The 71,510-nt window shown below is 44.4% G+C and overlaps 4 protein-coding genes across 4 annotated transcripts; all 4 read left to right on the plus strand.

The window, feature by feature from the left end:
• The first annotated feature begins 2,417 nt into the window (after positions 1-2,417).
• Positions 2,418-3,821, plus strand: LOC133051935 (solute carrier family 2, facilitated glucose transporter member 3-like). Its single transcript, XM_061136619.1, has one exon. It carries the CDS (start codon positions 2,418-2,420, stop codon positions 3,819-3,821), a length of 1,404 nt encoding a protein of 467 aa, XP_060992602.1.
• Positions 3,822-22,873: 19,052 nt separating this feature from the next.
• Positions 22,874-24,277, plus strand: LOC133051944 (solute carrier family 2, facilitated glucose transporter member 3-like). Its single transcript, XM_061136623.1, has one exon. The coding sequence runs from the start codon at positions 22,874-22,876 to the stop codon at positions 24,275-24,277; it is 1,404 nt and encodes a 467-aa protein (XP_060992606.1).
• Positions 24,278-34,698: 10,421 nt separating this feature from the next.
• Positions 34,699-40,040, plus strand: LOC133055215 (cationic amino acid transporter 3-like). The gene is made up of 11 exons (XM_061140643.1): positions 34,699-35,068; positions 35,986-36,144; positions 36,971-37,157; positions 37,563-37,675; positions 37,852-38,074; positions 38,273-38,412; positions 38,513-38,615; positions 38,814-39,013; positions 39,209-39,375; positions 39,644-39,752; positions 39,919-40,040. Exons 1-11 carry the CDS (start codon positions 34,699-34,701, stop codon positions 40,038-40,040), a joined length of 1,893 nt encoding a protein of 630 aa, XP_060996626.1.
• A 10,693-nt stretch (positions 40,041-50,733) lies between these two features.
• Positions 50,734-56,498, plus strand: LOC133051949 (cationic amino acid transporter 3-like). The gene is made up of 11 exons (XM_061136630.1): positions 50,734-51,103; positions 51,670-51,828; positions 52,670-52,847; positions 53,055-53,167; positions 53,321-53,543; positions 53,701-53,840; positions 53,945-54,047; positions 55,183-55,370; positions 55,567-55,733; positions 56,136-56,244; positions 56,410-56,498. Exons 1-11 carry the CDS (start codon positions 50,734-50,736, stop codon positions 56,496-56,498), a joined length of 1,839 nt encoding a protein of 612 aa, XP_060992613.1.
• Positions 56,499-71,510: the final 15,012 nt, after the last annotated feature.

Raw genomic sequence — 71,510 nt, forward strand, 5'->3', positions numbered from 1 at the left:
GGATAAAGAAGATGTCATATAAATATTTATGTGTGTGTGTGTGTGTGTGTACATACAGTGATATACTACTCAGCCAGAAAAACAACTAAAACTCTCCACAATAGCTTAATCTATTCACCCCTCTTGTGTGGTTGGCTATAAAAACAAAATGATAATCCTGCAAATCAACTATATTTCAACTTTTAAAGAAGTTAATGTAATAGTCAACTAGTTATATTTAAGACCCATGTTGCTGGTTTGTGCTCAGTGTTTTAGCCTGTGGGTCATTTGATGGAGATCAGAATCTAGTCAACCCTTTACCAGTACCACCATCACCCCCTCATCACTCCACTTCCTGCTCCCAGGTTTTCCTTCGTGAGGAGCAGAGCTCCTGACCTCTCACGTCAAGTATCACTTCTCCGTCTCTGTGCTCAGCTCTCCCAGCTACAGAACTCCCTAAGAAAGACCAAGTCACATCCCCTTTATCCTCTGCCATCAGTTGTCCAAGACTGAACAAAGCACAGTGCTTGTTTAATGTTTGTGTTGCTTGAATTGACATCAATTCAAGGGAGATATTAAGCTCCCTTCTCCTGGTTGGGGCACAGTTGAGCTTGAAGGTCCGTACACTGGGGTGTCTCAGGTCAGGTGCAGACTGTGTGGAGTCAGGTCGTGTAAGGGGACTGGGAGAGAGCAGGCTTGAGTGGGGTCCTGGGCCTTACAGCCCACATTTCCTAGGTTCCCTGATGATCAAATGAATTCAAGTGTTCACAGAAATGGCCAATGAAAAGTACAAAGCTGAAATAGGAAACAGTTTTCTTTGAGCCAAACTGCAGACTGTAGCAAGGGAGACAGTGTCTCTATAGCTCTGAGGAACTGCTCTGCTGAAGTGTGGTGTCCAGCACAGTCTTCTACCTCATCCAAGCAAAGGACATACATCAACATGACAGGATGTATTCCTTCAAGCTTTCAAAACAGACAGACTTCATACACAGACAGCAAGACGGCAGCTCCCTGGTGACTGGGAAGGGAACCTTATCTCCCAGGGAGCGCTAACACTGATGCCATGAGGAGGGAGTTACTCATCCTTATCTTCAAAACAGATGCTCTTTACCTCAGTTGTTAAAGAAGACATTCTGTGAAGGTTTACTTTACATGAAGTTTAGGCTGAATCATGTATTATAAGTCAAAATGAAGTCCCCATACCTCAATATGTGAACATCTTCTCCATCACAAGCAGATAAAAATCTTACAACAGTGATTCTCCTTCTGATGATGTATGCAGAAGAATTGAATGCACACTCTGGAAGAGATATTTGCAAATTCCTGTTCACAGCACTTTTCACAATAACTAAAGCATGAGAACAACCCAAGTTTTCCACTGATCAAAGAATGGATAAGCCAATATGGTAGGTACCCACAATAGAGTATTGTTCACCATTATGAAAAAAAGGAAAAAATAAATAAAAAAATAAAAAAGAGGAATTCTAACACAAGATACAATAGGGATGACCTTGTGGACATTTCACTAGGTAAAATAAGCCTGACAGGAAAGGAGAAATATTGAATGGCTCCACTTAAAATAAAGTACCTGGAGCAGTCAGATTCATAGAGACAGAAAGTAGAAGGATAATTGCCAGGAACTGTGAACAGGAAATGGGAATTACTGTTGAATGGAGCAGAACTGACATTTTTGCAAGATGAAAAACTTCTGAAGTTTGCACAAAATTTGAAGGTACTTAACACAACTGACCTGCAGACTTTAAAATGGTCAATTTTGTGTTATGAGTATTTTACCACACATAAAAAAAAAAAAAAAAAAAACCACTCAGAACCAGCCCCCACCCGAGGGTAACCACAGAAGAGTCAGGGCTGATAGTAACACTGCTCCCCGCCCACCCAGTCCCATCTCTACCCCAACAACCCAGGGGTGAGGACTGTCTTCTGTGCTCAGGACTCCCTGCTTTGGTTCTTGGAGATGTCTCAGCTCCAGCCCCGCATGGCTTAAACTCAGCCCCACTGACTGATCTAGTGCTCCAGGCTCTGCTCCAAGGATCCAGTAAGTCTCGGGTCACCCTCTCCTGCAGGAGACTGTGTGCTGAGTTCACATCCTCCCAAAGAGACCCCAGCAAACCCAGAGTGCAGAGGGGTCAGCCTGGCTCCTCACTGAGGGTGGAGAGACCCATTTTCCAGATGAAAGCAGAAGAAGCTGAGAGCCATTGTGTTTGTGTGAGAAGAGGTGGGGAGGGGGGATTGGATCAAGTCTAGAGGTTGTGAGACTCTTTTCAGACTCTTTAATATAGAAATAATAGACTGAGGACCTTGAGGAAAACTTGCCGCCAAGAGAGCACATTTTGGAGCTTTTGCTGCCTGGAAGAGGGGTCTCTGGAGTCCCACTCCTAGATCTTTATTGAAGATTTGAAAAGAATTAAATTAGGATCATGGGGACCGTGAAGGTCACCGCACCTCTGATCTTCGCCATCTCAGTTGCTACCATAGGCTCTTTCCAGTTTGGCTACAACTCTGGAGTCATCAATGCTCCTGAGGCCATCATAAAGGACTTTCTCAACTACACTTTGGAGGAGCAGTCAGAAACCCCCCCGTCCAGGGTGCTCCTCACATTCCTGTGGTCCTTGTCCGTGGCCATCTTCTCCGTGGGTGGTATGATCGGTTCCCTCTCCGTCGGACTCTTTGTCAACCGATTTGGCAGGCGCAATTCAATGCTTATTGTCAACGTGTTGGCCATAGCTGGCGGCTGCCTTATGGGATTCTGCAAAATAGCAGAGTCAGTTGAAATGCTGATCATGGGCCGACTGGTTATTGGCCTCTTCTGCGGACTCTGTACAGGATTCGTGCCCATGTACATTAAAGAGATCTCGCCTACTGCCCGACGGGGCACCTTTGGTGCTCTCAACCAGCTGGGCATTGTTATTGGAATTCTGGTGGCCCAGATCTTTGGTCTAGAAGTCATCTTGGGGACTAAAGATCTCTGGCCTCTGCTCCTGGGCTTCACCATCATACCAGCCATCATCCAGCTCGCTGCCCTTCCATTTTGCCCTGAAAGTCCTAGATTCTTGCTCATTAATAGAAAGGAGGAGGAGAAAGCAAAGGAGGTCCTCCAGAGATTCTGGGGCACCGAGGACGTGGCTCAGGACATCCAGGAGATGAAGGATGAGAGTGTGCGGATGTCACAGGAGAAGCAAGTCACAGTGCTAGAGCTCTTTCGCTCCCCCACCTACCGGCAACCCATCTTTATCTCCATCATGCTCCAGCTCTCCCAGCAGCTCTCTGGGATCAACGTGGTGTTCTACTACTCGACAGGAATCTTCAAAGATGCAGGTGTCCAGGAGCCAGTCTATGCCACCATCAGCACAGGTGTCTTCAACATCATCTTCACCGTGGTGTCTGTGTTCTTGGTGGAAAGGGCTGGGAGGAGGACTCTACTCCTGACTGGCCTTGGAGGGATGGCTTTTTGTTCCATCTTCATTATGATTTCTTTGTTACTAACGAATGATTATAGCTCAATGAGCTTTATCTGCATTGGGGCCATCCTGGTCTTTGTGGCCTTCTTTGAAATTGGCCCAGGCCCCATTCCCTGGTTTATTGTGGCTGAACTCTTTGGCCAGGGACCCCACCCAGCTGCCATGGCAGTGGCTGGTTGTTCCAACTGGACCTCTAACTTTTTGGTTGGACTGCTCTTCCCCTTGGCCGCGTTCTACTTAGGCGCATATGTTTTCATCTTCTTCACCGTCTTCCTCGTTATCTTCTGGGTCTTCACCTTCTTCAAAGTTCCTGAGAACCATGGCAGGACTTTTGAGGAAATTACACCAGCCTTTGAAGGGTAGGTGCAGACAGGAACCCGTGGTGAGAAAGGCCCCATCATGGAGATGAACAGCATCCAGCCCACGAGGGACACCCAACACCTAAGACGTGCCTCCTACTCACCTCCCTCCCATCATGAAAAGCAGCCTCCCCCTAAGCAAGCGGGGAGACCTCATCAGCTTGTAACCCAGGACTGTTTCTGAATGCTGCTACTCCATTCCTTTCTCAGCCACACACTCGATGGGCTCTCAGAGGATCCCAAGGCTGGGGTTAGTCGTTGTCTTCAATGGCTTTTAAAACTTTCATTTCTTGGACATTCTCTTCAGCTCAGGAGAGACCAAGTAAACCTACCTTCATTTCAGGAGGGATTGGCCACTTGGTATGTGACAACTTGGCCAGCTCCTGCTCCCTTAGGTTCTAAAATTGCCTCAGGGCATTTTGGGGATTGGGCTAGAAGCTGCCATTCCCCCAACCTCAGACTCACCAGGAAGCAGGTACACTTAAGAGTGGAGGGCAGAGAGGGATTCCATAAGAGCTCCATCTTCACTTCTGTACAGCTCTGCTGAGCAAATTAACTTGAGTTTTATTTACTTTATCTTCTGGTTTTATTGCATAAATATTCATTTTTTTAAATATAAAGTAATTTTGCCAAATAATGAAAGCATAAGGAAATTGAGGTTAGAGGGAGGTGCTTCAAGAGAGGTTATAGGGTAGAAGATTTTATACCAAAGAGGTTAAGGTGCAATTAGAAGGGAAGGATTTAGGGAGAAAGGTCATGCATGACTGGAGGATGTATGATGTGGTCAGTGTGAGGTTTGCACGTTGCCTGTTAACAATTTCTATCCTTCAGATAAAAACTCTCAACTTTCTCAGAAAAGTCGTATGCCTGTATAAAGAAGCTATTGGTTTCCTTTGGAACTGTTTTCTTTGTTTAAGATTATATGTAGTATTACTTGAAATCTAGGATTATTGCTAAGGTGGGCATTGTAGCTAATAGGGGTTTATAGGTTCTAATTTTGAATGGAGTCCAAAGAAGGGGTGGTTATTTCTACAAATCTTCTCTCCCCTCATTGGATCAAGCAGCGTCTTTCTCTGTAGTGAAAACACTTTAAAAAAAAAAAAAAAAAATTCTTATCACCCATCTTGTGGGAGAGCCTCCCAAGTGAGCAACCGAAAATCTTGGTTCTTGGTAGAGGCTCATTATTTCTTCAGTTTGTTGTTTAGAGGATTTTAGTTGTTGATTTTTATTTTGCTTTAAGCCATAGCTTTAAAAGAACTTAGAGATGTTTATAGCCAACTTGGAATTTGTAACCTCAGCACTGGAAGACAATTTTTTTTCCTGAATGATTATTATCCAATTGACATGAGGGTCATCTCATGCCTGTTTATGTCTGTTAACCATGTCAAGTTACCCTTGTTACCACATTACCATAGTGTTATGTCAGGTGCCCCCTGAGGGACTTGAACTTTCCTCTAGACCACACATGACGGTCTGTGTGGATGTGCGGCAAGGCCCACACCTGAGCGTAAACGTCTGTGCACCGTCACGAAGCAGTTGCTGGTTATCTTGTTAGGTTCCTAAGGCCCCTATTGGGTATAATGTGTTCAGACTCATTCGTGTATATGTAAACAACACTGCCTCTGCGGGGTGGAATCTGCGTCAATGGTCTTCTTTGAAACTTCAGAGTTCCATCTCATCTGGCTGCCTTTCCTTGTTGGAGAGGACAGAGAGAACTCCCTAAATGTTGAGACTAAGAGTGGGGGACTCGCTCTCCACTCAGACAACAGGAGAAGACAGGAAAGAGTGTGAGACCAAGACATGATGCCTCCTGGGTGCACTGGAAGGGCATCATGGGGGAGAGGGAGGCATTCGTAAGGGGACAATAAGCTTCTAGATCTGGGGAGGCCAGAGAGTTTGCTGAGATGGAGGGATGACATTTGCCACAGCCCACGGCCACCTCCAGGATCATCCAGTATCTTTAGAAGTGGAGACTGGGCTCTTCATCCCTCCTTCCTATGTTGCTTGGTCTCCCTTTCCCTCTTTGGTGCTTACATATTTCAGGCCCTCCTGTCAAACCCTCGCCTAAGACAGTATTTTGGTTCTAAGTTCTCACCATTCCCTCTGGTTGCTGAGGCTCTGGGTACAAAACTCGCAGAGCCTTGGGACAGGACTTTGCTGTGACGGGGGACTGTCCTCCAACTGCACCTCTGCTCTGACTCCTCAGACCAGTGGGTTGGCAGTGGTGCAGCTTGGAATTTTTCCCAGTTCTCAGTGACAAGGTTGTGAATAATTTCCAAGTGGATTTTTTCTATTATTGTTACTATGGTTCTTCATTTTGAAATAAAATTCTGAATGTACATATGTAACATCACAGGCTTGGTTTTGTGTGTGTATGGAGGGGGACCTTCCTCTGTAACAACAAATCAGCTTTAAACACCGTGTGGCTGCTCAGTACTTGTTGTAACCTAAATAAGTTTCTTATACGAGAGTTTTGTACAAATGAAAATAGCCATACTCGTTCATTATGCACAGATGAAATGGAAAAGCCTTACTGCATTGCCTTGCATACTTCATAAATTGTGTTGCTTGCTTTCAAAAAAAAAAGAAAGAAAGAAAGAATAGTAACGATTCCCCTTATACAGGGTTTGTGATGTAAACACTGATGTCAGTCTCCTGTATACTGTTGACCCTCTGTATCTGCAGACTCCTTCTCTGTGGACACGGGGATGATGTAAGGGACTTGAGGACCCCCAGATTGTTACACCTCAGAGATGACTGTGTGGCGATTTACACTAAATTACCATCAGGTTTGCTCCAACTCACAACTCTGTGAAGCTGGCTCTATTATTTACCATGGCAGCAATTTAGGAAGTGGTAGTAACAGAACTGGTAGTAACATAGGACAGAGCATAAAGTTTGCCATCTTAAGAATGTTTGTGTTTGTGTCCATTTCAGTAAAGTGGCCCATTTTGATGCAGCATGTTTTGCTCCCCTCAATCCTCTTACACTTCCATAACTTTGAAATGTTTTCAAAGTTTCATTTGCGTTTGTAGAAACCAAAGCTCAGAGATGGAGAACTTGCCCAATATATCCTTTTATCACCTGCCCCTCACAACTCCATTGTCCTGTGGAATTGAACTGGCAGGGCCGAGGTCAGATGACATTCTTGATGGCTTTATGCCTTGTTTCTTCTGCAGAACAGAACCTCCTCAATTATGTCTAGGATGCTGCGTCAGTATGTTAGACAGTTTGCTCAGAAACTACCCCACAGGCAGCCACTGGAATCACTAGAGGAATCTAAGAGACTGGAAGCTCATCTGAACAACCTTGACCTGCTGGCCTTGGGTGTGGGCAGAAGCCTGGGAGCTGGCGTGTACATCCTCACTGGTGCAGTGGCCCTGTCTGTCACTGGACCAGCGACCACCATCTCCTTCTTGGTGGCTGGTCTGTCTTGTGAGATGTCTGGGCTCTGCTATGCTGAGTTTGGGGCCCGGGTACCTCACTCTGGTTCTGCACATCGCTACAGCTACATCACCGTGGGTCGACTGTGTGCCTTCATTACTGGCTGGAACCTCATACTGTCCTTTGCCATCAGTGAGATGATGGATCAGGGGGGGAGTTGTGGGTTTAAGATCAGGAAACAAGGAGGTGGGATTTAGTTCTTCACTCTTCACTCATTCATGAGAACCTTGTTATGCACCTTGTGGGGTAAAGAGGATAACAGTGGCAGGGAACTCCCACCATGTCATTCTATTCAACTCTATCCTGCTTTCTTTAAATGATGGACCAAGAACCCAGGGGTCAGGGAACTGTAGGGAGTGTGTGAGAAGGAGGCATGTCCTATGGGCTCTTCTCTTCACCGTTTCGAAGTCTTTGCTTGACTGCTGCCTTCGTGGAATTTTCCCTTATATCTGGTTTTAAATTTTCTACTCTCACTTTCCAGTTCTCCTGGTCCCAATTTCCTGTGACATTTTCTTGCATAATGTTGATCTCCTCCTAGCATATTAAACAGCTGACCTATTTTGTGAAGGCTTCCCAGGTGGTGCAGTGGTAAAGAATCTGCCTGCCAGTGCAAAAGACAAAAGAGACATGGGTTCCATCCCTGGGAGGGAAGATCCCCTGGAATAGGAAATGGCAACCCACTCTAGTATTCTTGCCTGGGAAATCCCATGGACAGAGAAGTCTAGAGGGCGACAGGCCATGGGGTCACAATGAATCAGACAAGACAGAGCATGCACACACGTGCACTCACATTCACACTCACACACACACACACACACACACACACACAGAGCTTTGTGAATCATCTGGGTTTTCCCATCCCAACCCTTGAAAAGAATCTCTTTGTGATTTGGTATTTTGTTTGGGTTCCCTCCCTCCAAAAAATATAGCCCATGGCTGTATTAGGAACCTACTTATGTTTGTCAATGAATATTCCTTCTGCCACTGCAGACACCACCACTGTAGCCCGAGTCTGGAGCTACACCTTTGACAGCCTCATTGGGAACCACATCTATCAGGTGTTACAGGAAACTTTCTCTCCATATATGCCCTCTTTCCTGGCGACGTACCCAGACTTTTTCACCCTCGGCCTGGTGCTGCTGGCCACCAGTGAGTCAGGGGTCAGAGATAGAATGGGGAGTACAGAGTGTGGAGGGGGAGCTGGGGTGGGAATGGCTTAGGTGGCAGATTGGTGGGGGATTAGGGTTGGAATGGTCTCTGATGTGAGAGGCAGAAAGGCAAGACACAGACCATTGTTTCCCATTCTTGGCATCATTGACAATTTGGGTTGGATCACTCATAGATGTCAGTTCAGAACAGTACAGTCACTCAGTGGTTTCCGACTCTTTGTGACCCCATGAATCACAGCACGCCAGGCCTCCCTGTCCATCACCAACTCCCGGAGTTTACTCAAACTCACGTCCATTGAGTCGGTGATGCCATCCAGCCATTTCATCCTCTATCATACCATTCTCCTCCTGCCCCCAATCCCTCCCAGCATCAGGGTCTTTTTCAATGAGTCAACTCTTTGCATGAGGTGATCAAAGTATTGGAGTTTCAGCCTCAGCATCAGTCCTTTCAATGAACACCCAGGACTGATCTCCTTCAGAATGGACTGGTTGGATCTCCTTGCAGTCCAAGGGACTCTCAAGCATCTTCTCCTACACCACAGTTCAAAAGCATCAATTTTTCGGTGCTCAGCTTTCTTCACAGTCCAACTCTCACATCCATACATGACCACTGGAAAAAGCATAGCTTTGACCAGACGGACCTTCGTTGGCAAGGTAATGTCTCTGCTTTTTAATATGCTATCTAGGTTGGTCAAAACATCCCTTCCAAGGAATAAGCGTCTTTTAATTTCATGGCTGCAGTCACCATCTGCAGTGATTTTGGAGCCCAAAAAAATAAAGTCTGTCACTGTTTCCACTGTCTCCCCATCTATTTCCCATGAGGTGATGGGGCCAGATGCCATGATCTTAGTTTTCTGAATGTTGAGCATGAAGCCAACTTTTTCACTCTCCTCTTTCACTTTCATCAAGAAGCTCTTTAGTTCCTCTTCACTTTCTGCCATAAGGGTGGTGTCATCTGCATATCTGAGGTTATTGATATTTCTCCCAGCAATCTTGATTCCCGCTTGTGCTTCTTCCAGCCCAGCGTTTCTCATGATGTACTCTACATATAAGTTAAATAAGCAGGGTGACAATATACAGCCTTGACATCCTCCTTTTCCTATGTGGAACCAGTCTGTTGTTTCATGTCCAGTTCTAACTGTTTCTTCCTGACCTGCATACAGGTGTCTCAAGAGGCAGGTCAGGTATTCCCATCTCCTCCAGAATTTTCCACAGTTTATTGTGATCCACACAGTCGACGGCTTTGGCATAGTCAATAAAGCAGAAATAGATGTTTTTCTGGAATTCTCTTGCCTTTTCAATGATCCAGCGGATATTGGCAATTTGATCTCTGGTTCCTCTGCCTTGTCTAAAACCAGCTTGAACATCTGGAAGTTCTCGGTTCATGTATTGCTGAAGCCTGGCTTGGAGAATTTTGAGCATTACTTTAGTAGCGTGTGAGATGAGTGCAATTGTGTGGTAGTTTGAGCATTCTTTGAGATTGCCTTTCTTGGGGATTGGAATGAAAATGGACCTTTTCCAGTCCTGTGGCCACTGCTGAGTTTTCCAAATTTGCTGGCATATTGAGTGCAGCACTTTCACAGCATCATCTTTCAGGATTTGAAATAGCTCAATTGGAATTCCATCACATCCACTAGCTCTGTTCGTAGTGATGCTTTTTAAGGCCGACTTGACTTCACATTCCAGGATGTCTGGCTCTAGGTGAGTGACATTACTTTGCCAACAAAGGTCTGCCTAGTCAAAGCTATGGTTTGTCCAGTAGTCAAGTATGGATGTGAGAGATGGGCCACAAAGAAAGTTGAGTGGTGAAGAATTGGTGCTTTTGAACTGTGGTTTTGGAGAAGACTCTTGAGAGCCCCTTGGACTGCAAGTAGATCCAACCAGGTCATCCTAAAGGAAATCAGTCCTGAATATTCATTGAAAGGAATGATTCTGAAGCTGAAGCTCCAATACTTTTGCCACCTGATGCAAAGAACTGACTGACTCATTGGAAAAGACTAATGCTGGGAAAAGTTGAAGGCAGGAGGAGAAGGAGATGACAAAGGATGAATGGTTGCATGGCATCACCAACTCAATGGACATCAGTTTGAGCAAGCTCCAGGAGTTGGTGATGGACAGGGAGGCCTGGAATCCTGCAGTCCATGGGGTCACAAAGAGTTGGACACAACTGAGCCAGTGAACTGACCCGCTGAGATCACTTAAAGTACTGCACATGTGCATCATGACGTACTCACCTGGTCATGGGCTACTGTGTGCAGGACACATGTAAGAGCTTCACCGTGAAAGCCCTGGTGCTGCTGCATTAGGGCCACACGGCAGCAACATCATGGTTATGTTACATGAGGTTATGTTATGGCTCCATTTTACCTATGTTATGGTTATGGCTGCTGCACCAGACAGGAGAGAGGCTGTGTTATGGCTGCCATGCCAGCCAGGAGAGAATAAATGTGTCTGCAGTTTCTACAATTTCTCACATCTCCTTCCATTTTCTTAGCTTGCACCTTACCTACTGTGGGTTCAGTGAACAGTGTGAACAGTGAGACAACTGGTGTCATGAATAGGATCAGAAATACACCCTCCTCCAGCGCATCTTGCCGACCCAGGGACCGAACCCGAGTCTCTTGTGTCTCCTGCATTGCAGGCAGATTCCTTACCACTGAGCCACCAAGGAAGACCCCCCCCCCCCAACACACACACACACACACACTGGGGTGTTCTCAGGTCATGTGCAGACTGTGGGAAGCTGAGAGGTGTAAGAGGACTGGGAGGGAGCAGGCTTTGAGTGGCATCCCCAGATTTACAGTCCTTTCTGACTAAGGTCTACGATGATCAAAAGAATTCAAGTAGACATGAAAATAAACAATCTCTAGTGGGAATAGGAATGTTTTACTTCAACCAAAACGAGTATTAGAGTCTGGGGGACAGACTCGGAATTAGCTCTGACTAACTGCTCCATTAAAACATGGTTTTCAGCACAGTCTTATCCTCATCCAAACAAAAAACATACAGCAATATAACAGGGTATATATCTTCAAGGTTTCAAGAGATAGACTTGGTACATAGGGAGACGACAGGACCCTGGTGTCTGGGCAGGGAGTCTTATTTTCCAGGGAGTGTTAGCATGAATGCCATAAGAAGGGAATTATCATCCTTATCTTCAAAACTGATGCCCTTTACCTCAGTGGTTAAAGAAGATGTACTGTGAGGGTCTGACAGGCTGTCTTAGGCCACACACAGTTCAGACTGAACCGTGTACAAGACAAATTGAGTTCCCCATTCTTCAATACGTGAGCATTTTCTCTATCACAACCAGATAAAAATCCTAGAACTATACGATCCAGCAATTCTACTTCTGAGGCTACACCCAAGAGAGTTGAAGATACACTCTAGAAGAGAGATTTTTACACTCCTGTTCATAGCAGCATTTTTCACAATAAATAAAGCATGAAAGCAACCCAAGTGCTCATTGATCAAAAAAATGGATAAGCCAATGTGGTCTGTGCCTACAATAAAGTATTCTTCAGCATTGACAAGGAAGGGGAGAGGACAACCTCAGGGACCTCTGTGACAATGTGAAACGCCCCAACATTCGAATCATAGGAGTCCCAGAAGAAGAAGACAAAAAGAAAGGCCATGAGAAAATACTCGAGGACATAATAGCTGACAACTTCCCTAAAATGGGGAAGGAAATAGCCACCCAAGTCCAGGAAACCCAGAGTCCCAAACAGAACAAACCCAAGGTGAAACACCCCAAGACAGATATTAATCAAATTAACAAAGATCAAACACAAAGAACAAATATTAAAAGCAGCAAGGGAGAAACAACAAATAACACACAAAGGGATTCCCATAACAACAGCTGATCTATCGATAGAAACCCTTCAGGCCAGAAGGGAATGGCAGGACATACTTAAAGTAATGAAAGAGAATAACCTACAACCTAGATTACTGTACCCAGCAAGGATCTCATTCAGATATGAAGGAGAATTCAAGAGAATTCAAAAGCTTTACAGACAAGCAAAAGCTGAGAGAATTCAGCACCACCAAACCAGCTCTTCAACAAATGCTAAAGGATCTTCTCCAGACAGGAAACACAGAAAGGTTGTATAAACGTGAACCCAAAACAACATAGTAAATGGCAACGGGACCATATCTATCAATAATTACCTTAAATGTAAATGGGTTGAATGCCCCAACCAAAAGACAAAGACTGGCTGAATGGATACAAAAACAAGACCCCTATATAGGCTGTCTACAAGAGACCCACCTCAAAACAAGGGACACGTACAGACGAAAATTGAAGGGCTGGAAAAAAATATTTCACGCAAACGGACACCAAAAGAAAGCAGGAGTCGCAATACTCATATCAGATAAAATAGACTTTTGAATAAAGGCTGTGAAAAGAGACAAAGAAGGACACTACATAATGATCAAAGAATCAATCCAAGAAGACGATATAACAATTATAAATATATACGCACCCAACATAGGAGCACCACAATATGTAAGGCAAATGCTAACGAGTATGAAAGAGGAAATTAATAGTAACACAATAAGAGTGGGAGACTTTAATACCCCACTCACACCTATGGACAGATCAACTAAACAGAAAATTAACAAGGAAACACAAACTTTATATGACACAATGGACCAGCTAGACCTAATTGATATCTATAGGACATTTCACCCCAAAACAATCAACTTCACCTTTTTCTCAAGTGCACACGGAACCTTCTCCAGAATAGATCACATCCTTGGCCATAAATCTAGCCTTGGTAAATTCAGAAAAAATTGAAGTCATTCCAGTCATCTTTTCTGACCACAGTGCAGTGAGATTAGATCTCAATTACAGGAAAAAAATTATTAAAAATTCAAACATATGGAGGCTAAATAACACACTCCTGAATAACCAACAAATCATAGAGCAAATCAAAAAACAAATCAAAATATGCATAGAAATGAATGAAAATGTAAACACAACAACCCAAAACCTATGGGACACTGTAAAAGCAGTGCTAAGGGGAAGGTTCATAGCGTTACAGGCTTACCTCAAGAAGCAAGAAAAAAGTCAAATAAATAACCTAACTCTACACCTAAAGCAACTAAAGAAGGAAGAAATGAAGAACCCCAGGGTTAGTAGAAGGAAAGAAATCTTAAACATTAGGGCAGAAATAAATGCAAAAGAAACAAAAGAGACCATAGCAAAAATCAACAAAGCTAAAAGCTGGTTTTTTGAAAAGATAAACAAAATTGACAAACCGTTAGCAAGACTCATGAAGAAACCAAGGGAGAAGAACCAAATCAACAAAATTAGAAATGAAAATGGAGAAATCACAACAGACAACACTGAAATACAAAGGATCATAAGAGACTACTACCAGCAGCTTTATGCCAATAAAATGGACAACTTGGAAGAAATGGACAAATTCTTAGAAAAGTATAACTTTCCAAAACTGAACCAGAAAGAAATAGAAGATCTTAACAGACCCATCACAAGCAAGGAAATCGAACCTGTAATCAGAACTCTTCCAGGAAACAAAAGCCCAGGGCCAGAAGGCTTCATAGCCGAATTCTACCAAAAATTTAGAGAAGAGCTAACACCTATCTTGCTCAAACTCTTCCAGAAAATTGCAGAAGAAGGTAAACTTCCAAACTCATTCTATGAGACCACCACCACCCTAATTCCAAAACCAGACAAAGATGCTACAAAAAAAAGAAAACTACAGGCTGATATCACTGATGAACATAGATACAAAAGTCCTTAACAAAATTTTAGCAAACAGAATCCGACAACATATTAAAAAGTTCATACATCATGACCAAGTGGGCCTTATCCCAGAAATGCAAGGATTCTTTAATATCTGCAAATCAATCAATGTAATACACCACATTAACAATTGAAAGATAAAAACCACATGATTATCTCAAACGATGCAGAAAAAGCCTTTGAAAAAATTCAACACTCACTTATGATTAAAACTCTCCAGAAAGCAGGAATAGAAGGAACATACCTCAATATAATAAAAACTATATATGACAAACCCACAGCAAAGATTATCCTCAATGGAGAAAAATTGAAAGCATTTCCCCTAAAATCAGGAACAAGACAAGGGTGCCCACTCTCACCACTACTATTCAACATAGTTTTGGAAGTTTGGCCACAGCAATCAGAGAAGAAAAAGAAATAAAAGGAATCCAGATAGGAAAAGAAGTGAAACTCTGTTTGCAGATGACATGATCCTCTACATAGAAAACCCTAAAGACTCTACCAGAAAGTTACTAGAGCTAGTCAATAAATATAGTAAAGTTGCAGGATATAAAATTAACAAACAGAAATCCCTTGCATTCCTATACGCTAACAAGGAGAAAACAGAAAGAGAAATGAAGGAAACAATATCATTCACCATTGCAACAAAAAGAATAAAATACTTAGGAGTATATCTACCTAAAGAAACAAAAGACCTATACATAGAAAACTATAAAACACTGATGAAAGAAATCAAAGAAGACACAAATAAATGGAGAAATATACCGCGTTCATGGATTGGAAGAAACAATACAGTGAAAATGACTATACTGCCCAAAGCAATCTATAGATTCAACGCAATTCCTATCAAGCTACCAACGGTATTCTTCACAGAACTAGAACAAATAATTTCACAATTCGTACGGAAGTACAAAAAACCTCAAATAGCCAAAGCCATCTTGAGAAAAAAGAATGGAACTGGAGGAATCAACTTGCCTGACTTCAGACTCTACTACAAAGCCACAGTCATCAAGACAGTATGGTACTAACACAAAGACAGATATATAGATCAATGGAACAGAATAGACAGCCCAGAGATAAACCCACGTACCTATGGACACATTATCTTCGTCAAAGGAGGCAAGAATATACATTGGAAAAAAAGACAACCTCTTTAACAAGTGGTGCTAGGAAAACTGGTCAACCACTAGTAAAAGAATGAAACTAGAACACCTTCCAACACCGTACACAAAAATAAACTCAAAATGGATTAAAGATCTAAATGTAAGACCAGAAACTATAAAACTCCTAGAGGAGAACAAAGGTAAAACACTCTCCAACATAAATCACAGCAGCATCCTCTATGACCCACCTCCCAGAATATTGGAAACAAAAGCAAAAATAAATAAATGGGACCTAATGAAACTTAAAAGCTTTTGCACAACAAAGGAAACTACAAGCAAGGTGAAAGGACAGCCTTCAGAACGGGAGAAAATAATAACAAATGAAGCAAGAGACAAAGGATTAACCTCAAAAATATACAAGCAACTCCTGCAGCTCAATTCCAGAAAAATAAATGACCTAATCAAAAAATGGGCCAAAGATCTAAACGGACATTTCTCCGAAGAAGACATAAAGATGGCTAACAAACACATGAAAAGATGCTCAACATCACTCATTATCAAAGAAATGCAAATCAAAACCTCAATGAGGTACCATTACACACCAGTCATAATGGCTGCTATCCAAAAGTCTACAAGCAATAAATGCTGGAGAGGGTGTGGAGAAAAGGGAACCCTCTTACACTGTTGGTGGGAATGCAAACTAGTACAGCCACTATGGAGAACAGTGTGGAGATTTCTTAAAAAACTGGAAATAGAACTGCCATATGACCCAGCAATCCCACATCTGGGCATACACACTGAGGAAACCAGATCTAAAAGAGACACGTGTACCCCAGTGTTCATCGCAGCACTGTTTATAATAGCCAGGACATGGAAGCAACCTAGATGCCCATCAGCAGATGAATGGATAAGGAAGCTGTGGTACATACACACTCTGGAATATTACTCAGCCATTAAAAAGAATTCATTTGAATCAGTTCTAACGAGATGGATGAAACTGGAGCTCATTATACAGAGTGAAGTAAGCTGGAAAGATAAAGACCAATACAGTATACTAACACATACATATGGAATTTAAAAAGATGGTAACAGTAACCCTATATACAAGACAGAAAAAGACACACAGATGTACAGAACAGAATTTTAGACTCTGTGGGAGAAGGCGAGGGTGGGATGTTCTGAGAGAACAGCATTGAAACAAATATACTATCAAGGGTGAAACAGATCACCAGCCCAGGTTGGATGCATGAGACAAGTGCTCAGGGCTGGTGTACTGGGAAGACCCAGAGGGACAGGATTGCGGGGGGGGGGGGGGGGGGCGGGGGGGGGAATCGGGATGGGGAACACATGTAAATCCATGGCTGATTCATGTCAAGGTATGGCAAAAAACCATTACAATATTGTAAAGTAATTAGCCTCCAACTAATAAAAATAAATGGAAAAAAAAGAGAGAGAGACAGACACTTTGAGCCTCAATGGAGTATGAAGGTGGAATGCATTTACAGCTGTGTATTTTTGCCAGTGGACAAAATGACTTTGATATTTTACAATTTGTAAGCAAATTTTTAAAAGCATTATATTCATATAGATCCCTGGGTCAGGAAGATCCACTGGAGAAGGGATAAGTTACCCACTCCAGTATTCTTGGGCTTCCACAGTGTTCTTGTGGCTCAGTTGGGAAAGGATCCGCCTGCAATGCGGGAGACCTGGGTTCAACCCCTGGGTTGGGAAGATTCCCTGGAGAAGGGAAAGGCTACCTACTCCAGTATTCTGGCCTGCAGTTGCAAAGAGTCGGACACGACTGAGTCTTTCCCTTTATTCATATAGAAAAGTGCATGCTTCAGAAGTGAGCAACAAGATGATTTTTCACAAAGAAAGCACAGCAACATAACCAGCAACTAGAGGAAGAAATAAAATATTAACATGCACATAAGAAACATCTTCTTGTACCTAATTCCGGCAAAAACACAGAGATTGAAACTTCTAAAGGAAACACACATAACTACATATTTTGTCAAGAGTTACACTTTACATATTAGCATACAAATAGGTTGGAAGTAACAGTAAGGGAGCAGATATAACATGCAAACATAATACTAGAAAGCCAAGACAGCTATATTAATATCAAACAAAGTAGACTTTAAGAAAAAGAAAATACTCACTGATAAATTGGATCATTTCATAATGATAAAGCAAAACAGTCATTTTTATCCGTCCCCAACTTCACTGAGTTATAGTGTAGTGGTGGTGGTTTAGTCGCTCAGTCATGTCCAACTCTTTGTGACTCCATGGACTGTAGCCCGCCAGGCTCCTCTGTCCATGGGATTCTCCAGGCAAGAATACTGGAGTGGGTTGCCATTTCCTTCTCCAGGGAATCTTCCCGACCCAGCGATCGAACTCATGTCTCCTGCATTACAGGTGGATTCTTAACTGACTGAGCCACCAGGGAAGCCAGTCACATACTCTTAGAGTTACACAACAGAGTTGATGGGGGAAAGTTCTTTATTGAAAAAATACTCCTACTTAGCCAGAGGAGAAGGAAGTGGATGGGAAGTAATGGTTAGTTGATAAATGGCTACAGTTGCATAGAACTAAAAGGAAGTGAAATTGGAGAGACAAGATTAAAATGTGTTCCTTCAGAATTAATGTTTAAATTGGGCTTATGGACATTGAAGACATTGGTAATAATGAAGTAGAGGACTGTTGGTGGGAATGAACAGCTGATGCAGAGCAAACGAGGGATGGAGGTCAAGATATTGAGTACAAGTTATTAGATTAATTTAAAAACAGATGAGGATGAACAGAATTAGGACATACAATATCTTACAAGTTCTGAGATAACAGACTTAGAAAGCAGTTTGTGGAGACTGATTCTTTTGAGTAAAACTTTGATGGAAGAGGCTGACATCACCTGATTGCTGTTCTTCCCTTACCTCTGGGGGACAACGAGGTGTTCTGTGTTACCCAGTGTGCTGTAACAGGCAACACAGATTACTGTCCATGAAAGAATCTTGATGAGAAGTTGAGTCAGAATGTACTCAAGCTTCTAGGTCAACTGCTAGTTCATAGGAGACCTAAGAGTTTCAGCCAAAAACACTATTAGCCAAAACCAGAATGTGGACAATTTTCCAGCAAGGAAAAATGATGCACTTTCTGTAACAGTTAAATGATATGACCCAAAGTGGAGGGTTAATGTAGACATACCTTGGAGATTGGGTTCCAAACCACTGCAATAAGGAGAAGTGGCAATAGAGTCATTCAATTCTTTGATTTCCCAGGGCATATAAGTTATTTCACACTACACTGTAGTCTGTTCAGTGTGCTATAGCCTTGTCTTTAATTAAACAATGTACATACCTTATTTTTAAAGATGTTATTGCTAAGAAGTGCTTACCATCATCTGATGACTCAAGGTTGCCATAAAGCTTCAACTGTAAAAAAGTGAAAAATGCAGTATTTGCAAAGCACAACAAAGAAACGTATATCTGTAAATATGTATGTATCTTTATATTCAATTTATATGTAATTAGCACTCACATATGTATTAATATTCATAAAATGTGTGTCTATGTAAAGTGTTTGTATTAAAACAGTACATAATGTATAGAACTTTATAAATGGGTAAATTAATTAAAATGTGGTAAACAACATACATGTGTATATACTGATGGAGAAATGTTTTATAGATGTGTGTGTGGGTGTGGGCACGTTCACTCAGTTGTGTCTGACTCTTTGTGACATGGACTGTAGCCTGCCAGGTTCCTCCATCCAAGGGATTCTCCAGGTAAGAACCCTGCAGTGGGTTGCCGTTCCCTTCTCCAGGGGATCTTCCCAACCCAGCGAACAAACGCACATCTCCTGCATTGGCAAGTGAATTCTTTACCACAGACCCATGTGGGAAGCCATTTTATAGATTATACATTTGGTCCATCATCTCGGTTTCCTGTACAATCATTTGTATGTGTGGTTTTGACAGCAGACTTTAAGCAGATGGGGATATATGTCATGAGTAACTTGATAGCTAGGGAAAGGATAATATTAAAACAATAATCATCTATAAAGAAGTGTGGGAAATTTGCCTAGCCCCAAGGGGAACCAACTAATCAGGTCATTGAAAGGGTCAGTCTATGTTACATTTTGCAACCATTTTGCCCCTTGGAAAATTTTTTCTATGTGTGTCTCAATGTCTTCTGAGGTAGTAATGTAAGTCAAGGAAGTCATGTGAGTAATAGTATAATGCCTTCTTGTTTGGCCAGTGGAAAATCTAGGGCAATTCTACTCTCTAAAACCTACTTTGGCTGAGGATTTTAGGTATGTCTGTTGTGCTACATTCTATTTGTGGTTTCTTCAGTTATTTGAGCAATAGTGGCTTATAGATTTCTAAGTATATTTCTGTTTACATATATCCTTGGGCTAGGAACCAAGATTCCCAAAGACTTTGCCACCAGCTATCTTGGTATCCTGCTAACATGGATCTCTTGACTCTGTAATGGGGAGGGAGCATAATGACCCAGTACCATAAACCTACTTGCCAGTTATTGAGACATACCTTGGGAAGATAGATTAGTTTAAGTACCACATATGAAGACAAAACCCAGGAGAGCAGAAGGCAGATTTGGACAAATGGGGACCCTCATACGCTGTTGTTGGGAATGTGAATTTGTGCAAACACTATAAAAAACAATATGGAGGTTTCTCAAAAAACTAAAATTGGAACTACCATCTGACCCAGCAAGTCCACTCCTGAGTATATATCCAATAAAAACAAAAACACTAATTTGAAAAGACGCATGCCCTTCAATGTTCATAGCAGCATTACTCACAATTGCCAACAAATGGAAGCCACCTAAGTATCCATCAACAGATGAATGGATAGGGCTTCCCTAGTGGTCCATTTGCCTTCCAATGCAGGGTACACAGATACATGATGCCTAGTCCAGGAACATCCTACATGCCATGTGGAAACTAAGCCTGTGAACCACAACTACTGAACCCGCATCCTGCAACTACTGAAGCCCTTGCAAATAGAAACCATCCTCTGCAACAAGAAAAACCCCACAATGAGAAGCTTGTTCACTGCAACTAGAGAGTAGCCCCTACTTGCTAAAACTAGAAAAAGCCCACATGCAACAAGGAAGACCCAGCACAGCCAAAAGTAATATAAATAAATTATTTTTTTAAGTCAGATGAATGGATAAAGAAGATGTCATATAAATATTTATGTGTGTGTGTGTGTGTGTGTACATACAGTGATATACTACTCAGCCAGAAAAACAACTAAAACTCTCCACAATAGCTTAATCTATTCACCCCTCTTGTGTGGTTGGCTATAAAAACAAAATGATAATCCTGCAAATCAACTGTATTTCAACTTTTAAAGAAGTTAATGTAATAGTCAACTAGTTATATTTAAGACCCATGTTGCTGGTTTGTGCTCAGTGTTTTAGCCTGTGGGTCATTTGATGGAGATCAGAATCTAGTCAACCCTTTACCAGTACCACCATCACCCCCTCATCACTCCACTTCCTGCTCCCAGGTTTTCCATCATGAGGAGCAGAGCTCCTGACCTCTCACATCAAGTATCACTTCTCCATCTCTGTGCTCAGCTCTCCCAGCTACAGAACTCCCTAAGAAAGACCAAGTCACATCCCCTTTATCCTCTGCCATCAGTTGTTCAAGACTGAACAAAGCACAGTGCTTGTTTAATGTTTGTGTTGCTTGAATTGACATCAATTCAAGGGAGATGTTAAGCTCCCTTCTCCTGGTTGGGGCACAGCTGAGCTTGGAGGTCCATACACTGGGGTGTCTCAGGTCAGGTGCAGACTGTGTGGAGGCAGGTCGTTTAAGGGGACTGGGAGAGAGCAGGCTTGAGTGGGGTCCTGGGCCTTACAGCCCACATTTCCTAGGTTCCCTGATGATCAAATGAATTCAAGTGTTCACAGAAATGGCCAATGAAAAGTACAAAGCTGAAATAGGAAACAGTTTTCTTTGAGCCAAACTGCAGACTGTAGCAAGGGAGACAGTGTCTCTATAGCTCTGAGGAACTGCTCTGCTGAAGCATGGTGTCCAGCACAGTCTTCTACCTCATCCAAGCAAAGGACATACATCAACATGACAGGATGTATTCCTTCAAGCTTTCAAAACAGACAGACTTCATACACAGACAGCAAGACGGCAGCTCCCTGGTGACTGGGAAGGGAACCTTATCTCCCAGGGAGCGCTAACACTGATGCCATGAGGAGGGAGTTACTCATCCTTATCTTCAAAACAGATGCTCTTTACCTCAGTTGTTAAAGAAGACATTCTGTGAAGGTTTACTTTACATGAAGTTTAGGCTGAATCATGTATTATAAGTCAAAATGAAGTCCCCATACCTCAATATGTGAACATCTTCTCCATCACAAGCAGATAAAAATCTTACAACAGTGATTCTCCTTCTGATGATGTATGCAGAAGAATTGAATGCACACTCTGGAAGAGATATTTGCAAATTCCTGTTCACAGCACTTTTCGCAATAACTAAAGCATGAGAGCAACCCAAGTTTTCCACTGATCAAAGAATGGATAAGCCAATATGGTAGGTACCCACAATAGAGTATTGTTCACCATTAAAAAGAAAAGGAATTCTAACACAAGATACAATAGGGATGACCTTATGGACATTTCACTAGGTAAAATAAGCCTGACAGGAAAGGAGAAATTTTGAATGACTCCACTTAAAATAAAGTACCTGGAGTAGTCAGATTCATAGAGACAGAAAGTAGAAGGATAATTGCCAGGAACTGTGAACAGGAAATGGGAATTACTGTTGAATGGAGCAGAACTGACATTTTTGCAAGATGAAAAACTTCTGAAGTTTGCACAAAATTTGAAGGTACTTAACACAACTGACCTGCAGACTTTAAAATGGTCAATTTTGTGTTATGGGTATTTTACCACACATTAAAAAAAAAAAACCACTCAGAACCACCCCCCACCAGAGGGTAACCACAGAAGAGTCCGGGCTGATAGTAACACTGCTCCCTGCCCACCCAGCCCCAACTCCACCCCAGCAACCCAGGGGTGAGGACTGTCTTCTGTGCTCAGGACTCCCTGCTTTGGTTCTTGGAGATGTCTCAGCTCCAGCCCCGCATGGCTTAAACTCAGCCCCACTGACTGACCCAGTGCTCCAGGCTCTGCTCCAAGGATCCAGTAAGTCTCGGGTCACCCTCTCCTGCAGGAGACTGTGTGCTGAGTTCACATCCTCCCAAAGAGACCCCAGCAACCCCAGAGTGCAGAGGGGTCAGCCTGGCTCCTCACTGAGGGTGGAGAGACCCATTTTCCAGATGAAAGCAGAAGAAGCTAAGAGCCATTGTGTTTGTGTGAGAAGAGGTGGGGAGGGGGGATTGGATCAAGTCTAGAGGTTGTAAGACTCTTTCCAGACTCTTTAATATAGAAATAATAGACTGAGGACCTTGAGGAAAACTTGCCGCCAAGAGAGCACATTTTGGAGCTTTTGCTGCCTGGAAGAGGGGTCTCTGGAGTCCCACTCCTAGATCTTTATTGAAGATTTGAAAAGAATTAAATTAGGATCATGGGGACCGTGAAGGTCACCGCACCTCTGATCTTCGCCATCTCAGTTGCTACCATAGGCTCTTTCCAGTTTGGCTACAACTCTGGAGTCATCAATGCTCCTGAGGCCATCATAAAGGACTTTCTCAATTACACTTTGGAGGAGCAGTCAGAAACCCCCCCGTCCAGGGTGCTCCTCACATTCCTGTGGTCCTTGTCCGTGGCCATCTTCTCCGTGGGTGGTATGATCGGTTCCCTCTCCGTCGGACTCTTTGTCAACCGATTTGGCAGACGCAATTCAATGCTTATTGTCAACGTGTTGGCCATAGCTGGCGGCTGCCTTATGGGATTCTGCAAAATAGCAGAGTCAGTTGAAATGCTGATCATGGGCCGACTGGTTATTGGCCTCTTCTGCGGACTCTGTACAGGATTCGTGCCCATGTACATTAAAGAGATCTCGCCTACTGCCCGACGGGGCACCTTTGGTGCTCTCAACCAGCTGGGCATTGTTATTGGAATTCTGGTGGCCCAGATCTTTGGTCTAGAAGTCATCTTGGGGACTAAAGATCTCTGGCCTCTGCTCCTGGGCTTCACCATCATACCAGCCATCATCCAGCTCGCTGCCCTTCCATTTTGCCCTGAAAGTCCTAGATTCTTGCTCATTAATAGAAAGGAGGAGGAGAAAGCAAAGGAGGTCCTCCAGAGATTCTGGGGCACCGAGGACGTGGCTCAGGACATCCAGGAGATGAAGGATGAGAGTGTGCGGATGTCACAGGAGAAGCAAGTCACAGTGCTAGAGCTCTTTCGCTCCCCCACCTACCGGCAACCCATCATTATCTCCATCATGCTCCAGCTCTCCCAGCAGCTCTCTGGGATCAACGCGGTGTTCTACTACTCGACAGGAACCTTCAAAGATGCAGGTGTCCAGGAGCCAGTCTATGCCACCATCAGCACAGGTGTGGTCAACACTATCTTCACCGTGGCGTCTGTGTTCTTGGTGGAAAGGGCTGGGAGGAGGACTCTACACCTGATTGGCCTTGGAGGGATGGCTTTTTGTTCCATCTTCATTACGATTTCTTTGTTACTAAAGAATGATTATAGCTCGATGATCTTTATCTGTATTGGGGCCATCCTGGTCTTTGTAGCCTTCTTTGAAATTGGCCCAGGCCCCATTCCCTGGTTTATTGTGGCTGAACTCTTTGGCCAGGGATCCCGCCCAGCTGCCATGGCAGTGTCTGGTTGCTCCAACTGGACCTCTAACTTTTTGGTTGGACTGCTCTTCCCCTTGGCCACGTTCTACTTAGGTGCCTACGTTTTCATCTTCTTCACTGTCTTCCTCATTATCTTCTGGGTCTTCACCTTCTTCAAAGTTCCTGAGAACTCTGGCAGGACTTTTGAGGAAATTACACCAGCCTTTGAAGGGTAGGTGCAAACAGGAACCCGTGATGAGAAAGGCCCCATCATGGAGATGAACAGCATCCAGCCCACGAGGGACACCCAACACCTAAGACGTGCCTCCTACTCACCTCCCTCCCATCACAAAAAAACAGACTCCCCCTGAGCAAGCAGGGAGACCTCATCAGCTTGTAACCCAGGACTGTTTCTGAATGCTGCTACTCCATTCCTTTCTCAGCCACACATTCAATGGGCACTCAGAGGATCCCAAGACTGTCTTCAATGGCTTTTAAAACTTTCAGTTCTTGGACATTTTCTTCAGCTCAGAAGACACCAAGTAAACCTACCTTTATTTCAGGAGAGAGACCAAGTAAACCTATCTTCATTTCAGGAGGGATTGGCCGCGTGTTATGTGACAACGTGGCCAGCTCCTGCTCCCTTAGGTTCTAAAATTGCCTCAGGGCATTTTGCAGAGTGGGCTAGAACGTACCATTACCCCCAACCTCAGACTCACCAGGAAACAGGTACACTTAAGAGTGGAGGGCAGAGAGGGATTCCATAAGAGCTCCTTCACTTCTGTACAGCTCTGCTGAGCAAATTAACTTGAGTTTTATTTACTTTATCTTCTGGTTTTATTACATAAATATTCATTTTTTAAATATAAAGTAATTTTACCAAATAATGAAAGCATAAGGAAATTGAGGTTAGAGGGAGGTGCTTCAAGAGAGGTTATAGGGTGGAAGATTTCATACCAAAGAAGTTAAGGTGCAATTAGAAGGGAAGGATTTAGGGAGAAAGGTCATGCATGATTGGAGGATGCATGATGTGGTCAGTGTGAGATTTGCACGTTGCCTCAACAATTTCTATCCTTCAGATAAAAACTCTCAACTTTCTCAGAAAAGTCATATGCCTGTGTAAAGAAGTTATTGTTTTCCTTTGGAACTTTTTTCTTTGTTTAAGATTATATGTAGTATTACTTGAAATCTAGGATTATTGCTAAGGTGGGCATTGTAGCTAATAGGGGTTTATGGGTTCTAATTTTGGATGGAGCCCAGAGAAGTGTTGGTTATTTCTACACATCCTCTCTCCCCTCACTGGACCAAGCAGCTTCTTTCTCTGTAGTATACTCACTATAAAAAAAAAAAATATTCCTATCACCCATCTTGTGGGAGAGCCTCTCAAGTGAGCAACCAAAAATCTTGGTTCTTGGTAGAGGTTCATTATTTCTTCAGTTTGTTGTTTAGAGGATTTTATATGTTGATTTTTATTTTGCCTTAAGCCATAGCTTTAAAAGAACTTAAAGACACTTGTAGCTAACTTGGAATTTGTAACCTCAGCACTGGAAGACAATTTCTTTTCCTGAATGATTATTATCCATTTGACGTGTTTTATTACATGAGGGTCATCTCATGCCTGCTTATGTCTGTAACCATGTCAAGTTACCCTTCTTACCATGTTACCATAGTGTTATGTCAGGTGCCCCCTGAGGGACTTGAACTTTCCTCTAGACCACACATGACGGTCTGTGTGGATGTGCGGCAAGGCCCACACCTGAGCGTGAACGTCTGTGCACCGTCACGAAGCAGTTGCTGGTTATCTTGTTAGGTTCCTAAGGCCCCTATTGGGTATAATGTGTTCAGACTCATTCGTGTATATGTAAACAACACTGCCTCTGCGGGGTGGAATCTGCGTCAATGGTCTTCTTTGAAACTTCAGAGTTCCATCTCATCTGGCTGCCTTTCCTTGTTGGAGAGGACAGAGAGAACTCCCTAAATGTTGAGACTAAGAGTGGGGGACTCGCTCTCCACTCAGACAACAGGAGAAGACAGGAAAGAGTGTGAGACCAAGACATGATGCCTCCTGGGTGCACTGGAAGGGCATCGTGGGGGAGAGGGAGGCATTCGTAAGGGGACAATAAGCTTCTAGATCTGGGGAGGCCAGAGGCTTTGCTGAGATGGAGGGATGACATTTGCCACAGCCCACGGCCACCTCCAGGATCATCCAGTATTTTTAGAAGTGGAGACTGGGCTCTTCATCCCTCCTTCCTATGTTGCTTGGTCTCCCTTTCCCTCTTTGGTGCTTACATATTTCAAGCCCTTCTGTCAAACCCTGCCTATGACAGTATTTTGGTTCTAAGTTCTCACCATTCCCTCTGGTTGCTGAGGCTCTGGGTACAAAACTTGCAGAGCCTTGGGACAGGACGTTGCCGTCACGGGGGACTGTCCTCCAACTGCACCTCTGCTCTGACTCCTCAGACCAGTGGGTTGGCAGTGGTGCAGCTTGGAATTTTTCCCAGTTCTCAGTGACAAGGTTGTGAATAATTTCCAAGTGGATTTTTTCTATTATTGTTACTATGGTTCTTCATTTTGAAATAAAATTCTGAATGTACATATGTAACATCACAGGCTTGGTTTTGTGTGTGTGTAAAGGGGGATCTTCCTCTGTAATAACAAATCAGCTTTAAACACCGTGTGGCTGCTCAGTATTTGTTGTAACCTAAATAAGTTTCTTATATGAGAGTTTTGTACAAATGAAAATAGCCATACTCGTTCATTATGCACAGATGAAATGGAAAAGCCTTAGTGCGTTGCCTTGCATACTTCATAAATTGTGTTGCTTGCTTTCAAAAAAAAAAGAAAGAAATAATAGTAACCATTCCCCTTATACAGGGTTTGTGATGTAAACACTGATGTCAGTGTCCTGTATACTGTTGACCCTCTGTATCTGCGGACTCCTTCTCTGTGGACACGGGGATGACATAAGGGACTTGAGGACCCCCAGATTGTTATACTTCAGAGACGACCGTGAAAGGTTGTTGCTGAACGATAAGACGCAGGATTCTTGGCCTCAGGAGGAGACGAATTCATTCCGGGGCCAGAGACGAGGCTGGATCGCTCAGAGCTTTTGTGTAATAAAGTTTTATTAAAGTATAAAGGAGATAGAGAAAGCTTCTGACATAGGCATCAGAAGGGGGCCGAAAGAGTACCCGCCTCCTACTCTTTAGCTGAAAGTTATATAGTCACTCACAGTCTGTTAATGAAAAGAAAGGACTGTCTTAGAATTTAGAATGGCACCAGATAATTCATCCCTGGCCATAAAACGATTGACTTGAATCTTGTAGAAGGGCAGATTACCACCAAATAGTTTTATTTACATAGATTAGGGGAACAATATCTGAGTAAGTAGATTGGGCCATTTGGCGGAACTTACAGAGTCTGGGGTAAATTAACATAGTTTAAGACAAACATTTCCATAAGAAAAAGAAATGTATTGCTTGACTCAAGGTTTGAGAATAGTTAGCTTCAGGTGAAACCAGGTGTCATGGCAACACAGCATTTTAAGAGAAACCTCCTTTTAAATTTGTATAGAGAAGAAAAAAAAATATCACTGGTTTGTTTCCTCCTGCCACTTAAGAGAGATAAAAATGTCGGGCACTGGCAGCCTATTTCCTCTGTTTGGAGACCCCTGGCCTTCCTGCCTGTTACCCTCTCCACTGTATGGTGACTTATATTAATTACCATCAGATTTGCTCTAACACACAATTGTGGGTTGTGAAGCTGGCTCTATTATTTACCATGGCAGCAATTTAGGAAATGGTAGTAGCATACTACAGAGCATAAAGTTTGCCATCTTAAAAATGTTTGTGTCCATTTCAGTAATGTGGCCCATTTTGATGCAGCATGTTTTGCCCCCCTCAATCCTCTTACACTTCCATAACTTTGAAATGTTTTCAAAGTTTCATTTGCGTTTGTAGAAACCAAAGCTCAGAGATGGAGAACTTGCCCAATATATCCTTTTATCACCTGCCCCTCACAACTCCATTGTCCTGTGGAATTGAACTGGCAGGGCCGAGGTCAGATGACATTCTTGATGGCTTTATGCCTTGTTTCTTCTGCAGAACAGAACCTCCTCAATTATGTCTAGGATGCTGCGTCAGTATGTTAGACAGTTTGCTCAGAAACTACCCCACAGGCAGCTGCTGGAATCCCTAGAGGAGTCTAAGAGACCGGAAGCTCATCTGAACACCTTGACCTGCTGGCCTTGGGTGTGGGCAGAACACTGGGAGCTGGCGTGTACATCCTCACTGGTGCAGTGGCCCTGTCTGTCACTGGACCAAAGATCACCATTTCCTTCTTGGTGGCTGGCCTGTCTTCTGAGATGTCTGGGCTCTGCTATGCTGAGTTTGGGGCCCAGGTACCTCACTCTGGTTCTGCACATCTCTACAGCTACATCACCATGGGTCAACTGTGTGCCTTCATTACTGGCTGGAACCTAATACTGTCCTTTGCCATTAGTGAGATGATGGATCAGGGGGAGTTGTGGGTTTAAGATCAGGAAACAAGGAGGCGGGATATAGTTCTTCACTCTTCACTCATTCATGAGAACCCTGTTATGCACCTTGTGGGGTAAAGAGGATAACAGTGGCAGGAAACTCCCACCATGTCATTCTATTCAACTCTATCCTGCTTTCTTTAAATGATGGACCAAGAACCCAGGGGTCAGGGAACTGTAAGCAGTGTGTGAGAAGCAGGCTTGTCCTATGGGCTCATCCTTTCACCATTTCAAAGTCTTTGTTTGACTGCTGCCTTCAGGGAATTTTCCCTTATATCTGGTTTTAAATTTTCTACTCTCTTTCCAGTTCTCCTGGTCCCAATTTCCTGTGACATCTTCTTGCATAACATTGATCTCCTCCTAGCATATTAAACAGCTGACCTATTTTGTGAAGGCTTCCCAGGTGGTGCAGTGGTAAAGAATCTGCCTGCCAGTGCAAAAGACAAAAGAGACATGGGTTCCATCCCTGGGAGGGAAGATCCCCTGGAATAGGAAATGGCAACCCACTCTAGTATTCTTGCCTGGGAAATCCCATGGACAGAGAAGTCTGGAGGGCGACAGGCCATGGGGTCACAATGAATCAGACAAGACAGAGCATGCACACACGTGCACTCACATTCACACTCACACACACACACAACTTTGTGAACCATCTGGGTTTTCCCATCCCAACCCTTGAAAAGAATCTCTTTGTGATTTGGTATTTTGTTTGGGTTCCCTCCCTCCAAAAAATATAGCCCATGGCTGTATTAGGAACCTACTTATGTTTGTCAATGAATATTCCCTCTGCCACTGCAGACACCACCACTGTAGCCCGAGTCTGGAGCTACACCTTTGACAGCCTCATTGGGAACCACATCTCTCAGGTGTTACAGGAAACTTTCTCTCCGTATATGCCCTCTTTCCTGGCCATATACCCAGACTTTTTTACCCTGGGCCTGGTGCTTCTGGTCACCAGTGAGTCAGGGGTCAGAGATAGAATGGGAAGAGCAGAGTATGGAGGGGGAGCTGAGGTGGGAAAGGCTTGGGTGGCAGAATGGTAGGGGATTAGGGTTGGAATGGCCTCTGATGTGAGAGGCAGAAAGGCAAGACACAGACCATTGTTTCCCATTCTTGGCATCATTGACAATTTGGGTTGGATCACTCATAGGTGTCAGTTCAGTTCAGTTCAGTCACTCAGTCGTGTCTGACTCTTTGCGACCCCATGAATCACAGCACGCCAGGCCTCCCTGTCCATCACCAACTCCCGGAGTTTACTCAAACTCACGTCCATTGAGTCGGTGATGCCATCCAGCCATTTCATCCTCTATCATACCATTCTCCTCCTGCTCCCAATCCCTCCCAGCATCAGGGTCTTTTCCAATGAGTCAACTCTTTGCATGAGGTGATCAAAGTGTTGGAGTTTCAGCCTCAGCATCAGTCCTTCCAATGAACACCCAGGACTGATCTCCTTCAGAATGGACTGGTTGGATCTCCGTGCAGTCCAAGCGACTCAAGAGTCTTCTCCTACACCACAGTTCAAAAGCATCAATTTTTTGGTGCTCAGCTTTCTTCACAGTCCAACTCTCACATCCATACATGACCACGGGAAAAACCATAACCTTGACCAGACGGACCTTCTTTGGCAAGGTAATGTCTCTGCTTTTTAATATGCTATCTAGGTTGGTCAAAACATCCCTTCCAAGGAATAAGCGTCTTTTAATTTCATGGCTGCAGTCACCATCTGCAGTGATTTTGGAGCCCAAAAAAATAAAGTCTGTCACTGTTTCCACTGTCTCCCCATCTATTTCCCATGAGGTGATGGGACCGGATGCTATGATCTTAGTTTTCTGAATGTTGAGCATGAAGCCAACTTTTTCACTCTCCTCTTTCACTTTCATCAAGAAGCTCTTTAGTTCCTCTTCACTTTCTGCCATAAGGGTGGTGTCATCTGCATATCTGAGGTTATTGATATTTCTCCCAGCAATCTTGATTCCAGCTTCTGCTTCTTCCAGCCCAGCGTTTCTCATGATGTACTCTACATATAAGTTAAATAAGCAGGGTGACAATATATAGCCTTGACGTACTCCTTTTCCTATTTGGAACCAGTCTGTTGTTCCATGTCCAGTTCTAACTGTTTCTTCCTCACCTGCATACAGGTTTCTCAAGAGGCAGGTCAGGTGATCTGGTATTCCCATCTCCTCCAGAATTTTCCACAGTTTATTGTGATCCACACAGTCGACGGCTTTGGCATAGTCAATAAAGCAGAAATAGATGTTTTTCTGGAATTCTCTTGCTTTTTTGATGATGCAGCAGATATTGACAATTTGATCTCTGGTTCCTCTGCCTTTTCTAAAACCAGCTTGAACATCTGGAAGTTCTCGGTTCATGTATTGCTGAAGCCTGGCTTGGTGAATTTTGAGCATTACTTTAGTAGCGTGTGAGATGAGTGCAATTGTGTGGTAGTTTGAGCATTCTTTGAGATTGCCTTTCTTGGGGATTGGAATGAAAATGGACCTTTTCCAGTCCTGTGGCCACTGCTGAGTTTTCCAAATTTGCTGGCATATTGAGTGCAGCACTTTCACAGCATCATCTTTCAGGATTTGAAATAGTTCAACTGGAATTCCATCACATCCACCAGCTTTGTTTGTAGTGATGCTTTCTAAGGCCCACTTGACTTCACATTCCAGGATGTTTGGCTCTAGGTGAGTGACATTACTTTGCCAACAAAGGTCCATCTAGTCAAAGCTATGTTTTTCCCAGTAGTCATGTGTGGATGTGAGAGCTGGGCCACAAAGAAAGTTGAGTGGTGAAGAATATGAACTGTGGTGTTGGAGAAGACTCTTGAGAGCCCCTTGGACTGCAAGGAGATCCAACCAGGTCATCCTAAAGGAAATCAATCCTGAATTTTCATTGAAAGGAGTCATTCTGAAGCTGAAGCTCCAATACTTTTGCCACCTGATGCAAAGAACTGACTGACCCATTGGAAAAGACTAATGCTGGGAAAAATTGAAGGCAGGAGGAGAAGGAGATGACAGAGCATGAATGGTTGGATGGCATCACCGACTCAATGGACATCAGTTTAAGCAAGCTCCAGGAGTTGGTGATGGACAGGGAGGCCTGGAATCCTGCAGTCCATGCGGTCACAAAGAGTTGGACACAACTGAGCCAGTGAACTGAACAGCTGAGATCACTTAAAGTACTGCACATGTGCATCATGACGTACTCACCTGGTCATGGGCTACTGTGTGCAGGACACATGTAAGAGCTTCACCGTGAAAGCCCTGGTTGCTGCTGCATTAGGGCCACACGGCAGCAACATCATGGTTATGTTACATGAGGTTATGTTATGGCTCCATTTTACCTACGTTATGGTTATGGCTGCTGCACCAGACAGGAAAGAGGCTGTGTTATGGCTGCCATGCCAGCCAGGAGAGAATAAATGTGTCTGCAGTTTCTACAATTCCTCACATCTCCTTCCAGCTTCTTAGCTTGCACCTTACCTACCGTGGGTTCAGCAAACAGTGTGAACAGTGAGACAACTGGTGTCATGAATAGGATCGGCAATACACCCTCCTCCAGTGGATCTTGCCGACCCAGGGAATGAACCCGAGTCTCTTGTGTCTCCTGCATTGCAGGCAGATTCTTTACCACTGAGCCACCAACGAAGACCCCCCCACACACAAGAGTGTTCTCAGGTCATGTGCAGACTGTGGGAAGCTGAGAGGTGTAAGAGGACTGGGAGGGAGCAGGGTTTGAGTGGCATCCCCAGATTTACAGTCCTTTCTGACTAAGGTCTACGATGATCAAAAGAATTCAAGTAGACACGAAAATAAACAATCTCTAGTGGAATAGGAATGTTTTACTTGAACCAAAATGAGTTCGAGGGGACAGACTCGGAATTAGCTCTGACTAACTGCTCCATTAAAGCATGGTTTTCAGCACAGTCTTATCCTCATCCAAACAAAAAACATACAGAAATATAACAGGGTACATTCCTTCAAGATTTCAAGGACAGACTTAGTACATAGGGAGACTACAGGACCCTGGTGTCTGGGCAGGGAGCCTTATCTTCCAGGGAGTGTTAGCATGAATGCCATAAGAAGGGAATTATCATCCTTATCTTCAAAACAGATGCCCTTTACCTCAGTGGTTAAAGAAGATGTCCTGTGAGGGTCTGACAGGCTGTCTTAGTTCACACACAGTTCAGGCTGAACCGTGTACAAGACAAATTGAGTTCCCCATTCCTCAATATGTGAACCTTTTCTCTATCACAAACAGATAAAAATCTTAGAACTATATGATCCAGCAATTCTACTTCTGAGGCTACACCCAAGAGAATTGAAGACACACTCTGGAAGAGATATTTTTACACTCCTGTTCATAACAGCATTTTTCACAATAAATAAAGCATGAAAGCATCCCAAGTGCTCATTGATCAAAAAAATGGATAAGCCAATGTGGTATGTGCCTACAATAAAGTATTCTTCAGCATTAAAAAAGGAAGGGGACTCTAACACATGCTACAACATGGACGAACCTAGTAAATATTCTACCAAGTAAAATAAGCCTTACAGGAAAGCACTAATATTATTTGATTCTACTGAAATGAAGTCACTCTAGTGGTCAGGTCATAGAGACAGAATGGTAATTACCAAGAACTGGGAAAGGAGAAAAGGGGGTTTTTGTTGAGTGGGTAGAATTTCAGTTTTGCCAGAAGAAAAAGTCCTGGTTTGTTTGCACAAAAAAATGAATCTATTTAACTTGACTGAAAAGTGAAAGTCGCTGAGTCATGTCTGACTCTTTACTATCCCATGGACTGTATAGTCCATGGAATTCTCTAGGCCAGAGTACTGGAGTGTGTAGCTGTTCCCTTTTCCAGGGATTCCCAACCCAGGTATTGAACCCAGGTCTCCTGCATAGAAGGCAGATTCTTTACCAGCTGAGCCATCAGGGAAGCCCTACGTGACTGATCCGCACACTTAAAATGATTAAACTAGTCAATTTTATGTTATGTGTCTTTTAACACACACACATACACACACACACACACACACACACACAAACCATCTTGGAACCACCCCCTGAGGGTAACCACAGAAAAGTCAGTGCTGATAGCAACACGGCAGATGCTCCCCGCCCACCCAGCCCCATCTCCACCCCAACAACCCAGGGGTAAGGACTGTCTTCTGTGCTCAGGACTCCCTGCTTCAGTTTTTAGAGATGTCTCAGCTCCAGCCCTGCACATCTTAACCTCAGCCTCCCTGACTGACCCAGTTCCCCAGGCTCTGCTCCAAGGATCCAGTAAGTCTCAGGTCAACCTCTTCTGTAGGAGACTGGGAGCTGAGTTCACATCCTCTCAAAGAGACCTCTGCAACCCCAGGGTGCAGAGGGTCAGCCTGGCTCCAGCCTGAGGGAGGAGAGACCCATTTTCTAGATGAAAACAGGAGCTGGGACCTGTCTGTGTTTGTGTGAGAAGAGGTGGGATTTCGGAAGTTAGATCAAGTCTGCAGGCTGTGACTCTTTTTTGAGTGGTGCTCAAACAATAGTGAAAATTTCCCTTATACAGGGTTTGTGATGTGAATACTGATGTGAATCTCCTGTATACTGTTGATCCTCCATATCTGTGGGTTCCTCCTCTGTGGATACAGGGATAACATAAGTGACTTGAGATTCCTCAGGTTTTGGTGACTGCAGAGATGACTGTATGGTGATTTATATTAAGTTACCATGAGGTTTGCTACAACCCTCTGTGAAGCAACTCTGTGAAGTTGGCTCTGTTATTTACCATGGCAGCAATTTAGGAAAACAGGACTAAATACCACAGAGCACAAAATTTGCCATCTTAAAATATTTTAAGCATCCAGTTCAGTACTGTGGCACATTTTGATGCAACAGGTTTTCTTCTCCTCAATCCTCTTACACTTCCAGTAACTTTGAAACATATTAAAAGTCTTCCCTGAGTTTAACAATCCAAAGCTCAGACATGGAAGACTTGCTCAATGTGCCTTTTGACCAACTGCTCCTAATCACTCCATTGCTCTGTGGAATTGGGCTCCCAGGGCCAATGACAGATAGACCTTCTTGATGGCTTTGTGTATTACTTTCTCAGCAGATTGTAACATGTCAGCTACGTCTAGGATGCTGCATCAGTATGTTCGCCAATTTGGTCAGAAGCTGGTCCACAGGCGGCCGCTGGAGGCCAGAGCAGAGTCTGAGAGTCCCGAAGCTCATCTGAACACCCTCGACCTGGTGTCCTTGGGTGTGGGCAGAACGCTGGGGGCTGGCGTGTACATCCTGGTTGGTGCAGTGGCCAAAGTGAGAGCTGGACCAGCGACCGTCATCTGCTTCCTGGTGGCCGGCCTGTCCTGCGTGTTGTCCGGGCTCTGCTATGCAGAGTTTGGGGCCCGGGTACCAGGCTCCAGTTCTGCATATCTCTACAGCTACATCACCATGGGACAACTCTGCGCCTTCATCACTGGCTGGAACCTCATCCTGTCCTTGGTCATCGGTGAGAGGATGGATCAAAAGAGAGTGTGGGGCTTAAGATCAGGTTCTAGGAGGTGGGGTTTAGGTCTTCACTCTTTCACGAGAATTTGATTATTCACCTTGTAGGGGGAAGTGGATAATAGTGGCAGGAAAACTCCACAACTTCATTGTTCTCAGCTCTCCCCTGCTTTCCTTAAATGATGGCCCAAGAACCCCCAAGGAAAGGGGACTCTAGGCAGTGGCTGAGAGGCAGGCATGACCCGCAGGCTCATCCCCTCACCATACTGAAGGCTCAGCTCAACTGTTTCTTTCATGGAATTTTCCTTTACACCTGGATTTAAAATTTCAATCCACACCTTCCAGCCCTCCTGGTCCCAACTTTCTGTTACTTTTTCTTACATAACATTAATCTCCCCCTAGCATATTAAATAGTTGATCTATTGTGTGAATCGTCTGGGTCTTCCCATGCCAACCCATGAAAAGAAACTCTTTGAGGTCAGGTATTATTTTGTTTGGGTTCCTCCAGAAAAATGTAGCCCACAGCCCATACTCAGTTCAGTTCAGTCGCTTAGTCGTGTCCGACTCTTCGCGACCCCATGAGTCGCAGCACGCCAGGCCTCCCTGTCCATCACCAACTCCTGGAGTCCACCCAAACCTACATCCATCGAGTCAATGATGCCATCCAGCCATCTCATCCTCCATCATCCCCTTCTCCTCCTGCCCTCAATCTTTCCCAGCATCAGGGTCTTTTCCAATGAGTCAGCTCTTCGCATCAGGTGGCCAAAGGATTGGAGTTTCAGCTTCAACATCAGTCCTTCCAATGAACACCCAGGACTGATCTCCTTTAGGATGGACTGGCTGGGTCTCCTTGTAGTCCAAGGCCCATACTAGAAATCAGTTTATGTTTGTCAATGGATGTTCCTTCCTCTGCCACTGCAGGCACCGCCTGTATAGCCCGGGGCTGGAGCTCCGCCTTGGACAGCCTGATTGGGAACCACATCTCTCAGGGGTTACAGGGAACTCTCTCTCTGCAAGTGCCCTACTTCCTGCCCACATATGCAGACTTCGTCGCCCTGGGCCTGGTGCTGCTGCTCACAGGTGAGAGGGGGTGATTGGACGGGAAGAGTGGGGTGCAGAGCAGAAGCTCAGGAAGGAAAGGCTTGGGGTAGCAAAATGATGGAGAATGAGGACTGGAAAATAGGGTCTCTGATATGAAAGACAAGAAGGCAAGACATAAAGAGTTATTTCCCATTCTTGGTACCTCTGACAGTTGGGGCTTGATCATTTATAGGCGTGGGGGTGTGCAATTTGGGTCTTTTAAAAGTACTCATCACTCATTGGATGTTGAGTAGCACCTGTGAACTTTACGCAATAGATGCCAGTGACACACACCTCCTAAACTGTGAAAATCATGATGTCCCCAGACATTGTCAAATGTCACTTGGCATACAAAGTCAACCCAGATGAGAATCATTTATTAAGACTTTATTGAGACCTTACAAAGATGTGTTTTTAATTGAGAGGAAAATAACATAGCATAAAATTAAACATACTATTTTCCCCAGCTTTATTGAGCTATAAATGCAACACTATACAAATTTAAGCTGATGTTTGATAGATTTGGATTTAACATGACAATTTGGTAGAGGTATATATTGTGAGATGATTGTCACAGTAAGAAATTAACCACCTTAAAGTGTACAGTTCAGTGGTACTTAGTACATCCAGAATGTTGGGTAACAGTCACCTTCATCTGGTTCCAAATATATTTATCACCCCGAAAGGAGACACCTACCCACTTAGCAATCACTGTCCATTCGTCCACCACCACCACTGACTCCATTACCCCTGACAACCACTAGTTTGCTTTCTGTGACTATGGATTTGGCTGTTTTGGATGTCTCATATTCCATCTTTCCCACAGGAGTACTTGTCCTGGGAGCTCGTGAGTCAACCCTAGTTAACAAAGTGTTCACGGTCATCAATCTTTTGGTCCTCAGCTTCATCATCCTCTCTGGCTTCATTAAAGGAGACCTGTGCAACTGGGAGCTCACAGAACAGGACTACAAACTGAACACATCTGGATCCCCTGACACCTATAGTTTGGAACGGTACTCTTGGCAGTAGCAATGCTTGGGGGAGGTGGTGCAGAGCTGGAGATATGGTGGAGAATAAAAGACCGGGGCTTCCCTCGTGGCTCAGTCGTAAAGAATCTGCCTGCCAATGCCAGAGACCTGAGTTCGATCCCTGGGTTGGGAAGATCCCCTGGAGAAGGAAATGGCAACCCACTCTGGTATTCTTGCTTGGGATATCCTATGGACAGAGGAGCTTAGAGGGCTACAGTTCAGGGGGTTGCAAAAGAGTAGGACATGACTTAGTGACAAAACAACAAAGAGACCTGGGCTGATGGATCCAGGGGATGAGGGTCCAGGATTCGTGGTATTAAGGGAAGAGTCCAGTAGAGATGGCTCAACACATCTCACCCATGTCCTTCCTCATTCCTTTTCTCACCATAGCTTGGACCCTCTGGGTTCTGGAGGGTTCATGCCCTTTGGCTTTGAAGGAATTCTCCACGGGGCAGCAACATGTTTCTACGCATTTCTTGGTTTTGATTCCATTGCCACGAGAGGTAACATGGTCACGGTGTGTCTCATCAGAGGGTTGGGCACAGTTTGGGCTGCCCTACCCCTTGGGCGTAGGGGTTGGTAGTAGGTTAGCCTGTTCTTGAAGATTCAAGAGGAAATTTGATTTTGTGCTTTCATCCCAGCATGTTTTCCCGACTCAGTATTTCCACCCTTCCTGCAGGGGAAGAAGCCCTAAATCCTCAGCATTCCATCCCCTTCAGCATCATGATTTCTCTCTTCATCTGCTTTTTGGCGTATTTTGGAGTCTCGGCGGCACTCACCCTCATGGTGCCCTACTACCAGATTCAGCCCAAGAGTCCTTTGCCGCAGGCTTTTCTCCTTGTTGGTTGGAACCCGGCCAGATATATCATGGCTGTTGGCACCCTCTGTGCTCTTACCTCCAGGTCAGTGTCTTGGTTTTCTCCCCAAGGAAGGGGAGAGAGTGTCTTGGTTTTTTCTACTGTCAGATGCTCGGGTATCCCAGCCCTTGGGATTGAGAGACAAGAGAGAAAGACATCTTACCCCATGTAGACAAGGGAGTGGATGCCCTGGTCTCTCCTGCTTCTTCATGCCTTCTCACATGTCCCCATTTCCTCTCCCAGCCTCCTGGGTACCATGTTCACCATGCCTCGGTTGATCTATGCAATGGCAGAAGACGGGCTCATTTTCCGGGGACTTGCCCGGATCTATGATTGCACAGGCACCCCCATCATGGCCATCATGGCATCTGGAAACATTGCAGGTGAATAAAAAGAACCTACTCCTTCTCTGAATCAACTTCCCAAACTTGCAGCGGTTACTCACTCTCTCCCCTCCCCACCTTGTCTATGCTGTCACTTCAGCGGTCATGGCATTATTCTTTGAGCTCACGGATCTTGTGGATCTCGTATCTGTTGGGACCCTGCTTGCTTATTCCATGGTGGTTTTTGCTGTGCTTGTTCTCGGGTGAGACCCCACTACACCTTGACTGGGGACTTTGGGCTCTAGGAGTTTGATGGGGGGGGGGGGGGTGGTAATCATCCTCTGCCTTCATGCTGCTTTCTAAATGTCCCTGTCCACTTAGCTGGGAATAGATAGACTAGATTGTCCAATGTTGGATGAGTAGGAGGTGCTGTTATTATTGCTGTAACACCTCTAATTCAGATACCAGCCAGATCAGATCTTAAGCAAGAAGGAGAAAACAGAAGACAAAATTGAGATGAAGTCTGAAGTTGAAGGAAGTCCTTTGGACTATGGACCTGAAGCAGGAACCTCAAACATTCTAAAGAGTCTGTGGTTCCCTCCCAGCACCATCCCCACCCGGAAATCTGGGCAGATTGTCTATGGATGTGCCTCCCTGCTTGGTGAGCAGTGGGGTTTCTTTTTGATGGTATTCTCAAGTTGGCAGGGTAGGGTGGAAATGTATCTTTTTCATTGATGAGGACACGGAGATAATGGCCCTTCCTGATGTGGGCAGCCTGGGGAGGGGTGTGACCCGAGGTCCTGACGTCTTTGTCTTCTGGAGTCCAGCCTGTTCTCCTTCACCTTGACCCCTGCAGTTCTCCTGCTGACCATCCTGAGCCTGATCCTGGCCCAGTGGCCCAGCCAGGTGTTCTCTGGAGACCCCGTGCTCACAACAGTGGCTGTGCTGCTGCTGCTGCTCATCACTGGGGTCACAGTCATCATCTGGAGGCAGCCCCAGGACCCCACTGATCTTTATTTTAAGGTAGGTGACCTTATGTGCCCAAAATGTCCACCTTTAGTTTATGAAGTCTGCATGCTTTGAGGTCTAAACATCCTTCACTGGACCAGGGAAGAAGGGGAGTTACTGAAACCACTGGACTCTTCCCTAATCCACACTCAGTGCTTTACAAATCCAATCTAAGAGGCACTGAACACATCCCCAGTAATAATGGAGTCTCCCACCCACATGGGGTAGGGTCTCCCTTTCAGACGTCTGGGCTGTGTTCTGGATGAACTGACTCTGCCCACAGGTCCCTGCTCTGCCTGTCCTCCCACTGGTGAGCATCTTTGTGAACGTTTACCTGATGATGCAGATGACCTCTGGGACCTGGGTCCTATTTGGCATCTGGGAAGCGATTGGTAAGAGGCTTCCTTGGAGAATAGGACCCCTTGAGTAACTGAACCTAATCCTTTTCCTACCACCTCTCCCTAAACTGTGTCAGACGCCATGATAGGAGGCCTGTTGGACATTTATAAGGGGGGAGAGCACCTACTTTCCCTTCCCATCATCTCATTTCCCTACTAGGATTTGTCATATACTTTGGATATGGGATCCGACACAGCCTGGAGGAGAACAATGAGCAACAGCCACCAGCCTCCACCTCCCAGACTCTTGACAAAGACACCCCTGGTGCTGGGTCATCCTAACCATAGGAAGCAGATGCTGCATGGAATCCCTCCATGCCCTGGAGGGTCTGCTCGTTCAAGGACACTCCGAGCCTTTACGGAGTATGAATGTGGGATGCATTTACAGCCATGAATTTTTTGCCAATGGACAAAGCGACTTTAAATACTGCATGGGTTTTTTTTTTTTTTTGGCTGCAGAGCATACCTTGTGGGAACTTAGTTCCCCGACCAGAGAATGAACCCCAGGGCCACAGGACTGAAATCACCAGGTCCTAATCACTGGACCTCTAGGGAATTCCTAAAGTTGTACAATTTTCATGTAAGCTTTTTAAAATATCATATGTATACAGAAAAGTACATGCTTCATAAGTGTGCAGCAAGACACATTTTTACCAGGAAATTACCACAATGTAATCAGCAACCAGAGGAAGAAATAAAAATATTAATCTGCACATAGGAAACAACTACTCAGCCATAAAAAAAAAAAAAAAAGACCTAAGCTCTCCACTACAGCGTAAGCCACTCCATTACATCTTGTGTGGTTGACTTTTTTTAAAAAACATTTGAAATATTTTACATCAACTATTTCAATTTTTATATAAGTTAATCTAACAGCCCACCACTACATCTAAGTTCCATTATGAAGGTGTGTGCCCAGTGTTTCAGCGTGTGGGTCACCTGATGCAGCTCAGAATCTAGTCAGCCCTTCACCAGTACCCGCGTCCCTGCTTCACCAGTACCCCCATCCCTGCTTCACCCCTCCACTTCCTGGTCCAGGTTTTCTTTCATGAGGAGCAGAGCTCCTGGCCTCCTAGATCAAGTATCACTTCTCTGCCTGTGCACTCAGCTCTCCCAGCAAACAGAGCTCCTTGAAGAAGGGGACCAAGTCACATCCCCTTTATCCTCTTCCATCCCTTTGTGCAAGGCTGGATGCAGGCATGAGGCTCATTAAATGCTTTTGTTGCTTGAATTCACATCAGAGAGGTTAAGCTCCCCTTCTCCTGATTGGGGTCCAGCTGGGCTTGGGGTCTCCCCACACCGGTGTGTCTCAGATCATGTGAAGACTATGGGGAGTCAGGTAGTATCAGAGAGACTGGGAGGGAGCAGGGTTTGAGTGGGGTCCCCAGTTTTATAGCCCTATCTTCCCAGGGTCCTTGATGATCATATGAATTCAAGTGTCTGTGAAAATAATCACTATAATGGGAATAAACAAGAGTTTTATTTGAGCCAAAATGAGTATGACAGTCTGGGAGACAAACTCTCAGATAGCTCTGGGGAATTGCTCCAACTGAAGGACAGTTTCCAGCATCATATTATACTTCATCCAAACAAAGAACACACATCAAACTGACAGGGTGTATTCCATCCAGATTTCCAAAGAGACAGACTGAGTACATAGACAGTGAGGCAACGAACTGCATGCTGGTGTCTGGGAAGGGAACATTATCTTCCAGGGAACGTTAACAGGGACGCCATGAGAAGGGAGTTACTCATTCTTATCTTCAAAACAGATGTTCTTTACCTCAACGGTTAAAGAAGATGAGCTGTGAGGGTCTGACAGGCTGTTTTAATTCACACAAAGTTCCAGCTGAACCGTGTATAAGTCAAATTGACTTCCTCATATTTCAATATGTCAACATTTTCTCCATCACAAGCAGGTAAAAATCTTAGATCCACATGATCCAGCAATTCTACCTCAGAGGATGTACCCAGAAAAGTTGAAACCACACTCTGGAAGAGACGTTTGTACACCCATGTTCGTAGCAGCATTTCTCACAATAAAACATGAAAGCAAACCAAGTGCCCCTTGATCAAAGCATGGCTAAGCCCATGTGGTCTGTGCCCACAATAGCATGTTCTTCAGCATTAAAAAGGAACGGGATTTTAGCACATGCTACAACATGGATCCTAGCGGACATTCTTCTAAGTAAAATGAGCCTGTCAGGAAAGGACATGTATTGTCTCATCCCACTGAAATGAACAACCTGGAGTTGTCAGAGTCATAGAGACAGAAAGTAGAAGGGTGATTGCCAGAAACTGGGAATGGAGAAAGGACGGAATTTTGTTGAATCGGTACAGAGTTTCAGTTTTGCCAAATGGAAAAAGTCCTGGAGTTCAGTTGCACAAAAATGTGAATGTATTTAATGCGACTGAACTGCCACTTAAAATGATTAAACTAGTCAATTTTATATTATGTGTATTTTACCACACACAAAAAATTTTGGAACCTCCCCTGAGGGTAACCACAGAGGAGTCAAGCTGATAGCAACACGGCAGATGCTCCCCGCCCGCCCAGCCCCATCTCCACCCCAACAACCCAGGGGTGAGGGCTGTCTTCTGTGCTCAGGCTGTCTTCTGTGCTCAGGACTCCCTGCTTCGGTTCTTGGAAATGTCTCAGCTCCAGCCCCATACGGCTTATCCTCAGCCTCCCTGACTGACCCAGGGATCCAGGCTCTGCTCCAAGGATCCAGTAAGTCTTGGGTCACCCTCTTCTGTAGGAGATTGGGCGCTGAGTCCACATCCTCCCAAAGAGACCTCTGCAACCCCAGAGTGCAGGGGTCAGCCTGGCTCCAGCCTGAGGGTGGAGAGACCCGTTTTCCAGATGAAAGCAGAAGGAGCTGGGAGCTGTGTATGTTTGTGTTTAGGGGAAACAGGTTAGGTGTGGGAGACGGGATCAGGTCCGGATGCTTTTTTTTTTTGTCTGGAGTTCAAACAATATCAAAGATTACCCACATAGACGATTTATGATATGCGGACCACTTCATTTCAGTCTCTTTTATGCTGTCGGCACCCCATAACTGGAGGCTCCTCCTCCTTGAATATGGAGGAGACCATCAGGGACTTGAGAACCTGCGGGCTTTGGTACCCACGGAGGAGGCCGCCGTGGTGATTTATATTAAACCACCTTGCAGTACATTATACCCAGCAACTCTGTGACGCTCCTTCTATTATTTATCATTGGCAGCAACTTTGTTAAATGTTTGTTAAAATACACATGACGTAAAATTTACTAACCATTTCAGAGTGTTCAATAAAGTGTACTTACATTGTTGAGCAACCAACCTCTATAAACCTTTTCATCTTATAAAACTGAAACTGTGTCCGCATTTAACAGTTACTTCCCATTCTCCTCTTCACCAAAGCCCCAGACTAACTACCACTCTACTTTCTGTCTCTACAAATTTGACTACTCTGGGTACTTCATAGAAGTGGAATCATATAATATTTGTGTGTGTGTGTGTGTGTGTGTGTGTGTGTGTGAGACTGGCTTATGCCGCTTGGCATAATGTCCTCAAGACTCCTCAGTGTTGTAGCTTGAGTTGGAATTCCCTATCATTTCTTTTAAGGCTGCATAATATTCCACTGTACACCCAAACCACAATCCTGCATGGATGAACACTTGGTTTGCTTCCATCTTTCAGCTACAGGGAATAATGCTGCTATGAACATATGTGTACAAATATTGTACACTGTTTTGAGATACTGTTTCCATTTATTTTGGGTATACATCCACAGAGGGAATGCTCGATAATTGCTATGTCCAGCACAGCGGGTGAGAAAGACCCGAGTGATGAAAAGACAGACACATGTAATTTGGCAAGCAGGGAGTCAGGGACCCTGCTGCTCTCCATGGCAGGAAGACAAAATGACTCCTTTCAGCCCGCACTTCTATTGGCAGAAGTCCCATGAGATCACTAGGAAACAGCTATACTGGGGAGTTTGATCAGCACACCATAAAGAGGGAGGCAAGTTAAGGCTCTGCTGTTGATCAGGAACATCTTGTTTTGTTTCCATGGAGACAGAGGCAGGGGCAGGCAGTGAAATGGAGCAGAGAGCATGTCCCTTCAGCTTGCTTACTAGGACAATCACGGGGGTGCGGTATTCCACACCCTGGAGACTTGGGGCAGGTTCTGGTCTCTGCTCCACCAGGCTGCAACATCTCTCCACTTTTGTTTTGACTGCAGGGCCATCGTGGTCAATAACAGATGAGTCTCAGAGGACTCTCTCATTGATCTGAGGCCGAATCTGCAGGCTATGAGGAGTGAAACACAAAGAAGCATTAGTACTCGGGTTCCCCATAGACCTCCTCTGAAGCCTTTGATTACATTTAAAGGGTTAAGTTTTTGGAAGGAATCTTCACTTTTAGTCAGAACTTCTAAGGCTGGGTCAGCCTGAAGCTGGGCTTGACTGGTAATAGTAACCTGTTCCTGGAGATGGGCGATGTCTAGTGACACATTGCCCCAAGCTCCTCGGAGGTGATTTTTTTTTTTTAACCAAATCCCAGGTATGTGTAGTCATTATATTTAAGAGGAGTAACACAGTAATCAGTAACATTCCAGTAGCAAACAAGCTGTTGCTGGTAAGTGTAGGCTCCGTATCTGTTCTCCCGTCCAGTCATTGACAAAGTGCTGTGTCTGCGAGGTCTCTACCAGGGCAGTGGTAGTAACAGCAGTAGCAGTCACTAGAGTGACAAGGATATAATTCCTGCAATCAACATCCCCACAAAGCGTTTAAGTGCAATGCACCAGGGAATCAAGTGTCTGGATAATTAAATGCATGCCAGGTGCTGCCTCCCAAGGTTCGGTGAAGTTAACTGGAAGCCAGGCAGTGGGCAAATGTTGAAAGACAAGCACAGGATTGCTCTGTATTACAGCATGATTTATGCGATGATACAGTCTGCAAGATATACATGTTACATTCCATATATTATTTTCATTTTTAATACAAGGATTCCCTACTAAGAACGCTTGTGTGAAAGGCACATACAATGACTCCTAAGGTCTGACTCTCGGTCACTGTAAGAGTGTAGTTATCGTTGTTTTTAGGGTAATTGCCAGAAGAAATATGGACTGGATAGAAGGGGAGAGCTATCTTTCAAATATGCATGTGTAAAGGACCCGATTTTTTTAGTATAGTATCAATATATTATATCTTAGGAGAAGACATTCCTCCTTCATGCTGAACAACAGGACCAGAATTTTGAACAAATGCTTGTATCTTACTTTGCACAGACACAGACTGCCATTTCAGGGTTACACAGTTGCATCCGAGAGTTCGACCGTGAGGTCCCCAGTCATAAAATGTAAGATTGGCAACACAAATCTGATGAGGATGAGGGACCACACCATCCTCCCAATGCGGCCCCTATTCAGATGCATCCCATACTTTGTCTGCTAACAGGTGGATCCCGGGTCAGAGGCTATAGGTCGTGTGGGCCTGCCTTTTATAATACTTCCAGGCAATATCGTGTATATTTGAGCTGTTTGATTATCACATGTGGGCACAATATTTACCCAAGTTCGAGTGTGGACATTAAGGCAATTGGAGCCACTGCCTACACAAAATGGCAAGGAGGAGGTCAATCCAGAATAATTATACAAGGCTCCTCGTGCTAAATCTGGAGGTGCCCCGTTAGGATCAGGGAATCAGTGGGAATCGTTGGCCCAAATTGTGGGGGAAGGGTCAATCCAGGTTAAGTGTCTAGCTGATGGAGGGTTTGGAACGTAAGTCCAAAACAAATCAGCGTCTATTCCAGTTACCGCCCAGGAGACGACGCCACCATAGCCAGCAGCACGGTCTCAGGGATCTTAAGTGTTTGCACTGGACCATCTGTTCGCTCTTCTGACTGAGGCCCTTCAGTTGTCTCCAGGTCACAGAAGGTGACCAATGAGTGCGCAGCCTCTGGACTTTCTGTGTCGCCCATCGCCATGATCACTGTGGGATCCCACATTTCCTGCGGTGCAAATGGGGACGTTCGTGGTATGGCTTGATGCACACGCTTGGTATCCAACAAGGGCCTTGATATGGCTGAGACACAACCATATCCTCACCCCAGGTTGGTATGGGGGGTTGACCCTTCCCATGGACCACCTTCTGGCACCTTCCACCAGACCTGTGGGTGTTGCACTGAGGGGTATGTGAACAGTGTTTCTCACATGGGGTGAATTTTTGGTCATCTGTTGTGAAAAATTTTAAGGCTAGGAGAGCCAGATGCAGATGTGCAGGTGGAGATTTCCCTGCCATTCCCCCTTTTTGTTTTAAAAGTTGATTTTTAAGAGCATAATGTGCTCGTTCAATGGTAGCCTGGCCAGTCAGATTATATAGGATGTCTGTAGAATGACATAGACTAGAAGGAGTGAAAGGTTTTAAAAGCTTTACTTGTGTAAGTGGGCCCGTTGTCAGCTTTAAGTTTCTTTGGAATGCCCATATGAGTGAAAGCAGCTAAGAAATGGTGTTGGACAGGAGTGGTGGTTTCACCAGAATGAGCAGAAGCCCAAAGCATGTGAGAATAAGTATCACTAGAAAGATGGAGGTAGCTAAGGCGTCCAAACTCAGGAAAACGGGTTACATCCATCTGCCAACTTTTATTTGGAGTAAGCCCTCCGGGGAAAACTCCAGGTGGTATAGGTTGATAAGCACTGACTTGACAGGAAGGACAGGCTTGAATAATTTGTGTTGCTTGGGACTTAGTAATGTTAAACTGATGTCTAAGGGTATGGGCAGATTGCTGAAGAAGTTGATGAGACTGGTAAACCTGCTTAAAAATGGGCATCATTAAAAGATCAGCCTGAGAATTTCCAAGGGAGGGGAGAGTGAGCTCGACTATGTGTAATAAAGGAAGAAAGGAAAGGAAAGGAATGGGAACGAATAGCTTTTTGAAGATGGAGAAATAGGAAAAGTTCCTCAGAATTAACTTGTTTAATTTTCGTAGTCTCAATAGACTTGGTCATTCCAACATAGGCAGAGTCACTAACAATATTAATAGGGGTCTTATGTTTAGATACAAGTATTGTAATTACTGCTACTAGCTCCACCCGCTGAGCCGAGGTATGGGAAGTAACTAGAGTTTCTTGTTCATCAGGACCAGTAATGTCTCCTTTGCCATTGTTAGAGACATCTGTAAAATAAGTAGGAGTTTCTGGGATAGGCGTGGCCTTGGTGACTCTGGGCCCCACAAAGGAAGTTAGGGAAATAAATTGTAATAATTTATGTGCAGGAGGGTGCTTGTCTAAAATGCCCACAGAATCAGCAAGGCCAACCTGCCATGATAAGCAAGTTTGCCAAAGTTGCTGTTGTTGAGTTTTGTCAAAAGGAACATGGAGAGTTTGAGGATCAAAGCCAGTCAGCTGGCGAGTACATTTCCTTCCTTGCATAATTAAATTATACCCAAGGGCAATGTACGTCATCAGGGTTTTGCCCTCCTGAGAATGTGGGAACAACCATTCTATGATGTCAAATGTGGGCTGTTCTTGGAATAGAAATCCTATAGGGGCTTCTGGAGAAGCTACGACAATGAAGAGAATAGGATAATCATATTATCCTATAAATACGATTAAGTTGAGCACTTTGAATGGCAATATTTACTATATCGAGTTCCTTTTTAGTTTGTAGAGTCAAGAGTTCAAGGGGAAGAAAGGGCTGAGTCCCCTTTAAGAGTCTCAAAGAGGTATTTAAGTGAGCTGGTAGGAATGTCCAAGGCAGGCGCAACCAATTAATATCTCCTAAAAGCTTTTGAAAATCATTTAATGCTTTGAGATTATTGTATATTAATGGATACTTTCTGGGTTGTAATGGTGGCATTCTGAAACCCAATAACCTAAATAGCAAAAGGGAGCTGTTTTTTCTAATTTTTTCAGGGGCTACATGTAGTCCCCATCATATAAGGTCATGTTGAACTCGGTGGAAAAGTGGGTTTAGGAGAGACTCCTCTGGGGCAGCTTGTAATATGTCATCAATATAGTGAATGATGTAGGCTTGAGGATAGAGGGATCGAGCTCGCTCCAGAGCAGGGGCAGGCACTGAAGCCGAGCAGAGAGTCATCCTGCCCCCAAGGATGTCCCTTCAGCTTGCTTACTAGGACAATCAGGAGGGTGCAGTTTGCCGCACCCTCTGGTCATGGAGGCAGGTTCACAATATGATAGCTCTCATTATCTCAGACCTCGTTGAATACAAACCTAACTGTTCTCTCTGCTTTTTCATCTTGTCATTTCTAGTCTTTTTTTAACTTCTTATTTTGTATTGGGGTATAGCCTATTAATGATGTGATAGTTTCAGGAGAATGGCAAAGGGACTCAGCCACACAAATACACGTATCTCTTCTCCCCCAAACTCCCCTTCACTGCCTGCCCCTGCCTCCATCTCCATGGAAACAAAACAAGATGTTCCTGATCAACAGCAGGGCCTTAACCTGCCTCCCTCTTTATTGTGCCGTGGATCAAACTCCCCAGTATAGCTGTTTCCAAGTGCTCTCACGGGACTTCTGCCAATAAAAGTGTGGGCTGAAAGGAGTCATTTCGAGCAGAGTTCGCTGTGCTATATAGTAGGACCTCGCTGGATATCCATTTTAAAATACAGCAGTGTGTACATGTCCAGCCCGAACTCCCTAACCATCCCTTCTCCCCCTAAGTTCATTCTCTAAGTCTGAGAGTTTCTCTGTTTTGTAAGCTCATGTGCATCATCATTTCTTTTTAGATTTCACATATATGGGATATTATCGGAGAAGGCAATGGCACCCCACTCCAGTACTCTTGCTTAGAAAATCTCATGGACGGAGGAGCCTGGTAGGCTGCAGTCCATGGGGTTGCGAAGAGTCAGACACGACTGAGAGACTTCACTTTCACTTTCATGCATTGGAGAAGGAAATGGCAACCCACTCCAGTGTTCTTGCCTGGAGAATCCCAGGGATGGGGGAGCCTGGTGGGCTGCCGTCTTTGGGGTCGCACAGAGTCAGCCATGACTGAAGAGACTTAGCAGCAGCAGCATATGGGATATTATATGGTATTTCTTCTTCTCTGTCTGACTTACTTCACTCAGTATGATCACCTCTAGGCCCATCCATGTTGCTGCAAATGACATTATTTCATTCTCTTTACTGGCAGAATAGTATTCTATTGTATGTATATACCACATCCTCTTTATCCATTCCTCTGTCGATGGACATATAGATTGCTTCCAGGCTTTGGCTATTGCAAACAGTGCTGAAATTAACAATGAGGTGCACGTATCCTTTTGGACCATTTTTTTCTCTGGATGTGCTCCCAGAGAGTGGGATTGCTGGGTCGTATGGTAGCTCTGTTTTCAGTTGTTTAAGGAATTTCCGTTCTCCATGGTGGTTGAGCCAATTTACATTCCCACCAACAGTGTAGGAGGGTTCCCTTCTTTCCACACCCTCTCCAGCATTTATTATTTCTGGGGTAAATCTATTTTTGATTTTTGGAGGAACACACAATAGTTTATCTGCAGCAGCTCTAACAGGTTACATTCCTACTGACAATGCACAAAGCTTCATCAGCAGTATTTGAACAAGAAGGAAGCACAGGTTCAGAGAAATAAATGACTTGTTCAAAGACATGGGGGTGTTTGAGGAGCCAAGATCCTAATCAGGGTTACTTGGGTATTGAATGCTTGCTCTGAACCAAAATGTTAAACTTGGACTTTGGAGTATCCAGCGTGGAAGCTGTCTGATGGTGACTTGTGGTCCCTGGGTCATCCTAGCCCTGCAGAGCAGTGTAGTGAGGGGCATTTCATGCCCCACAGCAGCAGGAAGCAGAGTCCTGTCATTTCTGATTCAGAATGAAGGTTAGTCCCCCCTCCCTCCAGGCAGTTGGGAGGCCACTCTGGTTTGATGCTTTGACTGAGCTGGGCTAGAGTCTGTGCCTTCTGCAAATCCCATCTCCCTCTGCCCCAAATCTGAGTTCCTATTCCATTTTCCTCTGCAAACAATGAAACAGAAAGCTGGGAGATTGCAGTATCCTTGGTGAAGAAATACATGAAGTCTGAGCTCTCTGATCAGCAAGCTCCTAAAAGGGTCACTTCACACATATCAAGGAAGGAAGGAAATCATGATGATAATAATTTCCCTCATTTTATACAGGAAAGGAGGACAAAGACAGTGTGTAGTTTGTGCAAAACCAGACAGGCAGAACTGGATATGAACCAGCCGAGCTGGTCAACTTCAATTAAAAAATCAGCATTCTTCGACACTCAAATCACCCTGTAAATTAAGCATGTAATTAACGCTGTGCCAGGCACCATTAGAAGCTTTTCATTCACTAGGGGCACAAAGCTTTTCCTTCTAGGCTCTTTGCCCAGTCTAACAAGTTGACATAAGTCAAATGAATGAGTTTAATTTGTTATGTATTGGAGTCTGATAAAAACTCTAAGGCCCAAAGACATTCAAGCAATTGAAGCTTATATCTAAGGAGAAGGGGGTCAGGGCCTGGGCGTTCAAAGGGGAGGAAGACAAGTCACAGGAAGACGGATGGGAAGAGCAAGTGCTTGGTGAACAAAGGTTTGCTGCTCCAGGTCTTTTTGAGATAAAAATTCTCTCTGGGAATAGCTCTCTTCCTGGCATAGGGACATCCCCTAATCTATACTCTTTTGAGCAGTTGAGAGAGAGGCAAGGAGCTTCTCCTGAGTCTGCTGGGTCTAAATTGCCTTCAGCTCAAAACAATCCCCATGTCAAAGTGGGACATTTTAGGGAGTCATCCCCTTGCCCTCACTTCTCTTGAAGCATATTAAAGGTCTTCTTTATGTTTGAAGAAACCAGAGCTCAGAGGCAGAGAACTTGTCTACTGTGTCCGTTTACCACCAGCTCCCCATCACTCCATTGCTTCATAGAACTGAACTCCCAGGGCCAAGAGTGGAGGGACATTCCTGATGGCTTCATGTCTTGTTTCCTCAGCAGACCGGAGCCTCCTCAGCTATGTCTAGGATGCTGCGTTGGTATGTTCACCAGTTTGGTCAGAAGCTGGTCCGCAGGCGGCCACTGGAGCCCCTGAAGGAGGCTGAGAGCCGCGGAGCTCCTCTGAACACTCTCGACCTGGTGATCTTGGGTGTGGGCAAGATAATGAGAGCTGCCATCTACATCCTAATTGGTAAAATGGTGAAGTACATAACTGGACTAGCGATTGTCATCTGCTTCTTGGTGGCCGCCTTGTTTTCCCTGCTGTCAGGGTTCTGCTATGCCGAGTTATGGGCCCGGGTACCACACTCCGGTTCTGCGTATCTCTACAGCTATGTCCCCATGGGTCAGCTGTACGCCTTCTTCACTGGCTGGAACCTCATCCTGTCCTTAGTCCTTGGTGAGATAATGGGATATGGATGGTGTGCGGCTTGAGATTAGGTAACTAGAAGTGGGGATTGGGGTGTTTGCTCATTCATGAGCACTTTATTATTGACCTTGCAGGGCGAGGTGAGTAATAGTGGCAAGAAAACCCCACACTTTCATTCTACTCAGCTCTCTCCTTCTTTCCTTAAACAATTAGACCAAGAATCCAGAAAGAAAGGGACCTGTAGGGAGTAGGTGAGGGGGAAGCATGGCCCACAGGCTCATCCCTTCACCATATTGAAGTCTTTGCTCCGTTGTTGCCTTCATGGGATATTCTCTTACACCTTGATTTAAAAATTCAACCCTCATCTTCCAGCCCTCCATTTCCTACTGCTCTGTTTTCTTTTCTTACATAACATTGATTTCCTCTTCACATAGTAAATAGTTGACCTAAATTGTGAACCATCTGGGTCTTCTCTCCCCATCCCATCGGGGGGAAGAAAAACATTTTCACATTAGGTGTTTTGTCTGTTTCCCAAAAATTCATCTCATGGCACATATTAGGGGTTCAATTAATGTCTGTTCTTTCTGCCACTGCAGGCACCGCCATTCTGGCCAGGGCCTGGAGCTACATCTTTGACAGCCTCATTGGGAACCACATCTCTCAGGCGTTACAAGGAACTTTCTCTCTGTACATGCCCCACTTCCTGGCCAAGTACCCAGACTTTCTGGCCTTGGCCCTGGTGCTGCTGTTCATGGGTAAGACCGGGCCCAGTGATCAGAGGGGAAGATCGCGGGGTGGAGAGGTGGGAAAGGCCGGGGGGCTGGGGAGCAGAATGGAAGGGGATTAGAACTGAAAAGCAGCATCTGAGATACAAGAGACAGGAAGCCAAGACATCGGCTGATGTTTCCCACCCTTGGAGACACTGACATTTTGGGCTGGGTCATTCTTGGTGTGGGGAGATGTCCTGTACATTTTAGGTTTTTTTTTAAAATATCATTGTCAGGTGTTGAGTAGCACCCCTGGGCTTTATTCACTAGATACAGGTGACTCCCACCCTCCAGACTGTCTCCAGGCATTGCCAACAGTTCCCTAGGGAATTATTTCCTAGTGCAAATTATTATAAAATCATCCCCTCATGAGAATTGTTTACTTAGATTGACATGTTTCTTTCTCTTTACTGAGACCAAAGACGTGTTTTTAATTGAAAGGAAATTCATATAACATAAAGTTATCCATCTGTGATTCTTTACCAACTTTTCTGAAACATAATTGACAGGAAACATTTTAAGACGTGTACAATGTCATGATTTGGTAGGCCTGCGTATCGTGAGATAATAGCCACAGTTAGACATGAACCACCTTAAAGTGTCCAAGTCAGGGGCAATTCAGATTAGTACATTCACAATGCTGTGTAACAATTGCCTCCATCTACTTCCAACTATTTTCATCACAACAAAAAAGAAACCCGGTATCCACTGAGCAGTCACTGTCCATCTCCCCCATCTCCATCCCCAGCTAGTCTGGCCACCCCTGGTCTGCTTTCTGTGTCTGCGGACTTAGTTACCTAGGATGTCTCATATCCCATCTTTTCCACAGGACTACAGATGCTGGGAGCTCGTGACTCAGCCCTGTTTAACAAAGTGTTCACAGGCATCAACATTTTGGTTCAAAGCTTCATCATCCTCTCGGGTTTCATTAAGGGAGACCCACACAATTGGCAGCTCACGGAACAGGACTACTACTTGAACACGTCTGAATCCAGTGGCACCTCTAGGTTAGGAGGGTATCTTGGACCATTCTAATGCTCGGTGCGGGGGATGGTTTATGCAGAGCTGGGACTATGGTGGGGACTACGGAGATCTGAACCGACAGACTCAATTAATGGCATCCTGGAACCCAGGACTCATGATATTAACCAAGGAGCTCAGAGATGGCTGAACAACCTCCCCCATGTTCTTCCTCACTCCTTCTCTCACCATAGGTTGGGCCCTCTGGGTTCTGGAGGGTTTGTGCCTTTTGGCTTTGACGGGGTTCTCCATGGAGTGGCTCTATGTTTCTATGCATTTGTTGGCTTTGACGCCATTGTCTCTAGAGGTAACCTGGGCCCTGTGTGTCCCCATCTGGGGTTTGGCCACAGACTGGACTGCCCTTGGGCACAGGTATCACTTGGAGGTTAAAGAGGAAAGCGGGTTTTGTGCTTTCACCCCAGTGCGTATCCCTGACCCAATACTTCCTCCCAATCCACAGGCGAAGAAGCCCTAAATCCTCAGCAGTCCATCCCCTTGGGCATCACGTTCTCCATCTTCATCTGCTTTTTGGCCTATTTCGGTGTCTCAGCATCCCTCACCCTCATCCTGCCCTACTACCAGATTCAGCCTGACAACCCCTTATCACAGACATTTCTGCACGGTGGGTGGATTTCTGCCAGATATGTCCTGAGTGTCGGCATCATTTGTGCTATTACATACAGGTCAGTATGTTGGTTTTCTCCCCATCTCCTGTCAGATGCCAATCCCATCCCTTGGGATTGAGAAACCAGATGGAAAGGCACCTTACCCCATGTAGATCAGGGAGCAGATGCCCCCGTCTCTGCACGTTCTCACACATGCTCCCACTTTCTCTTCCAGACTCCACAGTGCCATGTTCCCCATGTCTCAGGTGGTCTACGCGATGGCAGAGGACGGGCTCCTTTTCCGGGGACTTGCCCAGGTCCATGCCCACACAGACATCCCCATCATGGCCATCATATCTTCTGGAAACCTCGCAGGTGAATAAACAAAACCCACCCCTTCCTTGATTGGCTTTTTTAACTTGGATATTTCCAGCGGTTTCTCGCTCCCCCCTTCCATCTTGATTGTGCCCTCATTCTAGGGGTCATGGCATTACTCTTCAAGCTCAGTGACCTTGTGGACTTCTTGTCAGTTGTGACCCTGCTTGCTTACACTCTCGTGGCATTTTCAGTCCTTGTCCTCAGGTAAGACTCCACTACACCTTGACTGGGGGCCTTGGACTCATGGAGATGAATCATCTTCTGCCTTCAGGCTGCTTTCTAATTGTCCTTCTAGGTTTAAGATAGGAAAGTGGTGGCATAGGCTATGTAATGTTGGCTGAGTAGGGGCTGCTGTTAATATTACCTTGTCGCTGTTGTTGTTCAATCACTAAGTCTTGACCAACTCTTTGCCACCCCATGGACTGCAGCATGCCAGGCTTCTCTGTCCTTCACTATCTCCTGGAGTTTGCTCAAATTCATGTCCATCTAGTCAGTGATGCCATCCAACCATCTCATCCTCTGTCACCCCCTTTTCCTCCTGCCCTCCATCTTTCCCAGCATCATGGTCTTTTCCATTGAGTCAGCTCTTCACATTGGGTGGCCAAAGTATTAGAGCTTCAGCTTCAGTATCAGTCCCTCCAATGAATATTCAGGGTTAATTTCCTTTAGGACGGGCTGGTTGGACCTCCTTGCAGTCCAAGTGACTCTCAACAGTCTTCTCCAGCACCACAGTTCAAAAGCATCAGTTCTTCAGTGCTCAGCCTTCTTTATGGTCCACTTATCACATCCATATGTGACTACTGAAAAAACCATAGCTTTGACTATATGTACCTTTGTCAGGAAAATGATGTCTCTGCTTTTTAATATACTGTCTAGCTTTGTCATAGCTATTCTTCCAAGGAGCAAGTGTCTTTTCATTTTATGGCTGCAGGCACTGGCCACATTGATTTTGGAGCCCAAGAAAATGAAATCTGACACTGTTTCCACATTTTCCCCATCCATTTGCATTGAAATGATGGGGGCAGATGCCATGATCTTAGTTTTTTGAATGTTGAGCTTGAAGCCAACTTTTTCACTCTCCTCTTTCACTTTCATCAAGAGGCTTTTTATCTCCTCTTCACTTTCTGCCATTAAAGTAGTATCATCTGCATATCTGAGGTTGTTGATATTTCTCTGGGCAATCTTGATTCCAGCTTGTGATTCATCAAGCCCATCATTTCTCATGACGTACTCTGCATATAAGTTAAATAAGCAGGGTGACAATATATAGCCTTGTTGTACTCCTTTCTCAGTTTTGAACCAGCCCCTTATTAATATTGCCTTAATATCTCATATTCAGGTACCAGCCACACCTGAAGGAGAAAACAGGGGAGGAAATTGAGATGGAGCCTGAAGCTGAAGGAAATCCTTTGGACTCTGGACCTGAAGGAGGAACCTCAAACATCCTGAAGAGTCTGTGGTTCCCTACCAGCACCATCCCCACACAGAAATCTGGCCAGATTGTCTATGGATGTGCCTTCCTGCTTGGTGAGCAGTGGGGTTTCTCTTTGGTCATATTCTGATACTGACGGGATGAGTGGGAGTGTATATTTTGTCAGTTGAGGCATCTTGGAGATATTATGGCCCTTCCTGATGTGGGCAGCCTGGGGAGGGATGTGACCCAACGTCCTGACATCTTTGTCTTATGAGTCCAACCTGTTCTCCTCCACCTTGACCCCTGCAGTTCTCCTGCTGACCATCCTGAGCCTGATCCTGGCCCAGTGGCCCAGACGTGTGTTCTCTGGAGACCCCGGGCTCACAACAGTGGCTGTGCTGCTGCTGCTGCTCATCACTGGGGTCACAGTCATCATCTTGAAGCAGCCCCAGGACCCCTCCCCTCTTTATTTTAAAGTAGGTGATCTTGGGAGTTCCTTGGTGGTCCAGTGGTTAGGACTCTGCGTTTTCACTGCCCTGGGTGCAGGCTCAATCCCTGGTCAGGGAACTAAGATCCCCACAAGCCACATGACATGCCCCCCCCCCAAAAAGTAGGTTATTATATGTCCCCAGACTGTCCACCTTGAGTGATGAAGTCTGCAGGCTTTGAGGTCTGAACACTCTATGCTGGACCAGGGAAGGGAGAGGGCTCGCTAAAACAATGGACTCTTCCCTGGTCCACACTCGGTGCTTTACAAACCCACTCTCAGTAGACAGTGAGCGCTCGGCCTGAGTAGGACTGTCTTCCTGCCCACTGGGGTCAGGACTCCCTCTCAGATGTCTGGGCTGTGCTCAGGGATGAACTGACTCTGCCCACAGGTCCCTGCTCTGCCTGTCCTCCCACTGGTGAGCATCTTCGTGAACATTTACTCTATGATGAGGATGACCACTGGGACCTGGGCCCTATTTGGCATCTGGATGGTGATTGGTGAGTGATTTTCTGGAACAAAGAGGCTTCTTGAGGGACTGAATCCAGTCCTCTTCCTACTGCCTCTGCCCTGAACTGTCAGACACCAGAACAGGAGGCCTACTGGGCACTTTTAAGTGGGGTGAGCACTTTCTTTCCCTTCTCATTGTCTCATTTCCCTACTAGGATTTGTCATATATTTTGGATATGGGATCCGACACAGCTTGAAGGAGAACAACGAGCTACAGCCACCAGCCTCCACCTCCCAGACTTGAGAAAAACATCCTTGGTGCTGAGTCATCTTAACCACAGGAAACAGATGCTGTTGGAATCCCTCCGTACACTAGAGGGTCTGCTGGTTCAAGGGGCTCTGTGAGCCTCAATGGAGCGTGAGGGTGAAATGCATTTAGAGCCATGTATTCATTGCCAGCAGACAAAATAACTTTTATGTTGTTTAAGTTTTAAGGAGACTTTTAGAACCATATCATACACACAGAAAAGTGTGTGCTTCCTAAGTGTGCAGCAAGGCGGATTTTCACAAAGTACAACAGTGTAACCAGTAACCAGAGGAAGAAATAAAATATTAACCTGGCACATGAGAAACAACTCCTTGTACCCATTTCCAGCAAGAACACAGAGATGGGCACATGAGAAGGAAACACAGGTAACTGTGTCTTGTGTCAAGAGTTGCCCTTTAAATATTAAGTCATCAATAAGATGGAAAGGGCTGCTCTGGTGCCTCAGATGGTAAAGAATCTGCCTGCAGTCCCAGAGACCTGGCTTCGATCCCTGGATTGGGAAGATGCCCTGGAGAAGGGCATGGCAACCCACTCCAGTATTCTTGCCTGGAGAGTCCCATGGACAGAGGAGCCTGGTGGGCTATGGTCCACGGGGTTGTAGAGTCGGACATGACTGAGCTACTAATACTAATTAACTAATAAGTTGAAAGTAAAAGGAAGGGAACAGATACATTGTACAGAGTGACACAAGAAAGCTAGGGTAGCTATATTAATATCAAAGTAGATTTTGAGAAAAAGAATAATAAGAGATAAAGTGGAACATTTAATCAGGATAAAGCAAAATGATCATTTTATCTTTTCCCCAGTTTTTTTGAGATTTAGTGTAACATGGTTTAAATGATCATTTTTCTTTACTTTTCTGTCATCACAGACCCTTACAGTCACACAATAGAGTTGATGACAAAAAGTTCTTAATTGGGAAAAAAAAAAGAAAACTCCTGCATTGCCAGAGATGGGGGAAGGGAGTAGGAAGTAATGGTTTGTAGATAAATGGTTACGGTTGGGTAGAACTAAAAGATATAAAGGGACTTTATATACAGATATATAGGACTTCCCTGTGGCTCAGACAGTAAAGCGTCTGCCCGCAATGCGGGAGACCCGGGTTTGATCCCTGGGTTGGGAAGATCCCCTGGAAAAGGAAATGGCAACCCACTCCAGGACTCTTGCCTGGACAATCCCATGGACGGAGGAGCCTGGTAGGCTACGGTCAATGGGGTCACAAAGAGTTGGACACGACTGAGCGACTCGGCAGCAACAGCAGCAGAGCAGCTTTACTTAGGGGCTTCCCTGGAGGTCCAGTGGTTAAGACTCTGTGCTTCCACTGCCGGGGGCACAGCTTTGATCCCTGGTTGGGGAACTAAGACCCCACATGCTACACAATGTGGCCAAAATGAAATGAAGTTAAACTAGAAAGATAAAAAGTGGTTGCTGCAGAACAGCATGCATGAAATTAACATTATAGACACTGAAGATGTTGGTAATAATGAAGTATGCCCTGCGAGAATGAACAGCAGGACTAGAGTGAAGGGGGTATGGCAGTCAGGAAACTATATAGCAAAACTATTAGATGAATTAAAAAGTAGATGAAGAAGGATTAACAGAATTAGTTGCAAGTTCTACTGAAATTACAAGGCTCAGTTCAGTTGCTCAGTCGTCTCCAACTCTTTGCAACCCAATGGACGCCAGGCTTCCCTGTCCATCACCAACTCCTGGAATTTACTCAAACTCATGTCCATTGAGTCAGTGATGCCATCCAACCATCTCCTCCTCTGTCATCCCCGTCTCCTCCTGCCTTCAATCTTTCCCAGCATCAGGGTCTTTTCAAATGAGTCAATTCTTCACATCAGGTGGCCAACGTATTGGAGTTTCAGCTTCAGCATCCCCAGTGGCTCAGGCAGGAAAGAATCTGCCTGCGATGCAGCAGACCTGGAGTTGGGAAAATCCCCTAGAGGAGGAAATGGCAACCCACTCCAGTATTCTTACCTGGAGAATTCCATGGACAGTCCAGAGGAGCCTGGTGGGCTACAGTTCATGGACTTGCAAAGAGTTGGACGAAATTACAGCATTAGGACATAATGAACGGAGACTGGAACTGTTAGGTGAAACTTAGGAGGAACAGGTTGACATCACCTGATTATCATTCCTCCTTCACTGATGTGGGAAAACCGAATATCCTGGACTGTTAATACCCAATGTGCTGTGAAAGGCAATGCAGAGCACTGCCTATAAAAGAGACTTGCTAAAAGCTGAACCAGAATGTAATCAAGTTTCTAGATCAATGACAGCTCATGGCAGACATGAGGGACAGATTCAGATTTCAACTGAGAACGCAGTCAGCCAAAACCAGAGTGTGGGGAAATGGTGCACTCTCTATAACAATTAAATAATATGACCCAAAGTGGGGATGGTGCATTCTTTATAACAATTAAATAATATGACCCAAAGTGGAGAGTTAATACAGGCATACCCTGGAGATATTGCTGGTTTGATTCCAGACCACCATGATAAATAAAATATGGCAATAAAGGGAGTCACACACAAACTTTTTTGGTTTCACAGTGCACATAAAAGGACAAAGTACATAGAAGTACTCTGCAGTCTATTCAGTGTACTATGACATTCTGTTAAACAATATACATCCCTTCATTTAAAAATACTTTATTGCTGGAAATTCCCTGGAAGTCCACTGGTTAGGACTCAGAGCTGTCACAGCCAGGGCCAGGTTCAATCCCTGGTCAGGGAACTAAGATCCCACAAGCTGAACAGCCAAAAACATACTTTATTGCTAAAAATGTTAACCATCATCTGACAACCCAGTGTTGCTGCAAAACTTCAATTTGCAAAAAATGCAGCATCTGAAAAGCAGAAATAAATGACATATGCCTGTAATGGTGTATTGTGTATACATATTAAAATATATGTGTAATTAATACACATAAAATCTGTACACCTATAAAATATTATGTATAAAATATATATTTTAAAGTTCATCATTTATCTGAAATTTGCTATATGTAGGTGTCTTTTTTTTTTTTCTTGGACAACAGCTTGAATTTTATTCTTGTCCCTATTTCAGCTCCAGCCAGCCAGATAGCATTCCTGAAAACAACAGAAATTTCAGGGACTTCCCTGGTGGTCCAGTGGTTAAGACTCCACACTCCCAGTGCAGGGGGCCCAGGTTTGATCCCCCTCAGAGAATCAGATCCCAGCTGCGGCAACAAAGATTGCATGCTGAAATTAAAGAGCCCGTGTGCTACAAGTAAGACCCAGTGCAGCCTATTAAGTTTAAAAATTAAAATTTGAAAAAAAAAAAAAAAACACGTAAATTTAAGTTTTTATATATAGACTGGATAAACAACAACATCCTATTCTATAGCGCAGAGGACTATACTCAATATCCTATGACAGGACTTCCCTGGTGGTGCAGTGGTAAAGAATCTGCTTGCAATGCAGGAGACATGAGTTCCATCTCTGGTGCAGGAAGATCCCACCTGCTGCGGGGCAACTAGGCCCCTGGGCCACAACTACTGAGCCTGCGCACTAGAGCCCGGGAGCCGACTGCTGAGTCCATGGGCCGCAAGCCACGTGCCCTAGGGCCGGAGCTCCGCAACAAGAGAAGCCACCGCAGGGAGAAGCCCATGCGCCACAACGAAGAGGAGACCCACTCACTGCAACTAGAGAAAGCTTGTGCGGCAACAAAGACTCGGCGCTGTCAAAAATAAATACCTACGTTTTTAAAATATATATCCTATGACAAACCGTAGTGGGAAAGAACATTTTTAGGAGAATATTTTGCTATAGCAGAAATTAACACGTTGTAACTCAATTATACTTTCATAAAGAAAAAGAGAAGAAATTTCAAAATATAATAAAGTTATTCTTTCATGGTTCTGGAGGCCAGATGTCCAAAACCAGTGTCACCGGGCTGAAACCAAGGTGTTGGCGGGACCACACACCCCCCACCCCTCCACCACCAGAGCTTCTAGGAGCAAAACGGGTCCTTGCCTTTTCCAGCTGCTGGGAGCTACCGGCTAGTGGCCGCTTCCTCCTTCCTCACGGCCGGCAGCATAGCACCTTCCAGTCTGTCTCGGTCCCGTTTTCTCAGGTGCCTGGTATTTTCATTTGCTGACTCGCGCACCCCTTGGTGTCTGTATGTTCTCTCCGCATTTCAACCTCCTCTTTTTATGAGGACCTATTCATCGTGGGTTAGTGCCACCGTCAAAATCACAAAATGTTGTAGGTGGGTGTCTCAAGGTAAGTTACGAAGGATATTTCAAAATGATTATTATTGGTCTGGATTGATTAGGGGTATAAAGGAGTTGCAAAAGCAGGAGACAAATCATGAACCTGTTATTCCCCTGGAATTCCTAAAATGGGTGGTTGCCATAGGCAGCCAGGGGTCAGTGAATGGTTATGAGCGGGGCGACAAGGTGATAAGGCGTCTGGGGAGGTGGTTAAGCGTCTGCTGTCTTCCCAGGGACAGTGATGCAAATAGAAAGGCAGTGATTTCTTACCTCTGTTTCTTCCCCAGTACCTCCAGGGGGTTCCCCATGGGTCACGCCTCAGGGACCCAGAAAACTTTGAAAACCTCTAATTGTCCCCAAGGGACTGATTAATTCAGTTTCCTGCAAACTCGACTCAAGGGAAGGCGTGTAGGGGCTAAAGCTGCGGGGAGAGTTGCCTTTTTCCCACCCTTGTCTGTTTTCTCCTCGAGAATGGAACATGGGGACTTCCCTGGTGGTCCAGAGGCTAAGACTCTGTGCCTCCCAATGCAGGGGGCCTGGGTTCAACCTCTGATCAGGGAACTAGATCCTACCTGCCACAGCGAAAGTTCTCCCATGCCATAACTAGGACCTGGCACAGCCAAAAAAAAAAAAAAAAACGAAGAAGAAGAAGAATGGAATATGACCAGTCTTCATAATTTAATTTTCTATTCTCCCACTTGTTTTTCAGTAGAACGAGGAGTCCAAAATAAACATATAAACAAAATCACTGGACTTTAGGGAATTGTTTATTTCTTCCTCTTGTGTGTCCAAGTTTTAGCTCTGTAATAATCACCAGAGTGATAGTCTGTGGATAGCATTAAAATCCCCTAGAGTGGGTGTGTGTAAATTTTCAGCCACCAAGCTACATCTCTTTTTTTTTTTTTTTTTCTAAAAATATCTCAATCAGGACTTACTTGGTGAAAAAAAAATTTTAAGTGATCACTCAGTGGTAGAACTTCCCTGGCAGTCCACTGGTTAGGGCTCCACACTTAATGCGGAGAGCTCGGGTTCAACACTAGGTCAGGGAACTAGGATCCCACATGCCGTATGGCATGGCCGAAAAACTAAAAACTATTTTTAAAAAGGACTTCCCTTGGTGATCCAGTAGTTAAGACCCTGGTCAGGGAAATTCCACTTGCCATGCAGTACAGCAAAATATGTATATGTATGTGAAAGTATGTTAGTCACTCAGTTGTGTCCGACTCCTTGCAACCCCGTGAACTGCAGCCCATCAGGGTCTCTGTCCAAGGAATTCTCAAGGCGAGAATATTGGAGTGGGTTGCCATTCTCTTCTCCAGGGCATCTTTCCCACCCAGGGATCGAACCTGGGTCTCCCGCATTGCAGGCGAATTCTTTACTGTCTGAGTAACCAGGGAAGCCCTATACATATACATATAAAATCTCAATCAATCATCATTTGGGGGAATTTATTATTACCAATATATTACAGAGACTGAGGGCTGTCCGCTACCTATTCGCATCCTGAGAATGTTCTATCTTAGGTGGTTACAGGGCTACTCAGAATAAAGACTACATTTCCCAGCATCCTTTGCAGGTGGGTAGGGCCACTTGAACAGGTTCTAGCCAATCAGGTGTGGGCTGCTGTGTCTCGCCTGCTTCAAGTTCATCCCTTAAAAAGAAACTTCTTCCCTTGTTCGTATTTCTTGCACTTTGCTGATTGGAATATGGTCATAATTGGTGAGCCGTCCTGAATCACACTTGCCCTCATTTTCATCTTCACCTCCCATTTAGAACTGACTCTATGGTGTCTGGTAAGAAATCAAAAGTACAAGCCTAAGGAAACATATTCAAGACTTTGAAATGGACTGAAAATATGACTGGGTGTCTTCAGTGAAAACAAGCACATCCAATTTGGCTTATTTGATCCTTTGAGGTGTCTGGAACTTTCTAAATCTTTGAGCTATTTCCACCCTTTCTTTTTATTTATTTACTGTTGGTTATGTCGGGTCAGGTCTTACTTGCTCAGTGGCACTGGGATCTTAGTTCCCTGACCAGGGATCAAACCTGCTCCCCCTGCATTGGAAGGCTTGTTCTTCACCGCTGGACCACCAGGGAAGTCCCACACTTCATCCATCTACAAAGGATATTTCCGATGCTTCCATGTCTTTATGGCCACTCATACTTGAACCCCATATTTACATACGTTGAGTGACAACATGCATCCCAATTTTAGAAATGCTGAAGTTGAAAAAAATTATGCATGCAGAAAAATTTCCCATCCAGTTAGTGTTAGGAAAAATTTAACAATTCAAAGTGAGTACTTAAGACTCGATCAGTGCTAGCCCTCCTGATAACTCTGTGATGTTTCACACCTGAAGGTACTCAAGAGACTTGATGAAACACGAGGGAAGTTAGGAGTCAGCTTTTACGTAAGAGCAGAGAGAGGCTTTAGTTACCTAGTGAATAGTACCTGCAAATCAGAAAGAATTTTACCTAATTGCCTAACAGTCGATTAGGGCAAGAGAAATTTATTTAATCTTGAGCTTTCTCGGATGGGGGTAATAAAATTTTGAATTATTTTCCAAGAAGAGTACCCCTGTTTTAATTTTATACTCGGGCGTCTGACCTCTGTCTCAGGGCACCGAACCAGGACAGGCCCGAGGCTGCAGAGGACTTCTGTCACCACGAGAGGGCGCTCCAACACAACAGGACACAGCCAGGCTTGCACCCTGAGGAAGGGAAATTAACCAGGTGTTTCCTGTAATTTTTTTTAACTGAAGTATAGTTTATTTATAGGGCTTTCCTGGCGGCCTTTTTTTGAGTTTTATAGAGGGACCTGTGACCTCTGTCTCAGGGCGCCAAGCTAGGCCAGGCCTGAGACTGCAGGGGACTCCTGTCGCCACCAGAAGGCGCGCCAACACGACAGACGTTAACAAAGCCAGCCTTGCGCCGAGAGGAGGGGGAACTAACCACTGTTGCCGATATACTTCCTTTTTAAACTGAAACGTAGTTGATACACAGCACTGTGGGATTTTAGGTGTCAGCGGGTTAATTCACATTTACGTGTTTATCTATATGTATTCTTTCATATTTTATTCTTTTAATTATAGGATTATTAAAAGACGTTAAATACAGGCCACTGTGCTATACAGTAAACTCTTCATCTCTGTTTTACCTACAGTGATGTGTATCTGCTAATCCCAAATTCCTAATTTGTCCCTCCCTCCCTTTCCACCTTTGGTAACCATATGTTGTTTTCTGTGTTTGTGACTCTGTTTTGTAGAGAGATTTGCATTATTTTTTAGATCACACATATATGTGATACCAATATCATATTTGTCTTTCCATTTCAGCCTTACTTCGCTTACTATGAGGCAAAAATCTCTAGGTCCAACCAGGTTGCTTCAAATGACAATATTTCTTTCTTGTTAGTGGCTGAGGACTACTCCACTGGACATATATACCTCACTTATCTGTTCATCGATGAAGGACATTTCAGTTGCTTCCATGTCTTTATGGCGACTCCTTCTTGAACCCCAATAGTAAGATGCCTTCTGTGACAACATGCAATCCAATTTTGGAAATGCTGAAATTGAAAAAGAATGTGCATGTAGACAAACTGCCCATCCAGCTAGTTTTAGGAGAAATTCTACTGTTCAAAGTGAGTACTTAAGACCCTTGGGACCCGTGCTAGCCCTCCTGATAACCCTCTAACGCCCCACACCTGAAAGTACTCAAGAGATCTGATGAAACACGAGGGAACCTAAGTCAGCTTTTGCAAGTGAGCAGATGGAGGCTTAACTTACCTAGTTAAAGTACCTGAAAATCAGAAAGAATTGTATTTTCATTGCCCAGTTCTCAATTAAGCAAGGGAATTTTTTTCAATTTGGAGCTTCCATAGATGGTGCTAATCAAATTTTGAATTATTTTCCACGGGGACTATGAAGAGTGCCCTGTTTTAATTTTATACCGGGACCTCTGACCTCTGTCTCAGAGCACCGAGCCAGGACAGGCCCGAGACTGCAGAGGACTTCTGTCACCACGAGAGGGCGCTCCAACACAACAGGCGCGGACATAGCCAGGCTTGCACCATGAGGAAGGGAAATTAACCAAGTGTTTCCTGTAATTTTTTTTAATTGAAGTACAGTTGATTTATAGGACTTCCCTGGTGGCTCAGCTGGTAAAGATTCCGCCTGCAATGTGGGAGACCTGGGTTTGATCCCTGGGTTGGGAAGATCCCCTGGAAAAGGGAAAGCCTTCTCATTCCAGTTTTCTGGCCTGGAGAATTCCAAGGACTGTATAGTCCATGGGGTTGCAAAGAGTCGGACACGACTGAGAGACTGAGCGACTGAGTTGATTTACAACATTGTTAGTTTCTGGTATTCAGCAAAGTGATTCAAATATAAATATATCTATTCCTTTTTTTCTGTTCTTTTTTCATTATAGGTTACTGTTATGCTATATAGTAAATTCCTATTTATTTATTTTATATATGACTGTATCTGTTAATCCCAAGCAATGAACTTCTCCCTTCATCGTTTCCTTCTTTGGTAACCATATGTTGTTTTCTGTGTTTGTGACTCTGTTTAGTAGAGAGATTTGCATTATTTTTTAGATCACACATATATGTGATACCAATATCATATTTGTCTTTCCATTTCTGCCTTACTTCGCTTACTATGAGGCAAAAATCTCTAGGTCCAACCAGGTTGCTTCAAATGACAATATTTCTTTCTTGTTAGTGGCTGAGGAATATTCCACTGGACATATATACCACACTTATCTGTTCATCTATGAAGGACATTTCAGTTGCTTCCATGTCTTTATGGCGACTCCTTCTTGAACCCCAATAGTAAGATGCCTTCTGTGACAACATGCAACCCAATTTTGGAAATGCTAAAATTGAAAAAGAATGTGCATGTAGACAAACTGCCCATCCAGCTAGTTTTAGGAGAAATTCTACTGTTCAAAGTGAGTACTTAAGACCCTGGGGACCCGTGCTAGCCCTCCTGATAGCCCTCTAACGCCCCACACCTGAAAGTACTCAAGAGATCTGATGAAACACGAGGGACTCTAAGCGTCAGCTTTTGCATATGAGCAGTGGAGGGTTAAGTTACCTAGTTAAAAGTACCTGCAAGTCAGAAAGAATTGTATCATCATTGCCCAGCAGCTGATTGAGACAAGAGAAATTTTTTTCAATTTGGACCTTCCATGGATGGTGGTAATTATATTTTGAGTGATTTTTCCAAGGGGACTATGAAGAGTGCCTCTATAAAATCTTAATTTTATAGAGGGACCTCAGTCTCTGGGCGCCAAGCCAGTACTCATGGAAAACGGCAGAGGATGTGTTTGACCACCAGAGGGCGCTCCGGCACCGCAGGAGTGAGGAAAGCCAATCTTGCCGCAGAAGTGAAACCGATCAAGTGTTGCAAGTAATCTTTTAAATGACTCACCCCTGAGTCAAGTTGAGTGAGAGCAAATAGTAACAATCTCAACGGACAGTGGCTATGCCCCGCCAGGCAGCAGAGTAGAAAAGTTCGGATATCTTAGTAACACATTGAGAAATACAAGTGTAAGGATTGCATTGTTCTCTTAGCTGAAGGAAAAAAAGAAAAACCCTCTGAATTGTGAAAACCCAGCCGTGACCAGCTAGAGGGTAAAGCAAGGTCACAAGGTCGCGTGTCGGTTTGGCAATTAAGGTGGTCACGTGTTTAAGATCTTCCGCAGGAGTTCCATAATACCTATTCAGCCAGCTTTTTGTGTAGCGTTTTCAATGCTGATGAATAAAACGTATAAATTAAAGGCAAGGCAAGCAAATAGCGTCTTAGTTTGGAAGGAGGGAAGGAAGGGGAGGGGAGGGAGAAAACACCAGCTAAAAAGGGTCCATTCTTCTTTTAGTAGTTCATGGCCGTATCAGATAGTGCGTTGTGCTACCTGGAGATCGCCCACCCAGATGTGTGAGCCTGGGGCACGGTTTTCTCAGACAATCCCAGTGGGAGGCAGTTAGGAAGAAAGTCAGAGCTTTTCATCCTGCTAGGAGACAAAACGGATTGTGGGAGTGTCGCCGCCAAGCTGACCACAGGGTCCTCTTCTATTCCAGCTCACCGAGTGTTCGCCTGTGCCTGAAAGAAGGCCTTAGAAACTGAAGGTAGGCGCAGAACGTTTGCAAATCAATGTTCTGAGTCACTTGGAACTGAATTCCTTTCACCTGTCGGCTCTTCCGCGTGTGGTTCAGTCGCTCGGTTGTGTCCAACTCTTTGCGACCCCATGGACCGCAGCACCAGGCTTCCCTGTCCATCACCGTTTCCCAGAGTTTGCTCAAACTCATGTCCATCGAGTCGGTGATGCCATCCAACCATCTCATCCTCTGTCCTCCCCTTCTCCTCCTGCCCTCAGTCTTTCCCAGCATCAGGGTCTTTTCCAATGAGTCGGCTCTTCGCATCAGGTGGCCAAAGGATTGGAGCTCTTTGGTACTTGGAACAATCTCAAGGCAGGTGAGCGAGATCTCATTAGATTTTCACAAAATGGAAAATGTGTTTTTCTCTGGTAAATAGCAATGAAGATAGTGGGCATTCTTGTCTCCTCCTTGATTTAAATTTAGACTCTAGTGTTGTTTGTATTACAGCCTCTGATATTTGCTCATTGAGATCCTGAATTGAGGGTTATCTATCAGTATTTTAAAGAACTATCACTTCCTATTTGGTTATGTGTTAAAATGAATAAATATTAAATTGTGTCAAGCATATCTGGGAAAGATCATGTTTTGTTTTTTTTCCTTAGCTGTGTTAAGATGATAAATTTCATTCATGATTTCCTAATTTTGGCCATCTTTACATTCCTAGGATAAACCCCACTTGGTCAAGATCTTTTATTTTTTTTTTAATTTTTGGCTGCTCCACGTGACATGTAAGATCTTAGTTCCTCAGCCAAGGATCAAACCCGCAGGTTTTTGGCCACTCCATGAGGCCTATGAAGGTTTTTTAATATGCTGATACATATCATACAATTTTTAAGCACTCCCTCCTGAAACACAGTACTGTGGTCAAAAATGTGATGCTAATCTGATTTCCTAACCCTTCTAAATTAACTCGATCTGTTGCTCGCATGTGCAAATATTTTCCCCTAAAAACACAAATGAGTAGTTTTCCTAGACTGTGTATTACTGACGAGTCTTCTTGGCCAATTTCCTACTTACATAATTGGCCCTTCAATTTCAAGTTCTTCCTTTCAGGAAAGTTTATTAGATGATGGTTTTTATTACTTGTTTTGTTCCCTGGCTTGGGTTTTCTCCCTCCGCTATTTCTATTGTGGTATTTTGTGTCTTCTCTGTGTCTCACTCATTTCTGTAACTTTTCATCTCCATTCAAACCAGATTTTTTTTCTTCTTTCCATCATCAATTTCACTTGCTCTGTTTTCTGTGAGTGTGTTCATTCCCTGTTTCCTACAGTTTAGCTGGCATTTTGTAAATGCCTCTTTTTTTTTAAGTTTCTAATCCTTTTTTGACCCTTGTCAGCTCCTCTTTACATGTCATCTTTTCCCTCACTCATCTCCTTTCTGAGGTTTCCTAACTTTAGATAGATGTTGGTTTGTTTGGTTTTCTTTCTTTTTTCTTTTTTTTTTTTTTTTTTTGGCTGTATGCAGCCTGTGGGATCTTAGTTCCCCGACCAGGGACTGAACCTGTGCCCCCTGCATTTGAATTGCAGAGCCCTATCCCCTGGACCACCAGAGAAGTTCCTGTTTGTTGTTTGTTCATAACTGCTTATGTTTTATTACTGTGATTTAGAATAAGAAATATATGTTTGGTTGAGCCCATCTTATTGTATTCTAGGGTTTCCTGGGATTCACTTAGTTTTATCAAGAATATTGTCTGTAGGTATTTTTCTTTGCTGTATTTGCTGGGTGGGCTCTTTTGTGAGGAGAGTGGGGGTGTTTGGTTTGTGTTTGGTTTTAAATAAAGGAAGTAGGTATATTCTAAAACAAGTCATCCTTTTAAACTTTTTTTTTTAATTTTTAAAATTATCGAAATATGGTTGATTGATAATGTTGTATGAATTTTTGTGTACAGCAAAATGATTGAGTTATACATTCCTTTTCATATTATTGTCCATCATGGTTTATCATGGGATATCTTCCCTGTGCTGTACATAGGACCTTATTGTTTATCCATTCTGTACATAATAGCTGACATTTACTCACCCCAAACTCCCATCCATCCCACCCCTTGGCAACCATCAAGCCTGTCCTCTCTGTCTGTGAGTCTGTTTGCATTTCACAGATACGTTCATTTGTGTCATATTTTAGATTCCACATACATGTGATATCATATAACATTTGTCTGACTTACCTCACTGAGTATAATAATCTCTAAGGGGACTTCCCTAGTGAGAGACTCGCTGTCAATGCAAGGGGGACAAGGTTCAATCCCTGGTCAGAGAATTCGATCCCACATGACACAACTAAGACCTGGAGCAGCTATGACAATATAAAAAACATGTATATTTTTAAAATAATAACCTCTAGGTCCATCCATGTTGTTGCAAGTGTCATTTTTAAAAACTCACTCTTAACCTCTCTCTAAATGTATTCGTTATTCCTCGAAAATGTATCCATGATTTCCATTCATTCGTTCAATTGTTTATTCATCAAATACCCATGCACCTGCCACATGCATAGGCATTCACATAGCTACGTATGATTTGATCGACAGGCATTCATATAGACATGTATGATTTGATCGACAGGCATTCATATAGACACGTATGATTTGATCGACAAGTCTGCATCAGATGCTATCAAGACCGAGCAAGGAGCTGGGAACATAGAGCAGATGCTGCTATACATTGCAGAGCAAAACAGTTACTCATGTTTTCTCATCAAATCAAAGGCCCGGGAAGAGGAGTGTAAACAGTTGGCACGTGGTTCTGCTCTTTCTAGAGCTTTTCTCACAGTGCATTTTGAACATCTGGGTGTTGAGTCAGCCAGTTATATCAGATTATATGGCTCCCTCCAAAAGTCCATCCCATTTGTATCCACCCCCGTCTTCCGTTGCAAGATCTGGAACAAGAAAATCTACTGAACCAGGAAACTATTTAATTAATCCACTGTTAACTGGGGGGAATAAGGCTTTGCGTTTTTCTCTGAACCAGGGTTTCTCAGCTTCCCAGGTGGCTCAGTGGTGAAGAATCCGCCTGCCAATGCAAGAGACGTGGGTTCAATCCCTGGATCGGGAAGATCCCCTGGAGGAGGAAATGGCAACACACTCCAGTATTCTGGCCTGGAGAATCCCATGGACGTAGAACCCTGGTGGGCTACAGTCCATGGGGTCACAAAGAGTCGGACACAACTTACAACTCATCACCACCACCAACAAAATCTCCTTACGCTGCCTCACCTGTTCTCTCCCACGGAATCCACGGTAAGGACTCTTCCCCCTCATCTTGTCCTCACTCCTCTCTGCCTCCTGGCCAAGCTGGTACTGCCCCAGGGCATGGTGGGCTCCCTCCCCTTGGGATCTGGGAATATAACCCTGCTGTTTTCACTGCTGGCATTTCTGACACCAAACGTGTTGTTTTTTCCCCACACCAACAACCAGTTCTCCAATCCTCCAGACCCCTAATGAGTGCCCCCAGCCAGCCAACATCTTACCATCATTAACATACAGAAAGGCATTCTCGGGACTCTGGAGATTCCAGGGTTTTCTGAGCTGTCTTGGATGAAGACCAAATATTGAAACAAATGATGCTCTTCTCACTCCCGTCACTCAGGAAATGACAAGGGTTTCAGAAACTCTTTCAGGAACTGGGGACAAAGACACATATTTCTTACTGTATAATAAACATACTATAATAATAAACTATGTTTTCGATGGCAGTGGTCCCCTGGTCTGGTGGCTTCACCATACCTGGATAATAGCAAGGCCTATATTTTAAAACAAGGAGGTAGGATTTCCCTGGTGGAGCAGTGGATAGGAATCCACTTGCCAATGCAGGGGACACAGGTCCGCTTCCTGGTCTGGGAAGATCCCACATGCCGCAGAGGAACTAAACCCGTGCACCTCAACACCTGAGCCCACATGCCTAGACCCCGTGCTCCCCAACAAGAGAAGCACCGCAATGGGAAGCCCGCAAATCGCAGTGAAGAGTAGCCCCACTTGCTGCAACTACAGAAAGCCCATGCAAAGCAGCGAAGACTCAGCACAGCCAAAAATAAATTAATTGAAGGAAGTTGCTAAGAGAGTAGATATTTAAAAAAAAAAAAAAAAAAAAAACAGGGAACAAAATTATCCTCAGTTGAAAAACCATTGTTCTAAATGTACCTGCCAAAGTCATTTACTTATTTTAAACACAGAATAACTTTGCAGGGAAGAATGACTTTATATATGTTCCAAATTCTAAGACAATCTATGCACTCTTCCATCCTGGTACCTGTTAGAGTCATCTATTTATTTTATGCACAAGATAACTTAGCAGGGAGGTGTGACTTTATATTTGTTCCAAATTCTAAGATAATCTATGCAGTCTTCTATACCAGTTAAGACACAACTACATCAGCAGGGTCACATAACAGTCAGTCGTTCATTATCACAAAAGCTTGTTTAGCAAACTTACCTCCATTTCAAAAACATGGTTCGCAGCTTTATATCAACAGAGTTTTTCACCACAAACATACGAACATAGCCGCTTGTTACTAACAGTCATCATTTCATGTTTACAATCCTCATAACTATTAAAAAAAATTTGAAGATGTTGTAAAAGTGTTATC

The sequence above is a fragment of the Dama dama genome, chromosome 4 (assembly GCF_033118175.1).
Source record: "Dama dama isolate Ldn47 chromosome 4, ASM3311817v1, whole genome shotgun sequence".
Classification (NCBI taxonomy): Eukaryota; Metazoa; Chordata; class Mammalia; order Artiodactyla; family Cervidae; genus Dama; species Dama dama.

Coding starts and splice junctions, on each gene's coding strand:
- LOC133051944 (XM_061136623.1), top strand. CDS start 22,874: ATGGGGACCGTGAAGGTCACCGCACCTCTGATCTTCGCCATCTCAGTT.
- LOC133051935 (XM_061136619.1), top strand. CDS start 2,418: ATGGGGACCGTGAAGGTCACCGCACCTCTGATCTTCGCCATCTCAGTT.
- LOC133051949 (XM_061136630.1), top strand. CDS start 50,734: ATGCTGCGTTGGTATGTTCACCAGTTTGGTCAGAAGCTGGTCCGCAGG. Junction 53,168..53,320: donor TGACGCCATTGTCTCTAGAG/GTAACCTGGGCC, acceptor CCCAATCCACAG/GCGAAGAAGCCCTAAATCCT. Junction 53,544..53,700: donor ATTTGTGCTATTACATACAG/GTCAGTATGTTG, acceptor TTTCTCTTCCAG/ACTCCACAGTGCCATGTTCC.
- LOC133055215 (XM_061140643.1), top strand. CDS start 34,699: ATGCTGCATCAGTATGTTCGCCAATTTGGTCAGAAGCTGGTCCACAGG. Junction 35,069..35,985: donor CATCCTGTCCTTGGTCATCG/GTGAGAGGATGG, acceptor CTGCCACTGCAG/GCACCGCCTGTATAGCCCGG. Junction 36,145..36,970: donor CCTGGTGCTGCTGCTCACAG/GTGAGAGGGGGT, acceptor TCTTTCCCACAG/GAGTACTTGTCCTGGGAGCT.